The sequence below is a fragment of the Centruroides vittatus genome, unplaced genomic scaffold (assembly GCF_030686945.1).
Source record: "Centruroides vittatus isolate TY-2023 unplaced genomic scaffold, ASM3068694v2 contig_345, whole genome shotgun sequence".
Classification (NCBI taxonomy): domain Eukaryota; kingdom Metazoa; phylum Arthropoda; class Arachnida; order Scorpiones; family Buthidae; genus Centruroides; species Centruroides vittatus.
Genome location: NW_027122170.1, coordinates 3,212,955 through 3,285,043, shown reverse-complemented (window position 1 = coordinate 3,285,043; position 72,089 = coordinate 3,212,955). Strand labels below are relative to the sequence as shown.

General features: G+C 26.1%; 1 protein-coding gene across 1 annotated transcript; it reads right to left on the bottom strand.

Annotated features, from left to right (window-relative positions):
* Positions 1–25,171: 25,171 nt before the first annotated feature.
* LOC136974273 (TWiK family of potassium channels protein 7-like) lies at positions 25,172–68,023 on the bottom strand. Its single transcript, XM_067269109.1, has 2 exons — positions 67,409–68,023; positions 25,172–26,195 (listed from the first exon to the last, which is right to left on the bottom strand). The coding sequence occupies exons 1-2, from the start codon at positions 67,860–67,862 to the stop codon at positions 25,489–25,491; spliced, it is 1,161 nt and encodes a 386-aa protein (XP_067125210.1). The 5' UTR covers positions 67,863–68,023; the 3' UTR covers positions 25,172–25,488.
* Positions 68,024–72,089: the final 4,066 nt, after the last annotated feature.

Here is a 72,089-nt window from a genome sequence, read left to right as displayed (position 1 = left end):
TTTCAATGGTAGGATGCTGTAAAATCGTTTCTCCTTTCCATCCTCTTATATCGAGTGCATTCATCTAACCCAATTGATTAGATTTTTAAAACTTAATTTAATAATTTGTAAATTATTATCTTTTCGAGCATTTATTTCTGTATTTTTCTTACAAAATTTTTATAAATTTTAACATAAAAATCACAAATTTTAACATTAAGATATGCTTATAATTTCTATCGCAGATTTATGCATTTTCCTTCTGTAAAATTTTTAATATTTATATTGTATGAAAATGAACATCTCTACCATAAATATCTGTACATTTTTACCATAAAATTTATATAATTTCCATAATATTTTATTGACTTTTAACGTAGACGTTTATATATCTTTAACTTAGAACGTAATCTTTTTATAATGAAAATTATATATTTTCCCCATTAAAATTTATTTTTTGTGTTATTTCATATTATTTAAAATAAATTTTACTATATTTACGCTATTATTTTTACAATTTTTCTGGTATTTTTTACCTCCTAACCTTTAAATTTCGCATATTTTTACACTGCATAAAATCATTTCCTTCGCAATCTCAGTAACAGAATTATTCGAAAAATTCATGGAAACTACTAAAAAATTTATTTATTTATTATTTTTTTAACATTTACAGAAATTTTACTACAGGAATTTTACTTTAGAATCATAAAAATATATGCACTTCTACTGTAAAGATCTTTTATATATTCTAACAAAACGAGAACAGAGAAGCAAATTTAGTGAAATTTTTCGCCTGTATAACATAAAAAAACACGAAATAAAGATGTAAGTAATTAAAAAATTACAAAATTAATTTATTAAATTACGTTTAAAAGCTTAAAAATCGATCATAAACTTAAAGAAGGAGAAATTAAGCGAAGTGATAACATGGAGTAGGAGCATCAGTAAAATAAAACAATTGTGGAAATAAAAAGAAAATCTACATTGTTGGAAGATGTAAAACATGACAAGGGTCTGTGTTTTTCACTTTAAATTCCTATTTTCATATCCCAAAGGATGGTACACTGCAAACAGAAGAAGAGAGAAAAGAGGATGCGGAGGCGGAGGAGGAGAGAGAGAGGGATGCTGAGAAGCAGTAGAATCGATATCATACTTTACTTCTAAGAAAGTTGACACTCAGATTTTCAGTTTGGGTGACCAAATCTTCTTAGAATATTCTATAGTGACAGACAAATTCCAAAAAAAAAAACGCATGGAGTATCTACGAGGTTTGAAGGCAAACAAGATATGTTAAAATCCTGATGGTTCTATCCAACCTTTTTATACTTTTCTAGATAGAAAAATAGAATTTATACGTATATAAATCGAAAAAATCTATTGATATTAAACAAATAATGTCAAATAAATCAATATTTACAACTTTAAATGATAATTTTAAAGTATTTTATATATATATTTTACTACATTTGTTTGCCAAGAAGGCTGGACATGTTCAATATGCATTAGCTAACATTGAACAATCGTATATACTGTATATATATATGGTCATTTACACTAATTACTGTAATTTTGAAAGTCAGACGTATCTTTAATGACTGTTTTCCAGACAACGAATGGCTCCTCTTGTAAATCTGTGGTTAATTAATGGTAATTTACTACTTTATGTTGTATAAACTAATGGAGGAATTGGTACAACCGAGCAAAGTATGAAAGGAAAAGAAAGAAAAAAAAAGGTTTACAAGTTAAATTTTATGATGAGAAATTCGCCTCTAAACCTCAATTTTAATTATATTTAATCCTCTTCTTTTGTAAATTCCACCAAACTTTTATCTTCTGTCAATTGATCATTTTTAAATTAATTTTTTTCGTTGCCAAGTTGATGATTTTAATGAAGTTTCTCCATTTTCTGAATAGATTTATGCTGTGAAAATTATCGAATTATTATAAAATTCTTGTCCAAAATTATAAATTCGTTTGAAAAGTTTATAAAATTCTTATTTTTAAGTGAATTTTTTACTTCAAATTAATATTTTTAATCGATTTTAACTGCACTTAACTCACTTCTCTTCATGAGTTACCTTTGACTTTTTGGATTATTTTCGGGAATTTTAAAGGTTTTCGCTTATTTTTATTAATATTTTTGAATATTTTACATAATTTTAACTTTATATTACACAAAATTATATATATATATATATATATAAGCACAAAAATTTTGTTAAAAATCGAATTTTTTCAAGAGAAAAGTTCTTTCTAGTTTCTTGTTTTACAGGCTTTTACGATAGTTTATATACTTTATTAATTAATTTAATTAAAATTTATTAAATTATCTTCAATAATTTACTAAAATTTGTTAGTAGAAACGTGTTACAAAGTGAAATTTTATGAAGAGAAACCAGTATCTAGCTTTACTTACAACTGCTTTTATAAACATTTCATGGCGGATTAATCAATATTTTATTAAATAATCACTTAAAATATTATATTTTACGTTAATCATATTAATTTATAATTATTTTAAATAATTTCTTAATTAATTTTAAATAAAATAATGAAAAAAAAAACGTTCACTTTATCTTAAAATTTTATCATCACTCTCACATCAATTTTAATTGAGTTTTTATTCCCTTTAATGCGAAATTTGATGGTAATTTGTACTTTTATCAATTAATTATAATTAATATAATTAATTTCTGAAGATAAATTAGATAATTTTACCTAAGTTTCCTTTTAAACTTTCATATCTTTCGCCTTACACGAGCATAAATTAATTGAAATATCGGCGAAAAAAATACGAAAGAATTAAATTTAAAAAAATAATCTAATTTATGTCCTTAAATTTATTTAATTTACCTTATTTTAATAACATTATAGCATTTTTTAATCGTTTTTTTTTGCGATAATTTTCGAGTTTTCGTCGCTTAAAATGTCAACTTTTCATGGCTTATCCTAGTCTATCTTCTTCACTTTTAAGTGAAGAAAATCCAAAATTTATTATAATTAAAGTTACATTAGAAGAAGAGAAGATATTTTCTCCAAGAGAATCAAGAGAAGTTTATCATTTTGACATCATTATCATTTAGATATCAGATAACTTAAGCAGTACAACAACAGCAGGATTCCATCTTCATCTCGGTGGATTCTTCCAAAATTAATCAATTGGTAAAACGATTCTACGCTTAAAATTTAGCATAAATCATTAGAAACAACATTAATTAACGTAAATTTAATAAATTTAAATAATAAATTTACTCATAAAATTAAAATTTTCCTCGTTTCCTATATTTAAATCAAGGAGGAAGATGCTTACATTTACAGCATCCTCAGTGAGCACGTCTCATCTTGATGCAACTTCCGCTTGGATAATTGATTAATAAAGTAATTTTTATCCAAAAAACCGAATTTTTTAGATTTTCAATGAAAAAATGAATCCCCTTTTTTATCTTATTAACACGATTTTTGAATCAACAAATCACTGATCCATGAAAAAATCTGTAACGAATTACACATCTCATGGGAGGAATTCAATTAAAGTAGTGAGAGGAAGGAGATCTTTATTGCTGAATGTCTGTTGAACAATTGCTTGTAATTGCATCGAGTTTGCTTGATATCGTTTCGGAACATCAAACATAATTGGTATCTTTCTGATGACGTCTATCTCGGCGGTGTTTTATTTCAAATTTGCGTGTTTTCCGCGTGCTCTCTGCCGTCACCTTCCGGGATATTGACGTACAAATTGATTTTTTAAAACTAATTTTGCATTTCCTTAGAGAAATTTTGCATTTTTTAGATACCCGAGGCTTGATACCTTGCAAACCCTTCGAAAAATCTTTCAAAACAATGTAATTTTTTTTAATTTTTTGGACCGCAAAGAACGTCGTTTTTGCCTTATTTAAACTCAGAAAAATTGGGTTTTATCATTAAATTATCTAAATATTTATTATTTTGCCTTATATACACATTCAAAAAAATCAAATTTTTATTTTATTATCAAAAAATTCAGTTTGTTTCTGGATTTTTTCAAAAAGTTAGTTTTTAAAGGAATATTTCGCTTAAATTATTTTTAAAAATTACTGTTTCTTCTTACTTAAATATTCAAAAAGTTTTTCATAAAAATTTCTATAAAATCACTTATTTTATTTGATTTATTCACGAAGAGTCACAGTTTAATTCTCACTTAACTGTAAAAAAATCAAGAGTTTTATACTAAAAAAAAGTTAATTTTTGGAATATTTTAGTCAAAATGCCAAAAAATTGGATTTTTTAGATTATTTTAATTTTTTTAAAAAATTATCTCAATGATTCTTCTAAAAATCAATTATTTAGAAAAATCCCATACGTGACAATTTCACTCTTCTCTCTTCAACTATCGATTTATCTTCGTAAAATTCGTAAATTCTCTTAAATGTTATAACGTGAAATCTTTCCAATTATCTAAAAAACCTAGAAAAATCAAAAAAGTCAGTAATAAATCCCAATAATTTGCTACGCATCAATCATCCTCCTTTTCTATAAATTTATACAAATATATCAAAATTTTGGTAGGAAAATTTGATTAAAAAAAAGACGTTAACATTTTTTTACAATTGAAAATTTTTAGATTCTAATTGCAATTTTTACAATCTAATTCAATTTTAATTGCAATTTTACATCATGAAGATCAGCATCCTTTAATTACTCCAGTGATGCTGGATAAAGATGCAAGAGAGAAAGAGAGAGAGAGGTTTTTTTGATATTCTAATATAATTTAATTTATTTTCTATTCAAAAAAATTACGTTTTATCGATTATTTTTTTCCTTTTTCTAATAATTACAGAAGATATTTTGGCTTCTGTCCAATATTCTGTTGTTAATCTGTCAAAAGGTCGTTCGTTTAACCTTGTCTAAATTCAAAATAATTCATATTATAATCTAAATATCGAGTATTTTTTAGAAAAAAATGGTGTTTTGGATTAAAATTTTTTCATTTTTTCTTAAAAATATCCTAGAAATTTCTCCTCGTCGTTCTTCTTCATCCCAAGTTTCTATGGGTTTTTAGAGAAGTTTTTTTAGAATATTTGAGTTTTTTTATCTAAAGATTAATTTACAACTTTATAAAATGAGTTTTAAGATTTGATTTCTAAAAAATTAACTAATTTTTACAAAATTTTGACATATCATCTATGGTTAATCTCGTCTTTATCTCGGTCTTCTCCAGGGATTTTTAGAGGAAATGTTTTAGAATTTTCGAGTTTTGTACTAAAAATCCTGTTTTCGCTCTTATTAAATCATTTTTAAATTTAATTAATTTTTGTGTAAAAATTCACACATTGAATATGGAGATTTTTGAATAAAATATCTAAAAAATCAGGTAAAAATCAAGTAAAATTCTAAAAAATCAGGTAAACAGCCAATAACATTGTAAAGTATCATGTAAAAATTCAATAAGATTCAAAAAAATCAGGTAAAAGTATCCAATAAACCTCTAGAAAAATCAGGTAAAAATTCAATAATATTGTAAAATATTATTAGGCAAAAATCCAATAAAATTCTAAAAAATCGGTTAAAAAATCCAATAAAAATCTATAAAATAAAATAAATTTTAAGTTAAAACTAGATTAAAATGCGAATAAATCGCAAAAAATTGTAAAAAATGACGTATAAATAAACCCATTTAGCAGGAAGAGTTAGAGATTTTTTTGTGAAATTTCCTTTAAAAAAACAAAATAATTTATTGATTTTTAAACATAAACAGAAAGGATGTAACTAAACTTAAAGATTAAGTTTTCGCATCAAACAACATCCTGATTTATTCGCTAAATTAACTCTTATCTTTCCATACGTTCATCCAGAGCTTCTCCAACATCATCTTGTTGATCCCATCAATTGGTCAGTTTGTGGAGTACCACAAAGTAATTGAAAGTAAACGGCCGTGTTTCACTTAAAAATCTTCAATTTTTCTTTACAAATTCCTTTAAAAATTTAAAAAATAAAGTAAAATAAAATAAATTTTATTATTATTTTCACCAGCATCACTATCTCTCCCTGTTCATCTGTATACGAACATCGTAGAGAGATGGAAAAATTGGATGTTTTGACGTGTGAATGATCATTTTTTCCTTATTTTCTCATGTTTTTTGAAGGGTTCTTTGTGTAGAACGTTGCATTTTTTATGTTTATGCTTTTCGTATATCACTCCTTTGGTTATCATTATAATATTTCACAAGGAAGATGCAGAAGTGATGCGGAAGATGAGAAAAACTACCTCTTTTCTAAGCATCTTTATCGAAAAAATTATTTAATATTTATTAATTATTCATAAATTTTATGTAATTTAGTAACTTTTTTATAGTTTTATTCTTTGAAATTATCTAAAAAATTAAAAAAGTAAATACTTTCTATTAGAAAAACGGTTTAAGTTTATTTGAATTTTTAACTACAACCATCAATCAAAAATCACGTGTAAAAAAATCAAATTCTTTACAAAAATTAAAATTAAAATTGCTGAAATTTGTATTTTTTTTATTATTTTCTTTATCTAATTTCGCATTTTTTAACGTTTTTAACGTTGTTTTTCCTCCTCGTCTCTCTACTTTATCCTTTAGTCTTTATGGTGATTTACCTATAAGGAATTTTCAATCTTCCTTCTCTCACCTGATACCTTTCGAGCGAGGGAAAAAATTAAAAAAAAAGACACTTAAAAAACACAATTTTCTTTTAAATTTTTAATTAAATATCACTTAAAATGCTTAAAATATTTTCTAAAGCCGTATTTTTAGATACAAACATCATTTTATCTATCTTCGACTCTATCAATTATTAACGTACTTAATGGATTAAAAAGGAATCTTTTTAGACAAATTTATGATATCTTTTAAGTTTGTTAATAATATTTATTTGCTTATTTCGACATTTGATCAGTTTTTAATGTAAAAATCCGTTAAAGCAAGCCAAGAAGAACTCATCTTCTGCGTGTAGTTAAGGCGTTAAGAGTAAATATGCTGGAAGCTATGATGGAATTTTCTGTACTTTGTTGGCTTCTGGAGAGGATATTTGTTGTGTTTTCTTAGATTTTTCTATATTTTTCTCCCTATTTTCTTTGTAGAAAGATTCTATTTTCTTACTAACTGCTTCTTTATGGCCTGCGGTAGAATCACGACAATTTGATTGAAATCATATTGTACACAAAAACAAACAGCAATATTGTTGTTAGACTTATGACTGATGTCTTATTTGTCTCGAGAAATTCCCTTTTTTAATGTTTTTTTGGATTTTTTTTATGTTTTTAGATCATAAATTTTCAATTATTTCATTTCTTTCCTTTGTTTCTCCTTATCCTATAACATAACATGGATTTCTTTTTCTGTTTTCAACTGAAATGTATTTATTCTTCCACGTTTTTTTTGGGAAATTTTAAATGATTTTTAGTAGAAAATTATCTAATTATATTTGTTTTAACGCTTTTTTAAACTTAATTAATTAAGTAAATTGGATTTTTTCACGTTATTCTCTTGTTAGATGTATGATTTAAATCGTACATTTTTGCTTATTTTATTAAAGTTTCTGCGTTTTTTTTTACTTTTTTTGGTTTTAAATTGATAATTTTTGATAATTTTTGACTTTTTACATCATAAATTTAAAATTATATTATTATTTTATCATTGTTTCTCTTCCTGCTTGAAGATAACTTGGATCTTTTCTGGGTTTTAATAAGTGCATTTATTCTTTCGTTTTGGCTACAATTTTTTAATCTTTTAGAAAATTTTTGTGTCTTTTTATAGGAAATTATTTACATTTTAATGTTTTAATTGCTTTAATACATTTTTTAAATAATTAATTTAAAATGTTGATTTTTATATTGCTGTTTTCTCGCTTCATGTTATTGCATTTTTCTTAGATTATTTTGCATATTTAACACATTGTTTTGTTATAAATTGATAATTATTTAAATAACTAATACAAATATTTAATTATTATAGCTTTTACCTGAATAAAACTTAATAAAATCTTTGAAAAATCAATGGAATTTACGTTACAAGCATCAATTAATTTTGTGCTTTACGTCAATCAGATTTACTAAATTTATGCAAAAAATTTTATAAATTCGAGTTTTGATGCATTTTTAATTTAAAAATCTGTTATATTTTTTTATTTTTATAATATATTTTATTAATTTTTAATTAATAAATTACGAAATTACGTTTAAATTCAAGTACTCCATCTTAGCATTCATTCATTAATAAATGTTCTTCTCACTTAATTTTTCTCTCTGAATTTCATAAATTTTTAAGTTAGAACATCCCTCTGTCTGTTCGTTGCCTACTTAACTATATGATTGTAAAAATTATTTAGATTTTCACTCATAAATAAGTTTATTTTCTTAATCTCCACTGAGATTGCACAGTAATATCGACTTTTAAAAATTCGGTTTTTATGTAAAATTTAATAACAAATATTATTAAAATACATTTAATTTGGTTAATTTTAAGTATTTTTTTATTATAAAATAATACATAAATTGATTTAAAATGTTTATAACATTAAATAAACGTTTTAAAAAGTCACTCGACGTTCCCTCTTCCTTCGATTCACGTCGTCTTCGGTAAGTTTTCGTCAATTTAAAATAAATTACTATTCAAAAAATTACATTTTTTGGCAGAAAATGTGTCCAAAAATAATTTTTCGTTTAAAAAATGCAAAAAATTTGAATAAAAAGACGAGTATCTTAGGTTAAAAACACTCTCAAATTTTCTATTTATAAGACTGAAAAAAGGAAGAAAAGTGGTTAAAATTTGAATTTTTTGGAAGCTTTTTCGATTTTTTAGAATCTTTAGCGCCGGTTAAATGTAAAAAAATTCATTAATCCAGTCGAAAATCATTTAAAACGGAGATAAAAAGCCAAGTCAGTTGCGAATCGTGTATAACGCGCAGGTTTATAAATGCTTACATATATATCAGCAAATGGAGCGAAGTGAAAGTAGAGGGAAAAAATAGGAATAAAATAGTAAAAAAATAAGAATAGAAGGCAAAACAAATATGATTCTTTCTATTATTCGAGACTTCTAGCGATAAGAATTGTCGTTCTGCCACATTAAATTCGTTCACAGAAACGAAAAATCCTTGAAGCGTATCTTGTTTGGTGTCACAAACTTGCGTTGCTAGCGTTTATTCCACACGGTTCCACAAATTCAGGCAAATCTACTGAAATTTCTTGTTTTTTCCCCTAAAACTTCCTCGTGTTTGTTCTGTGGATTATAAAGATTTTCAATTATTCACTAGCTTCTAACTATCCGAGCGTGAGATGCACTTACTCAATGGAATTTCTCTTAGGTTTCTACTGTTTTTTTATGATGAATTATCTCTCCAAAAAACAAATATTTTGGACGTTTATGCATTAATTGTATGCTAAGTTGATGTTTTTTTGGTAAATATTTAAGAGTTTTTATGGAAATTAAATGGAGGAAAGAATGTACAAAGCCGAAAAGAGTACAGTCTTCTCGATGCTCCTGGATGAATTATATATTAAATTCGTGTTTGTTCTAAACATTTCGATGTTTTTGCGAAGATTAAAATGAAAGAAATATTTGTATAATTCGAAAAAACACAAATATTTGCGTATTTTTTAATGAATTGATGTTCTATGTAGAGATTAGTGTAAAATAAATATAAAAACCCATACATTTTAAGGCACTTTCAGGTTAATTAGTTATTAAATTCGCGTATTTTGTAAACATTTCAATATTTTTTAAAATTAAACATAAAGTTTTTGAATATTTTTGCATTAATTGTTTGTTTTTTATAAAAATTCAAGCAAGAAAAACCAGTTTTCAACTTAAAAAACACAAATTTTTGGTTTTTTCCGCATTAATTACGCTTTAAATTCGTGTTTATTATCAACGTTTCCACGTTTTTACAGGAATTAAAGTGAAAAAAACGTGTATAAAACTCAGAGAGAAAGCAGAAAAGACACCAATTTTCGATTAAATTCGGGAGTAGAATAGCAAGGTAATAATTGAATAGCATTGAAGATATCAGCCACTTTCCAACTCTTTACAGATAAGAATAGAGGGGTGGGTGAGATTTTTTTGGTGTTAAAGCCCACACGAAAATTAAAACCAATTGTGCAAAGAAGAGCAAGAGCAGAGACGAGAGGGGGAGAGAATCGATAGAACTTTATCTAATAAAACCCTGGTTCTACGAGTTGCTAATTATTAGAAATTCTTCCAAAAAACAAACACAATTTTAAGTGTTTTGTTGGTGTTTAATTCAAGAAAGGACATAAATCTCTATTCTTAGAAGCAATTTATTGAATCTCTTTGGTGTTTTTTTAAACGAGAAAAATCTCTTCTTTACTATAACAGAATCTAATCAAATAAAAATGCATTTTTTTTCTTTCTTACTTTCGTTTTTTCCCTCCTTCTCTCACTTATAACAAATTGAATTTTCTTTTACTTACTCCTACCTCAGATAATATTCTCTGAAGGAAAGTTATATAGAGATATATTCTTTATTTGTCGATTTTATTTCCTTTTTTTATAAATATTTTAATAAAATATCCAGAGATTTATTAGTTTTTTGGGTAAAAAATAACTCAATTGTATCTCTTTTAAGTGCTGGCAATGTGCTGAGTATTTCGTTGTTGCGTGAATTGGTCCCGTCACTGAAGAGAAGATGCAGGATGCACGCTGAAAATAATTAAACAAGTGCATTTATTCGTGTCAAAATTAGCGATTTTGGCAAATTTCTAATCGTTTATACGATTTTATAAATATTTACGATGCTTTCCTCTAACAATTGCAGAATCCTTATAAAAAAATCAGGGCAGTTAATATTGCTGTACAGTACATTCTTACTAAAGTTAGAGACAGACGGTCGGGACATTCTTACAGAAATTAGCAAGTGTAGAGGCATTCCTACAACGATTAGCAATAATAGGGATTTTCTTGTAACAATTAGCAACAGTAGAGACGTTCCTAAAACATTAGCAACAGTGGGGATTTCTTGTAACAATTAGAAACAGCGGAGACATTCCTACAATTAGCATCAATGGGAATTTTCATGTAACAGTTAGCAATAATAGCTTCCCTACAACAATTAGCAACAGGGGATAGACATTCCTACAACATCGACAACAGTGGAGATATTCCTGTAATAATTAGCAGCAGTGGGAATTTTCCTACAACAGTAGGGACTTTCTTGTAACAATTAACAAAGTGGAGACATTCCTACAACAATTAGCGACAATAAAGACGATCCTACAACACTTGGCAACGATAAAACATTCTCAGAACAATTAACAACAAACAACAGGACATATTCTCAAGTGTTAAACCCTTTTTATTTAATAACTTCCGTACAAAATTAGCAAATAACTTCGCATAAAATCCTGTATAATCCAGAGCGATTCGAACATTTTCATCCAGTGACACAGCAGAAAACATCGAATTTTAAACTTAATAACGCATTTATTTATGAAGAAAAGCATGGAAATTCCTTAGAAACCAGCGTACAATCCAAGCTAATTCATTCGATTCTAGTTAATTTGCACAAGATTGTACAGTGTCAACATGGTGTGGTATCCCTTGGGTGATGAACAATCTAATGGATAGCAAAGAAACGTTAAGGGAATTCCCACAATAAAACCCAAGAGTAGTCGATGATTGCTTCTTTCTAACAATATCGATCCCTTCGTGTGTGCTCTCTTTAAATCATCATCGTGATTACGTCTTAATTACTTAACTTCTCCAGCAATTATACACTTTTTAATTCGAATTTTCTACCAAAAAAACACTCGATTTAATTTTCTCTCACGTGCTAATTTCTTGCTCCCTTCCGTATCTAATTAATTATTCACTTATTTTGTATCAAATTCGTGTGTTTGTGTATGTTTTTGCGCGCTGTACGAGCGAAAATATGCAAATTTAACTGGCGAAATTTCAACTCTTTCTCGACTTTTTGTGGAGATTTTGTATAAAATTCTTTGTTTAAAATATGTAAATTAAATCTAAGACTATGTCAATTCGTATCGTCAACGTTTATCAACGTTTATTTGACTTATAAAACTTCTTGGATGTAGTTTACGTGTAAGAAAATCATCAGGTTTTCTAGTAGATATTTAGAAATCTTAACGTTTTTACTCCAAAAAATATGAATTTTTAATTACAATTTACATAAAAATGTCTAAAATATAACGATTAAACTGACTAAAATCACGTTTTTCTCGTTGTATAGTCAACGTTTTTTTTTTGCTAAACATGATTTTCGAATTACCATAAATTTCGTCGTTTTCTTCGCTTAGAAATCGTAAAAAGTATGTTAAAAGTATAAAAATTTACGGTAAAATACAAATTGCAACGTTTTTTAATGACAAGAGACGTTCAAATTGTTAGAATTATTTCATTTATTAAGTAGTTTCTCCACTAGAAGTAACTAGGAACCGTGAAAAGATGAGTGCATATAGCATGTAAAATCTTCAAAAAATACAAAAAATTAAGCAAAAATTTACTTCAAAACACTCAAAATTACAAGTTAATCGTTACAATACCAGCAATTTTTAATCATATTTTAAATTTATTTTATTTAAAATATATGCTCTCGATTTCATTAGTGTCTTGCCCCTGTAAATCACACTTTTCCCGATGACAACAGAGTAGTGCAAGTCATCTACACAAGTCCCTTGTGGGGAAAATTTTTTGAATTGAAATCACGTGACTTCTGGTTTGGACCGGAAGTTCGTGTAGAGTTAATTGAGGCCTACCCCTCTCTGATTAAAGAAGGAGAGATAGACAGTGGGAATTCATGTCTACAATTTTTTAAAAATTGCAACTTAAAACTTTTTTAGAACTTATTAAGCAAATTATTTATTAAAAACGTTGAATTTTAACGTTTTTATAATATTTCATTGATATTTCTGGATAAATTCCAAGTTCTAACTCGTTAAAATAGTCATAGAATATTAAGAAAATGGCGAAAGAATTGATTGATCGTAGTGGAACGGGGATAAGAGGGGTCGATTTTAGTCAAAAACTTGAGAGATTTCTTTGTGTAGTTTGTGTATTTTTACGATCGAGTTTGTCGACAAGCGTGCAGCAATAAAAAGAAAACAGCAAAATATAATTGCTTTTCCCTCAGGCACTGATTTAAGAGACATAAATATTGCTTAACGATGTCTTGCTTCTAAGAAAACAATGCCCCTACTTTACTGCGGAAATTACTTGATTTATGACGCCATTGATGATAAAAATTGTTAATTTTTTCGCCTCTAAATTTTTTCCTCTATCCTTAGCTTGTAAGATGCTGTAAACGTTGATGATAATTTCATTTAAGGATGCTTAAAGTTTTAAGTGATGCTGGTGAGAAAATGTGGAGTATAAGAGGAGCTAAAACTCGGTTTAATCCGATAGAAAAGGTTTGAAAATTGACGTTTCTCTTATACCTAAAAGTGCTGAAAAAAACGTTAACAATAAGATTTAATTAGTGCTCGAAATTGGCGAAAAAACGTTCGAAAAAGAGAGTAGAGTTCTTTGGAACTGCTTAGTAAGTGTCAAAATTAAGTTATACAAGCAAGAAAAACGTTGAAAATATGTATTTATCTCGTAATTTAAATTTCCAAGAAAACGTTGACAATATAAGTTAGTGAAATTGATGAAGATAAACGTTGAAAAAAGAACAGAATTCTTCGTTGAAACTGCTTAGTAAATGTCAAAAGTAAGAGTTTAACTAATAAGCGAGGAAAACGTTGAAAACTAAAAGGGAAGAAAACGTTAAAAATATGAATTTAACTCATATTTTACCCCTTTAAAAAAACGTTGACAGTAAAATTACCGAAAGGAAAGTTGAAAATAATAGAATTCCTCATTGAAACTGCTTAGTAAATCTCAAAAACTAGAGAAGGAAAACGTTAAAAATTAGTCTTATTTTAAATAAAAATGATTAATTTAGTTATTAATTAAATAATTTATGTTGTCAGCTTGTTTTCAATATTCTTAAATTTAATTAAAAACGTAGAAAGTAAGAATTAAAATGTTAGTTAAATCTTTAAAAACACCTTTAAAATAAATGTTGGGCTTTAGTTAACTCTTAATTAATTTCTTACTCTTAAAACCTGCTGGAAAATGTTGAAAATGTAAGTAAAATTACCGAAAAAACATTAAACAATTTTACTTTATTTGTTTTTAGATTCAACTTTATCTGAAATGAATGGAAAATAACAGAAATTGAAGTTTCTTCAGAACGATAAAGAACCCTTTTTAAGTGCCCTTCACAATTAAAAATCACACGCATTATAGCTAATTCAATGCTCCAAATGTGCCACAGTGGTGATTATTGGTACTAATAGTTTTTCTTACGAAAATGTCTTCCGCGTGTCCCGAAATGTCACCCTAACAGATTTGGTTACATTTGGACTTCTCTAGACAGCGTTAAATGGGGGTTACTTTAATTACGATCATACGACATTTGCACAGGCGTGTTCGAAGTTGCAGAATCAATGGAAAGACTTCTTGCAAAAACTATTAAAAGGAAGTACGGCATATCCCGTGATTCAATTTTGTGATGGTAAAAGAAGACAATTCATTGCCTAACAACGGCATTAAAATTGGAAGCTCTCGCGATATCTGAAAGCAGCTAACATCCGAAAAGTCTAAAGAAACGTAGTCAAATCGTGATTCTAGAATAATAAATGAACGAGTGTGATGATGACGTAATGATGACAGAGTGAAATTCCATCACTCTGACATCATTACGTCATTTTTGACAGAGCAGTCCATTACTTACAAATAATGAATCCCATAGAGGAATGTTTCTCCGCATTCAATAGCTAGTGTGATGTCTAAACTTACAACAACTGATGTTCATCAGTTTTTATTGGCTGATCGTCGATTGACCAATCAATTGTTCATCAGCTGTTATTGCTGGTCTTCTTATCACTTATTAGTTGTTGCTGATTGCTGCTTGTTATTGCCTGTTTTCTTATTGTTTATTAGTTGTTATTGCTGGTCTACCTGTTATTTATCAGTTGTTATTGCTGCTTGTTATTGGCCCTATCATCGATACCACGAGTCCGGAAATCGACTTCCATCGTTTTTACTTTCATACAACAGTTATGCATCAAAGAGCATTCAATGAAACTGCCGAAATCTTATTTCTGCAGCAGTCTTCTCTATTAGAGTTGTAACACATCCTTTGTATACAACACTTGCCTAAATACCAGCAAGACACTATAAATTATCGAGTTCAGATTCTGCAACCTCGAACACTTCTATGCAATTAATCTTCAAATGGTTGCAAAGTAATTCTGTGTTTACGCAATGCGTAAGATTTTTGTGAAATCTTTCCTCTAAATTCTGCTTCGGATTGTAACGTTTTATTAACACAATTTAAAAAATTATTGATATTTTATAACTTAATTAGTAATTAGAATAAGATAACGTTAACCATATTTTAATTTAACTTAATGTCGTTCAAAATCTTCTTGGTTTTAAGTTGAGAAAAGTGTTGCATAAGTATATTCTGGTTTGTCTTTTACTTGGGAAAAAGTATCAAAAATCGTAACGTTTCTCTCGCTTTTTCCCGTCAATATGGTAAGAAAAACGTTTCGTGATATATATTTTTAAATTATAAATGTTTTCGTACTAAAAATGAGAAAAACGTTGATTTTGACACTTAAATACTGTGAAAAGTACGTTGAAAAACGTTTAATAATATAGTTTTTCACATTATAAACATCCTCATACTAAGAATGAAAGAAAACGTTGACTTTTACTTACTTAAATATTGTGAAAAAACGTTGAAAAACGTTACATAATACTTTAACACGTTTTTATGTATCTTGGAAAAACTTAACTAGACTTAAAGAAAGATTCATAAAGTCAACGTTTTTTTCCATCTTTTTTTCTAAAAATTTGCTTACATTTTAATTAAGTAGAGAATGAAACGACCAATTATTTCAGCTCTGTACTGTGACATCCTTACAATACCAAGCTGCAATTTTTAATTACATTCTTAATTAATTTCATTTAAAATATATGCTTTCCATCTCAAATTAGCAGTAGCTTGCCCCTGTACATCATACTTTTCCTGATAACAACAAATTTTTGAATTTAAATCACATGACTTTCCATCCAGACCGAAAGTTTCTCTATAGTTAAACCGGATCTCCTGCCTCTATTCTTTCTAAATCTAGTCTTGACATTTATCTGTCTGTACCATTCTCAAAATTACGGAAGGACAGACTGACAGACGGACGACAGTGGGAATTTATAGGTTTGAAATTCCAAAAAATGCAGCCCAATAACACTAAATTTAACATTTGCACACGCGATAGAACATTCTAACACTTTTCTAAAAGGTTTAAAAAATTATAAATTAATATTTTTAAAAAAAACATTAAACGAGATTTTCTTTATTGTTTTTGTTTAAAAAAATAAATTATTTTTTAATAAAACAACAATAATTTGGCAAAAATTACTTCTAGAATTTTATTACTTCATTAAAGCTATCAACTGATAAGCTTTTGATGCTTTTAAATGTTATTTTTTCTGCATTTTAACATGTAAAAAAGGTCATTTTTATATATTTATACGCATAAAAACAACTGAAAAAAATTTAATTCCGGGAAGTTAATTTTAATTTTTATTTTTTCTACAGATTAAATTCGAGAGTAGTCAATTTAATGATCAAAGTAATAAATTCGAAATTATAATTTTATATTTATCGGTTTTCTTAATGTAAGATTTAAATGTTTTTAGAAACAAAAATAATAAATTTTTCTTAAAAAAAAGGAAAAAATTCTACTTTTTTTCGGTGTATAAATGTTGGCATTTTTCCCATAAATGAATTTTTTATTTTATTTCTTTGATAAGTCAATGATCTTCTCTACACTCATTTTACTTTATTACTTACAATTATTAAATATTAACCCGTTAAAATTTGTTAAATTAACGATTTTTTAAATATTTTATTATTTTACTTATATTTAAAACTTTAAAATTAAAAAAAAAAAACTTTAACAGAAACCTTTTTTATCATCTATTGATATAGGTGGTTCTTCGCCTTATTTGTTAAATAAAATTTTAATGATTTTAACGATAATTGGCTAGAAATATGACACTCTTAATGATGATTGGTTGGAGATGAAACTACTTTAATGACGATTAAATTTAAAGTATTTCGGTGTTAACAGTAATTGGTTGCGAATTTTTCATTCTTCACGACGATTGGTTGAGTGAATAATTATCCTAACTAGTATTTACCTCGATCAAAAGTAGAACTCCGCCTTTTTTAAAAATTTTAATTAATTATTGAAAAGATAATTTTAAACTTTTAAAAATTTATAAATTTACTTCTCTAAAAATAATTAATTAAATTCTATATAATTTAGTGTATTAATACTGAATAGTCCACCAGTTGCCGAGCAGTTCCTTCGCTAAACACTGAGAGTTCGGTCGACGGGGAATTTTTCGGGTTTTCTCCACGTCTGTAACGCCTGAATGGGGGCGCAGTTACCCTTAAAAAGACCTCCCGGAAGGCATTCCCCCGCGTAACATTGCGTTTCCAGAGAAGGCAACGAGAACCCATTCTGTTACTAACCTTTGGTTGAAAAGAGAAAGAAGGAAAATCAGGAATAATAAAATCGAAAGTTATTACCAACATAGGTGGTCCTCTGAGAAAGTTTGAGAGATAATTCCTTAAAAATATCATTTAGTTTTCACTAATTGGTTGGAAATTTATAGAGAGGTGGAGTTATGCTTCTAATTACACGTTTCAATCGACGTCACGACAACTATGCAATTAACCAATCGTTGTTAAGATTATATCTTCCAACCAATTGCTACGGAGACTATTCCGTTCTTTAATTAATTGTCGTGAAAACAATTAAACTTGTAACCAATCATCTTTAAGACTGTAATAATTCAAATTAATCGTCGTTAACACAATTATTTTTCCAACCAATTGCTGTTATGTATTTGAAACTGGCACCCAATCATTGTTAAAATTATAATATTGTAAAGTAATTGACGTTAGGAAAGTTAAGCCCTCCTCAATTAATTGTTAAAAGAATTATATTTTCAACCAATCATCATTAAAAAGTAAGACGAAGACAATTTTAAAGAATGTAGACATAATTTATGTTACGCGTCTGTCCGTCACGCTATATCCTAACAGAACTTTGTATTTTTTATATTTGAAACATATTTTTGCGTTATCAAGTTATTACAAAACAAAATGGAGGAAGTTTAAAGGGCACAAAGCGTGTCGAAGTTGCGTGTGAAACTAATTAAAACAGCAGAAATTATGTTTCCAGAGAAATTATCCTTGTAAAATTCTCTCGAAACGTAATTTTCTCCGAATATCTATAAGGAAAATATTAAAATTATTTGTAAACCACCTTTATTTACAAAATTCATGTAAATAAAGGTGGTCCTCTGATAAATTTGTAAGATATACATATAAAAATACATTACGAAATGCTAAAGTCGATTGGTTGAAGGAAAAAAAGAGGCAAAATTAAGATTTTTTAACAACGATTGATTGGATAAAGGGAAAAAAGGAGGAAATTATACTTATTTAACTTCAGTTTCTGACCAGTCATCTTCTAACAACAACATTATCAACCAATCATCGTCGAAGCTTCTAAGCTTTTTTGTACTTTTTCTCAAAAATTTCGCAGAGTACCGCCAATGCTCATGAACTTATTTTTTAATGTTTTCGATACTGTTTAATACATATTTTTATTTATAGATGTCTATAACATACAAATTAAGGATTTTTATCAATAACTAACCGTAAAATATCCGTTATTCAAGCAGAAATAGAAGGAGGAACGTGTCTCTTTACGTCAACCATCCTGTGGTCGATTGTAACTCCAAACTTAACTTTACTAGAAGTAAATAAAGAGGAGGAGAGGATTCGGTAGTGAAATTTTCCTTTTCATCAATCCCGTTTCATTATTACTATATCAATTGAAAGTTTGTGGAAAAGTGTTAAGTACGAATGAATCACTTTACTAATCAAGTCACGTAAGTTCGTCAAAGCTGTTTAACGAACAGTTTGAATTAATCAGGACGAAATGACAATTACTGTACATCCGGAAGAGCCTTAGGGTGCCTTTTACATTCTCTTATTTCGCTAATACTCTAAGGAACTAAAGTGATGCACGGATGGAGCAACATCACTTCTCCTCTGATAAACTGAATAATAATCTTAACACAAGTTTATTGCATTTCGGATAAGAGAACGTAAACTTTGAAGATTTCAAACACGAAACTAGATAAATGTACCGGTTGATTTGACTATTATTTATTTAATTATGCTCTTTTTCTTTTAAAAACTTGTAAAGAAGTTAAAGAATTTCGAAAATTAGTACGAATCGAACAAGAAAAAGTAGAGAAGAAGGAGGATAAAAGGAAGTTGATTTCTAGTTGCTAATTGATAAATATCTCTACAGTCAGAGCATAATTCTCTTCAGCATCTTTATACCGTAACTCTCAAGTGTCTCAATCAATTTAATCTTTTAGCATCGTCACTATCTCTTCATTACGTGAAATTCTCAACATAATTTTCTTTAGCATCTGTGCAAATTTTTATAAGTGCTGAAGAAAATTGCATTCAATTTTCTACGATAAAACAATTTACAACATTTCTACAACTCCTCGTACTTCTCAAAGAATGTAATTTACCTTAGAACTTTAACATTTTTACATCTCTCTAAGCTCTCAACGTAATTTTCTCCAAAATCTCAGCATCTCTACATCTCACTAAGCTCTCAATGTGATTTTCTTCAATATTCCCAGCATCTGTACATCTCACTCAGTGTAATTTTCTCCAACATCTCTAGCATCTTTACATCTCACTAAGCTCTCTATGTAATTTTCTTCGTCATCGCTACAGCTCAATGAATTCTTAATGTAATTTTATTTTGACATTCTGCGGTTCTGCAAGACTATAATTCTCTGCAGCATCTTCAGCATTTCTACAACCTCTAAATTGCAGTCATTTTTTGGAAACGATTCCTTTTGAAGGCATACAACATAACCTCTAAACAACGGCCACCTATCAACGACGACCGCCTATAAAAAGAAGGACTCCTATTTCGGAGACGTTTAATTTTGAAATTCATATAAAAAAACTTCCAATGTAAAACACGAACGTTGTTTGGAAGTTATTTTCTATGCATTTTTATTCAAGAAAAAGCTCCAGAAAAAATGGCCGCTATTTACAGGTTTCAGTTATTGGAGGTTAGACTGTATTACATGACTAAAAAGTTTGAAAAATTATTTTTTTAATTGAAAATTTAGAAAATAAATCATAAGATATTCTAAAAATACAGGTTAATTAGCTAAAAATACAGTAAAACCTGTGTAAACCGGAATCTTACGGTACCGAATATTTTTTCCATTTTTAACAGTTTCTTTTAGCATAAAAAATTGCTCCGTTCTAAAGAATTTTTTCCGTTTAAACAGGTTTTCGTTTTATCCAGGTTCCGTTTTAGACAGGTTTTACTACATTACACACTATAAGCTTTGTCAATATACCGGTAAGTTTAGAAATTTATTTAATATAATTATTAAAAGTAAAAAATATAACTTTTAGTTAAACCTGTGTAAACCGGAATCGCACGTTATCGAATACTTTTCCGCCTTCCACAGATTTCCGTTTTGAACAGGTTTTACTTTGAAAAAGTTATGATTTATAACAAATTTATAATTAAAAATGAGAATTTTTGGATACGTTATTAATTTTAAAAGAGAAATTTAGAAATGTTGCATTTTTAATAAATTTAAAATGAAATTTTCTTCATAAAAATTCATTATAAAGTTCATTTATAACTCTAAAAATAAATATTTTTTTCAATTTTTAATTAATTTTCTAAAAAATCATTTATCTTCCAACTTTAACATTAAAAAAATATTAAGTTAAAAATAATTTAAATAGGTTTTAAGTTATTTTTTACGATTTTAATGTTCAATAAAATAAAATAAAATTCTAAATTTAAAAACGTTGAATTTTTAAATAAAAAAAGCGCAGATAATCGGGTATAAAAATACAAATTTATTTACTTACAAACTAAATTTTTAAATAATTATTTTTGTTACAAAATATAAATTTAAAAAATGTCTAAAAATACACGTGCATTTTCTGAAAAATTTGTATTTTTAGAAAATTTTATTTACATTTCATGACACAAAATTAATTTTTTAAAGAAATTTTAAAGTATTTTTAAGAAAATTGCATTTATTTTTTATCCATAAAATTCAAAAAATACACGATAAAGTAAGTTTCTAAACGTCTAAAATTACAAATTTAATTTCTAAAAAATTATTTCTTCGTGGAAAATACAATTATAAGTCAAAAATATTGTACGAATCTTAAAAAAACACAAAACTATAAGCTTAAAATATTATTTTTTTCAAATAATACAGAAAACAGTTATAAAAAATACCAAATGTATTTTTTTGGAAATATTACTCTTCATCAAAAACAACAAAAAATTAAATTAAATTAAAAATTGCTTTGTTTATTAAAAACGCAAAAATAAAAAAAAATTGAAATAAAATAAAAATTCAAAAATTCCTTTCTTAAAATTAAAAACAAAAAAAATGAAATCCAAAACAATTAAAAATAAAATTAACGAGCAATTATTTACTGTGACATCGTCACAATGCTCTCAATTTTAGTAGTGTCTTGCCCCTGTACGTCATACTTTTCCTATTAACAATAGAGTTATGCTGGTCATCTACATAACTCCGTTTAGTAGAAACTGTTTGAATTAAATTCACGTGACTGTCAATCTAGACCTGAAGTTAATATACAGGGCCTGCACCCTACGAGCTTTACAAATCCGGTCTCCATTTTCACCTATCTAACACCTTTCTCTAGATTAACGAAGGACAGACAGCTAGACGGACGACAGTTGGAATTTATAGGTTCAAATTGCAGCTAAAACAATTTAAAGTTGTTTTGTGTTAAAAATACAAAAAAAGACAACTGCTATTTTCTTCAGAAAATGCAAAAGAAATTGAAATTTTCTGTATAAAAAGTTGAATTTTCAGAAATTTCTAATGATTTTATCTTAATACTTTAAATAAGATTATTGAAAATAGAATTTGAGTCAGATGATTTCTGACATCAACTCTTCTTCTTTTATAGTAGAAGAAGGGGGAAATATAAAAAAAGATAAAAAATAAATAAATTTAAAAAGAAAAAAATCGATGAACCTTAACGTCATTTGGAATCACACCAAAGTCAAAAACCGAATCAAGTTTTTACTTTGAATGGATTTTGCTGCCAGTCACTTCAATTATTCAAAAAACACGACAAATAAAACAGGTATAAATAGAAAAAACATCTAAAAAATTTATTATTTATAATTTTCCCATAATTTTGTTCGAATACAAAAAAATAACTCACCAATTTTTCCTTCCACGTGCCATCGAAAATCGGGGAATTTTTCGTGTATAAATCGCATTTGTATGGCCGATTTTTGGAGTATTTATTTAAAATAATTTACGATTATTTTTTTAATATCAAAAAATATTTAATTAATTAAATTTTCTTAAAAATTTAAGGCCAAATTTATGCGTCAGAAGGCGTCAATTTTTAAAAACGTTTTAACATAAAAAAATCGGTGTTTTTGATGTGTAAATTTGAATTTATTGGTTTAATTTTTTGGAATATATATTTTAAATTAATTTAAGGTATTTTTAGATAGTTATTTTATCAAAAAGAGTGTAAAAATCTTTCTAAATTCGCCTTCATCTTTGTTAAATTCCTTTAAGAAAGTGTAATTTTTTATCTCCATTTTTAAATTATCTTCGTTCGAGTGATGAAAATTGTGAAAGAAGCGTTAAATTTATGAATTTTTCTGAGTTTTTTTAATTATATAATTTGTTAAAAACAATTTTAAATCAAATAAAATAAATATATAAACATTTTTTGAACTATTCGAACGAGATTCAAGCATCAAAAAACATCGATTTTTAGTGATTCGTATCATTGAAAATGGATGTTTTTTATCCTTAAATCTTGTATAAATTATTAAATTTTTGTATCTTTATCTTAATTAATTGATTTTTGTGTTTTTTAAAAAATGATTAAATCAAAAATATAACTTAAATTCATCTTCTTGATTTCGTAGACCTTCAAAGAGTAACGAGTTTCTTCATCGTTTTCCCGGATTAAGCATCATTTAAATAGGAGAAATCATCAAAAATAGTATTGAATTACAAAGAAAAATCATTTTAAAAGTCTAAAAACTCTTCTTTACGGTTCGAAGATTCTTCAAAAAACAACGACTCGACAATTTGTAGTGTGTTTCTTTAGAATTAATTAAGTTTTCTTGGATTTGTTTCATTGATTTCTCTTAAATTCTTAAATATAACAAACTAAATTTAAAAAGGAATTAATATCGGAAAATGTTTAAAGAATCTAAAAAAACAAATTTTATTTTATTTTATTTTTTTTCTGTAGAAATTAATTTATAACCATTTTAAAATTTTCTTTGATGCGGATGTTGTAGGTTAAAATTTCATTCAAAAGCCTCGTTATTAATAAATTAATTAAATTAAAACATTAAAAAATATATTTTCGTGTGTATTTTTAAATAAATTATCATCGGCATAGCATAATTAATTAATTATTATGCAATTTTTATTGAAAATATATATATATATACTGTGTAAATAATTTTATCATCATCAACTGAAAAAGCTAAGAGAAGATGAATTTTTATAGATTTTTCTAGGAAATTTTTAGAAGAAAATCTCCTGAATCGAATGGCATTTTTTTAGAATTAATAACAATAATACACAGTTATGCACTTTCCTTTTTAAAGGTAATTTATGGCCATTGAAGATAAGCAAAGAGATAGCATCTCTACAATTGACAGATCATGCAACATCTTAAATTTCCAACAAAGAATGGATACTGCTTAGTAAAAATTATCAGCAATTTGAGATGGAAAAGAACCGTTTCCTTCGATCAGTACAATTTTTTTTATTATTATTTTTTTATGATGATGGACTTTGATAAAGAAACATTTCTAAAGCAGCTGCTGCCTTTCACAAAAAAACAGATAAAGTTTTACTTACACTCATATTTCCTTTCATAAAGATTTTCTTGCAGGATGCAATTCTTAAAAGAATGTCAACCCCTTTTGATGCGGACCATTTTATTGTTTTTTTATATGTTAAAATGTTATCTGTAGTAAAAAAACGGTGGCTTTTACTACTTTACTCGTGTGACAAGTGAATGATATATTAAAAACAAACAGATTTTTTACTTGTTTTTACTATTTTTTATATTTATTATAGATATAAAACTTAACTGATGAGGAGAGATCACGCTAGAGAAGTGCATCCGTAGATTCTTGTGGTTAAAAAAAAGTCATAAAAACTGAAAAATATCTTCGTTTTTTCTTTCATTTTTTAAATTAATAAATTGATAAATAAGATAATTAATCGATTATTTACTTTTTTGGATCGTAAAATCGACCGAGATCAGCCTCTTAGCATCCTTTTCGTGATGAGGATGAGTCGCTTGTTATATATATATGAAGCAAACAATTGCGATTCTATTGTCATTAATTAATGACTAATTAAGTTTAAATGTGTTATTTAATAAATAAATACTAATAAAATATTAACTTTAATTTATGTTTTATATTTACTTGTAAGATACTAAGCTTAATTAATATGACAAAATCAACGTAGATTCAGAGAAATCATAAAAATCGAAAAGTATTTTTACCTTTTTCTTTGGTCTATTAATTGATAAATAAGATAATTAATCGATTTTATTATCGATTATCCACTTTTCTGGATCGTAAAATCGATCAGGATCATCCACTTATCGTCAAATTTTTGATGAGGATAAGTCGATTGTTATATGTGTAAATATTATAATAATTTCGATTTTATTAGAATTAATTAAGTTTTAATTAATTTAACAAATAAATTCTAATCAAACATTAAATTTAATTAATTTTGTATGTTGGATAACTCTTAACGTCATTAATAAAAATTTGTTAATGCTCTTTCTAGTACTTTTCCAACTCGCAACTAAACATTCATTTAACCTTAATGATGCTCTCTTCTCTCGGATTTTAACAAGTTTCTTTAATTATTTTTATTGATTTAATGATAATTAAACTCTCCTAAATGATAGAGAAAGACACTAAAAATACTTATTTATACATAGGTTTTTTTGTGTTTTCTTTTATTAACTTAGAAAGCTTTCACGCCACATGATGTGTCTCTTCAGATAACAAAAATGAAAACCGAACACGTTTTTAATTCAGTTCCACACATGGTATATCATCATCGTCATCATTTTTATGTCTAGGAATACCGAAATTTACGCGTGGACAGAATGGGATATACAATTTTTGTTTATTTCAGTCGAATGTGTGATGTTTGCAACGTGCAAACATTGTTGATTAGCTTGCAACAAGTCCTGGTAATTCGTGAACTCTTTCAACGGATCATCTTCGCACACAGGGGTAAGGCACAATGATTTAGTTTATTGGCAATCTCAATCTTCAACTTCTTCATCGTCTTTCATGATACCCATCTTCTTGCCGACAGTCCTCACCTTGTTGACCACCTCTTCTTGCACGAGATTGAAGCACATCGCTATCAATGCCATACCACCCAAGAGATATAAAGAGCAGATGATCAGTTTTTCTTGTGTGCCACTATCGGATGCTATGGTATAACCCGGTACCAAATCACCGAAACCGATGGTACTCAGTGTGACGAAACAGAAATAAGAACCGTCCAAGTAATTCCAACCCTCCCATATGGAAAATATGCCGGCTCCCCCGCAGATGTAACATGTTATGATGACTACACATAGGTAAATGGGTACAGATACTTTGATTTTTTGTGGTATTTCCATGTCTTCTTGTGGTTCATCTCTTAAACATGCCGGTTTGTGGTCGCCCTCGTATGCAACGTTGAATTTGGTTGGCAGACTTGGATCGATGGAGTTGTGAGCATTTGGTGTGTTGTCGCGTAGTACTATGTGATGAATTTGATATTGTTCTATGGGGGGTTTCCTCCTTCTCTGCTTGTTCTTGTTATTTCGGTTACATAATTTCCCATATATATACTTGAAAGTTTTGGCTAAAATGTTTCCAACATTGGTCAAGTAGAGGAACATTAACGGTATGCCAAAAATAGCGTAAGCTATTGTCATCAATTTTCCCCATTTTGTCTTCGGTGCGATGTTACCGTAACCTGTAAGTAAAAATTGAATATTTACAGTTACTGAAAAATAGTTAAAAATTGAAAAAATACACAAAAATTTGGGACAAGAAGGGAGAGATGCCGCGTGAGAGATTTCAAGAGGGCATTTTTGGAATCTTCTGTAATGCCCTCTTGAAGAGTAGGCATTGAGAATAAGATTCCTCTTGGAAGGGTTATCATGCAGATAGGATGCCCTCTTTGAAAGAGTTGGCAGAGAGGATGACATTCCCTCTAGGGAGAGTTGGCATGAGGGTAACATATTCTCTTGGAAGAGTTGGCAACACAGATAAGATAGCAAATTGAGTTAAAAGCCTTCTTGAGCATCTAAATCATAACCTTTTATCCTCATACACAGCATCTTTCTCCAGTATATCATGTATAAGATAAATCACAAATTTTGAATGTATTTTTTCTACTTTGTTTCATATTTTTTAAAAATAAAAGACAGTAAATGCTACTGAAAAATTCATAAATATATATATATAATATAAATTTATTTATTTATATAAAAAATAGAAGAAGAATAACCACTAAACAGAAAAACTGGCTTCTATTTTCCAATTTGAGATGCATTATCTTATTTCCACGACAAATCTTATCGACCAGCATAGACATCTTTACACTTCAAGAAAGCTAAAGTCCATCTTTTAACGTCTTCAGTGTTGAATTAATAGTATGATTAATCTTTTGCCTGTCACTAAAGGACAGTATTTTTATACTTTTGTGCTGGAGGATCGCCAAGTACACATCACAAACACTCTTTCTGTAACCAACCTAAAGAATACTTTTTTTTATTACTTTTTTCCCTTCTTATTTTCCTCCTTTTCCTACTTCTTATTGACAGAAAGGGAATGTTAGTGATGAAAAACTGTGTATTTTATTGGTAAAAATAATATTGGTTATACTTTTTTTTAAAAAAAAGTACATCTAAGTATCGTAAACACAAAGAAAACAGATTATATATATCTATATAACTGAAAGAAAAAAAAAAGATTTTTTAAATGAAAACATTCAATAAATCGATAATAACTATCATAAATGATAAAATGTTTTATAAGATTATAATTTATCTGTAATTTTTTTTCAAAATCTGCTGTTAAAATATCATTAAGCCTGCCAATAATCCAATGGAGAGGATGGTACAAAACAACGTTTTGTATGGTAACTCGAGCGTTATAATTTATGATTTACTAAAATAATGTTACTCTTGTTAATTTACTCAACTTCCGAGCTGGCTTCATCCCAAAAGAGTAATATATATTAATAAATTTATTTATTTTAAAATCTGCTTGTGTGTATATATATAATGATAAACAGCATCATTTACTCATTTTCTCCATTTCAACCCCAGCATCAATAGAGGAGTACGTAATTTGAATGTATTAAATTAATAAGAGATTATTTTAAATAGTTAAATATATCATAAAATTTCCATTCTTAACAATTTTCTGTATATAATAACACATCTATAACGATAAACGACATCATTAATAAACAGCATTCTCTCCAGCATCAATAGAAGTAAATATGAAATTTGAATGCATTAAATTATTAAAATATTGTTTAAAATTAGTTAAATATATAAAATTTTAATTTTTAACAAGTTCCTGTATTTAATTAAATATGTTTACAAAGATAAACAAAGGTTTTCTTTCTAGCATCATTACAGGAGAGTTCATATAAACATTATTTGCTTATCTTCATCAACCCATCTTCAGCATCAATACATGATACTATACAATTTAATTGCACTAAATTAATAAAATTTTACTTAAATAGTGTAAAATATTATAAATTTTAAATAATTTTCCGTATATATAATTATATACAGCATCTTCTGTTCTACTGATGCTGGAAATAAATTTATCACCTGCACCAGTAGAAGAGAATGAACGGCATAATTTAAATGCTTAAATTAGTAAAAAAATCGCTTAATATAGTTTAAAAAGTTATGAGATTTTTAATAATTCTCTATATATAACGATAAACAGTATTCTCTCTTCTACTGATGCTGGAGATAAATTCATCTCCAGTAGGAGAATATGCTAAAGATGAATTCATGATCAACATCACTAGAAGAGAATGTACACTTTAAATGCGTTAAATTAATAAAATTCGCTTAAAATTGTGTAAAATATTATAAATTTTTAATAATTTTCTATGTATATATAATGATAAATCAATATCCTTTCCTTTACTGATGCCGGAGATTAATTTATCTCCAGTAGAAGTTGGTGGAGATGAATTCATCTTCGGCATCACTAGAAGAATATTTATAATTTGAATGCATTAAATTAATAAAAGATTATTTAAAATGGTTTTAAATACAAAATTTAAAATAATTTCTTATATATTTATAACGATAAACAGCATCCTCGTCTACTGATGCTGGATTTATCTCCAGCATCAGTAGAAGATGCCAGAACATGCCAGAGATGAATTCATTTTCAGCCTGAGTAGAAGAGAATGTACAATTTGAATGCATTAAATTAATAAAAGATTGTTTAAAATAGTTGAAAAATTTTATAATATTTAAAATTTTAACAATTTATTAAATTAATAAACATGCTGTTTAACATTATTAACAGTTAATACAGTTCTAAAGTTATTAACAGCCAAGTAATAAAGTATAACTTAGACAATTTAATTGAAGTTTGGATAAATTTAAGAGAAACTTGTTTACCAAACTCGAGTAATAAAAGTTTTATAAATTAAAATCTTCATTAAATGATAAAATATCATGATCATAAATTTAATTATGTGTAAATATCTTTAATTTTTTGTATACTTTATAATTTAATTTCTTATCTTTCGTGCTTGGAGTAATCAATCTTTTTATATATTTTATTTATTTAATTAATAAATATTTTATTTTAATTTTTTATTCTTTAATTCAAGGGGAGAAAACTAAATTATAATAATAAAAAACATCAATTCATCACCATCCAGATGATTACTTTTAATCAAATTCATGTTAACTCAGTTGGAAAAATTCATTTGAATAATGATTGATTATGCTTTTTCAATAAAAATACAAAAAAAATTTAAATATATAAAACTTAATTTACTTTAAATAAATTATTTAAATTGATCAATTGAATCTTAATTGTATTTAATCATTTAAAATAGGAAATGAAGTTATTAGGGCGCGTCGCTACTTGGCGCGCGTGACGCGCGCCAAGTAGCGACGCGCTGTTTAATCTGTAAATTTTAGTTTTATAGAAATAAAAATGTTGTTAAATTGTTTTTTAGAATAATTAAGAAGTTTTTAAATTATTTTTTATTAAATTTATAAAATTTTTGAAATAAAATAATTACATTTTTTAGGAATTAAGAACGGATATTTGAATTACTGTCGAGGCGCGATGCGATGTTATGTCGCGCTTGCGTTATATTAATTATATCATTTATCTACTTTAAATCTTAAAAATATTTATTAAAGTAGAATAATTTTACTTATTTATTTATGCAAACCTCAAGAGGATTTATTTTTATGTTATAAATAAAAAAATATACAATAAAACTCAAGAAAAGCGCGACGCAATCGTTCGCGTCGTTCGCATCGTCGGATGCGTTGTAACAAATTCTGAAGAAGCAACACTACTTAAAGTAATTCCAGAACGTTATTTACGATCAAGGCAGGAGAATAAATGCTATAAAAGTATTAAAATCACTTTGCTCCACCTGTTTCCTCTCGAACAAACTAACAAAGTAGAGAAAGGAGATAAATTGCATTTAAATCCAGTTCGTTGTTAATAAACAGGAGAAAATGGAGAAGTTAATTAAGTTATTTTCGCGTTTAAATAAGATGAAAATAAAGGAAAAAGTGTTTAAAACAATCGAAGATTTTTAAAAGAAATTATTTGCATCATAATTGAAGTGATGCTGCACATGATCTTGCTCTTCCTCATCCTTTTACAAACGAAGAGATGTAGAAGAATTGGCTGTTTGTGTGTCAAAAGCAGATGATAAATATAAGGAATACATAGTTGTAAGGCCTTGTAGAGGTCAACGACACCATCACATCCCTTCGTTTCGTCGACAGAATGTCGGAATCGCATCTTCAATGCTAGTCTATCCTCTTGTAAAGAGAGAAGAAATATGCTTCTAGATCATTCATTGTAGTCGTATGAACAGTAATAAATAACAAAGAAGATTGTTCTTACTCAATTTTTATCGTTTCTACAATTATCTAATGCATTCTAATATTAAAAATACTGTATTATAGATAAATCAAGCATCATTGAATCAATTCAAAAATCATTAACATCTCTTAATCTTCTAGAATTTGCTGAAGTTTCACAAAAGAATTAGCAATTTTAATTATCTTCATATACTTTACAATATATCTGGAGGGTTTTTTCCCTCTTGATAAAAGAATAAGTTTTAATTTTGTTAAGTAATCACTTCTTTTCATTTTTAAATTTTTTTAATTCTATTTTCTTAATTTAGGAGATGAATTGATGCGGATGAATCATCACTTTTATTTAAAATTTCTAGTATATAGCGTACTTTTTTTTTACAAATTTATGTGTAAAAGAGGAAGATCTTACTCTTTTCTATCATCTTACCACTTTTCACTCTAAGATGTTCATCTTCATACATCTCTTCTAAGAACATTTTACCTTTAAGATTTAAATGAGATAAAATGTTCTTAGAAGAGATTATCTTCATGCATCTCTTAACGTGCTAAAGATGAGGATGATGCTTTTCATCTTCATCTTTGACACATTAAAAGATGTCTGAAGATATTCTTCATGTTCGCATCTCTTCTAAGAACATCTTTATCTTTCATAAAATATGTTCTTAGATGTATACATTTATAAATAACGTGTCAAAGATGAAGAACATCATCTTCATCTTTGACACTCATCATGCTTTATTTTCATCTTCTTCCTCTTTCATACACAACTGTTTATAAATATAATTTATTTTTGGTTTCTTAGGAACAATTTTTAGAAAAATTTAACTGAATTTTTTTAGAAATATATCACTTTTTAAATATATAGATTTTATTTTATTTAAAAAAGTTAAGTTTTTATTATTTTAATAATTCATTTGAATAATTGATGCATTAACTTCTCTTTCTAAAAATATCCACATGACAAAGGTAAATTTTTTAAAAATTTAGAATATATTTACATATAATTTGCACATTTTTTACATAAAACATTTAGAATAAAAATAATTTCTTTCTATTTGTAAAATTTAATTAATTTATTTTCATTTTAGCTTATAATTCTTTATACTCTCTTCACTTGAAATTTAAAAAAAAAAGTATAAAAAATCCCTATATCCCGTCATCTTAATTCAGTGATGAAGCTGTTCATCATCATCTTTGATAATCCAAACGTATCTTCAATCTTCATTTTCATTTTCCTATGAACGAGAATGAAGATGTACTGTAGCTATCTCCACCCCCCTTTTTTTATAGAACTTACAAGTCTCTGTATTCATGATGAGTGTTTTTCAACTATAAATTATTTCACATCTTCCTTTCTCCATAATTAATATTCTTAATTCAAGAATAACCTTCATAGATCATCTTTATCTTTAAATTAAAAAGATGCGAATAATTCAAGGATAAGCAAGATAAAAATTATTTAAAGAAGAAGAAAAGAAGATAGAAATGATCGAAGGATGAAAACACTCTGTTAACGTCTTCATCGTTGATTTAAAGTCTGGATGATTCAAAGATAAAGATGAAAATAAATTGAAGAAGAAAGAAAAAAGATAAAACTAAATGAAGGATGAATCCTTGATTTAAAATGTGGATGATTCCAGGGAAAAGATGAAGATAATTCACAAATCAAATATTTATTTAATGATTAACTAATTAATATAATTTTTGTTTTGATAAAATAATTTGAGTTTATAATTTTTCATTCTAAGCATCTTTATACATAAATAAACGTATTTTGAAAATTAAAAAATAACTAAATATAATTAACTTTTATAATTAAGAAATTAAATATTAATTGATAATTAAAATTTAATCTATGCAATTCAAAAGATGCAAAAAATACAACATTAGAAGATAAAAAATTGCAGAAAACAAAAAATTAAAAATAAAAATGAAAAAATGAAAAATTAAGAAAATAAAAATTAAAAATTAAAAATGCAAGTTTAAAGAGTAAAAATATAAAAACGCAAAAACGCAAAGTTAAAAAAATAGAAATTTTAAAAAACGCAAAATAAAGAATAAAAAAGCAGAAATATAAAGTAAAAATTTAAAAATGGAAAAGTACAATTTATTAAAGTTCAAAATTGCAATTTATTTATCAATTGATGAACGATAAAATGCAATCTTTTAAAACGAAATTTTTTTATTTAAAATATAAATATATATATATATATATATATATATAAGATTAAAATCAATTATTCTGTATTTTTCTAGCTATTATTCACTTTACATTTATATAAAAAGGAAAAAAATTCTTCCTTATGATTTTTACTGTAATATCAGCCCTTAAATTGGGTTCAATCTTTGAATAAACTATTGAAGCAGAAAAAAATAATGAGAATAAATATCTTATCTTTAAACTTATTATTATTATTATGTATTTATTATTTTTATTCTTTCCTTCATCCTATTGTAGAGGAAGAAGATGCTTTCATATTCTTACAAATGGATAAAAATCTTCTAACTCTATTATATAAATTTATATATTTAGAAAAAGTAACAGCAACGAGTTCCGTAACTTTCCAGCAAAAAAGTTAAAATTGCGTGTAGCGCCATCTATTACTGGGTTATACTAAAAAATTTTTATATTATTAATTATTATAAAAGCTCAATTTTAAGGGTAGAGACGAGTTTCATAAAAATTGTAAATTCTAATAACGAATAAAATCCGATTCCACTAGAGATACGACACGTGATCTCCTCGATTTCTCCACCCCATGACCTATAACCTCTAAAATTTACAAGCATCAATGCTCCTAATACGCAAACCTTCCTGCCAAATTTTACAAATTTTTGACAAAAGGCACGGGAGTTATTAAACCTCAAACAGGATGAACAAAATCGTGCTCCCCCCACACATTAACTTTCATACATCATACTTTTCCTCTGTTATATATATGACACCCAGAAAATAATATGAAACTGTATTGTTAACTTAATAATAATTTCAAAAATTCATTTTTATTTTCTTAAATTACATATAATTACTGGTAATTTATAATATAACGTTAAATGAGAATTACGCAGAGATTTATTCAAAAAATTAATGTTATTTTTTCCCCCTTAATTTTTATAATAATGTTTCTCTTAAGGATTAATTATAACAATTTAAAAAGAAATTATTAATCCTTCTTCTACATTTTAATGTGATTTTAAGACCGTAATAAATAAAATTTGTCTTGTTTTTTTGGAATTTAAAGTGAATTTTTTTTTATATTTATCCTTCTGATAATGATGATTATTAAGCTTTTTGGTGGCTTTTTAATTACTTTAAATGGATAATTTAAGCCGAGGATATTAGTATTTAAGTGTAATTAATTATAAATCTTACTTATCACTAATATTATTATTATTTTTTTTTTTTAAGAATTAATAATAAGTGAAAGAGTATTTAAATATTCACAAAATGAAGCTTATAAAATGCAATAAAAATTAATTTTATTTTAGAAAAATTATGGCATTTGTAATAGTAGATATGTTGTAATTATTATAGAAATTAATTATTTTTTGAATTTTTGATGCTTAATTTTATTTATTAATTTTTATTGTATTTTTAAATAATAAATTTGTATCTAAATCTTTATTTTTATTATTTAAAAATAAAATTATACAATATAAATAAATATTTAACAATACACAGAAAAAAGAAACAAGTAACAAATGAATATATAAAAATAACTTTTAGAAAGCCATAAAATGAAGCTTAAAAATACAAAAGAGTAAAATAAAATTTAAAAAATTTACATTATAAACACAACTTTTTAGTAAAAAAACAGATGAAGTGAACTTTTAAATCAATGTTTACTTATATAAAAATACTTGAAATTTTATCTTGACATCAACTCGGATGTTGCAATATAAAAATATATATTATAGGTGACAATTTATACAAGAATTTTCATGCATTCTAACCTTGACAGATTTAGTAGACTGTGTTTCTTCACCTAGATTTTTTTTTAGAAAAAACTTGCCTTTTTTGATATTGGATTCATCCCTTAAGCAAGGTGCATCAATCGATCTTACTCCATTCCGGATGTTTAATTTTCCTGACAGTCGGGTTCTATTGAGAATCCTAAGGCTATAGCCATAAGAATCAGACTAGATCCAATTCTCTAACCTTCTGTGAATTATTGTTTATATATATTTTAATTAATCCTTCCAAAATCGAGATATGCCTTGAGTCAAGCATCGAATCAAAACTTCAACTTGGAGGAACAGGATTCCAGAAACGATTACATTTCTAGATAATTTGCTGGAAATATACGTAGAGATTCTATCTTTATCTACTGATTTCTACAATTAAAAAAATTATAGAAAATTCTACTTTTCTATATTTGGATCTTGAGATAAGTTTAGGAGATTTAGGAGATTTTTCTTGCTTTTTTTTAAATTTAAATTTGATTATAAGAGGTGATGAGGAATTTTAGCTTTTCTAGTAGATCGTTTGATGATAAATTGTATTTTTATTGCAGATCGAATGATGAGAAATTGTAGTTTTATTGTGGAACGAGTGATGAAAAGTTGTAGTTTCTATTACGTGGAATGGATGATGATAGATTAGTTTTCTTCCTGCGAATTGAATGATGATAATTGAAGATATATGGCTGGGAAATTGTAGTTTTATTATCGATTTGTTAATGATGTGATTGAGGAAGGTGTAATTTTATTTTTGAATTGAGTAAATCGTATTTTTATTGCGAGAAGAAGTAATTTTCTTATATGGATTCGAGAGATAAAAAGTTAATTTTCTTGTAGATTGAGACCCTACGCTTTTGTTGCGGATTAATGCGGATTGTATTTTTCTAATGAATCAATAAATAAGAAATCGTATTTTTCTAGTGGATCAAGTAATGAGAAGTTCCAATTTTCTTGTAATAAAGATCAGATAAACCACTCTTTTCTATTATATTGATAATCGACAACAGAATATCTTCTCATCTCTTGTAATTCTCAATAAAATTACGAGTGATCATCTGTAATTTTATAAAGAATTGTGCGATAAATATCAAAGATTTTCATTATAAAATAAACGGTAAAAATTCAACTTTGTAATCAAATAATAAATTAAAAATAACGTAAAAGTAAATCGCGTATATAAAAAGAATTACAGCTTTGTTTAATGTAAAATAACATTAAAATGTTTCCTTATTATCTAAACTTTCTTGTTAAGAGAGAAAGTATGACTTTAATAGCTTGTTATATCCAAAATTCTGCTGAAAAATCTGTGTTTAATATTCCGAAAACCGATAATAGAAAAAATAATAGTGGAGAAAGTAGTAGAGAAATAATGAGAAATTGTATTCTTAGTCACTATAAACTGATACAAAATTGTTCTTTATTGTTTAAATACGCTATCAAGATAGAAAATATAGTTTGTTATATTAACAATGCTAGGGTTTTCCACAAAATTAAACCAACAGAAAGCTTTGTAACCTATTTAGAAACAAGAGCAAAGCGTGCAGAGCTTTAATGGCAACTCTGTTAATTACAAACGAGGTAATTTCCTGGAAATGTAAAAATTTTTCCCCACATTCCGACGTCTATTTAGTAGTAATTTGGAACTGTTTCGGTTAGGAAAATTAAAAATCGCTTTGTCTGATCTTTATCAATGTTTTAGATGAAGAGATAAGAGAACAATCTGATCAATACATATATATTTTTTATCCTTTACGCTTGTAAAAATTCTTTTTGTCAGTTAAAATTTGATTTTTTATATCTGCTTTTGCTAGAATTTCCTTGATGGCAGACAGAGAATTGGATACAGTTTAAGTAATTTAAAAGCGAATAGTTTTCATTCTTCTTACAATATTATTAAACGAAGTATTTTTCATTTAAAACCAATAAAATTAATTTTACATATTTTCATATATATATATATATATATTTAAATTCTGAAAAAATATATATATTTTTCAGAATTTAAATTAGAATTTTATTAAAGAGAAGATGCTTCTCTACATTCTCTGAAATTAAATTTTTTGTTGACAAATTGGATTTTAAATAATGATAGGTTATGGAACACGTTATATATTTAAACTTAAATTATTAGTAAATTTTTAAAATATGTCTCTAAATCCAATGATGAAAAATATTCCCTGCAGCTTTTTGTAAAGTGTAAAGCTAACGCCTGTAGCTTTACTGCAAAGCAAGAGAACTCGCCTAAAGCTTCACTGCAAAGAACATACGTAAGCAGAGAAGCCGACGATCAGGCGCAACACACGCATATTGTGTATATGAATAATAAGTTTAACTGCTAATTTTTACAACTTTTGAATTTTTTCTGCTTTTGAAAGGTTCAAACTGTATTTTTACAGCTTTAAAAATTTTAATGAGGAAAATTAAGTTTAAAAATTCTGAATTTCAGACTTTTTTTTATGGTAAACAGAGATAAACCATGATTTTATAATTTACAAAATAATCGAAATAATTTTTAAAATTTAAACATAAAAAATTACAAAATTAAATAATTTCACACATAAATTTAAGCTGATTAACGATTTAAGTACGTTCGATAAAATTTTACAGAAAATCATACAATCAAATTAAAAATAGTTGGAAACTATAAACAAAAAATCGAATAAAACAAACAATTTTACACAGTTTTTTAAACAAAAATGATAACAATTAAAGCTCAAATTTTCACATAATTAATATCTGAAGAAATTATTTATCTTCCTTTGTTAAATTAATGAAAGAAGCGTAACAATTGAAGCAACAAGAATTAAGAAAAATACATAAAACAAACGGTGAAGGATCATATAATAAGAAAAATAACAAGAGAAAAAAAAGACTTTTCAATAAAGAACAATTGTAGAAATTGTTCAATATATATATATATATCTTTAGCTGTATTCGATTCAGTGATCCTTCTTTTGTTTTACCACTTTTTCTAATATTAAATATAGAAAAAAAAGAATTTTTTCGTTCTAAATTCGGTTTTTATAAAAGTTTCAGTCGCACTTTTGTATTAATATTGTTGAAAATTTTTAATATAGTCAGACTAGTTGCATTTTCCTATTACAAATATATTTTTTCTGATTTTTTTCTAGTTTTTCCCCTCCTAAGAAAATTATTAAAATTTACCTCTCGTGTAAAGAATTTAATTAAACGATAGAAACAAAAATTTTTACTTTTTCGAAAAATTATATTTGTAAATTGGTAAGATTCTTCTTCTTTTTCTTCTCCGTCTCTTCCTTTCATCTTGGTTATCATTTTAATGTATTTTAATAATTTATTATATTTTTAAATTAATAATGATTTTGTAAATAAAAAAAATTACATTATTTTATCTGAAAATTCATTATTTAACTTTAAAATTTTTTAAAATTAATAATTAAATATTTTTATTTGTAGAAAGTATGTTTGTCTATCTACCTGAAAACGAATTTTATTTTCTAATTTTTTAAAAGAAGGAAAAAAACATAATTATCTTTAAATTCTCTTTTCTTACTTTAATGGATGCGAAAAAGATTTTATTTTTTATTTTTTTTATTTTTAATTAAATCTACAAAATTTTTTTAATGTATAATTTTCTATTTATCTTCGTCTTCAAAATACCTGAAGATTATTTACTTCAATGTTAAATTTAATGGAGAGATTAGTTTATAAAGATTGAAATTCTCAAGTCTTCTTTATGAAAAAATCTGTTATTAGTTATTTTTTTAAATAAGTTATGTTGCTAATAACTTGTAAATATTTATATAAATTACTTAATAATTCATTAAATTAAAAAAAATTAACAAATAACCTTAACTTTAAAAGAATATTTTTAAAAAAGTAAGAAATTCATTACGTGTAAATATAATTTTACTTTGAAAAATATTTGAACGACGATTGGTTGAAAATATGGTTTTCTCATCATTGATTGGCTGACTGTGTGATTATCTTAACGCTGATTGGTTGAAAAAGTTTGAATTTAAAAAAGTAAGCGTATCTTTTTTTAGATTTGAGAAAATTATCTATTTAATGCTTAATTTTTAAATTTTTTAAGCTAATTACCTTCATTAATGTTTCGTTTTGAATGATTTTTTCTTTAATATTTTTAATCATTAATCAATATACAAACCACAAATCTAATTAATCGAACGTCTCCTGAACTGTTTTATGTATAATTATCTTCAATATACTACGTTTTATTGCAAATCTTTCACATATTTTCATCACTTTAGATCATGAAAATCGATCAGAAATATTCGAAAATTCGATTTTAATTCGGAAAAATCCAAAAATGTTCTTAAGTTTTGTTAATTTAAAGCAATAATATTCGATTTTTATCACACAAATCATTTGTAGAAGTGAGTTAAACTATCAATTTTCCTAATTTTTTTTAAACAGCGAATTTGCAACAATTTTATCTTCAAAAAACACAGATTTGGTACTATCTATTTTTTACAAATTTTCTTAGATATATCTTTATTTTATTTTATATTTCCTGAATAAAAAAATGATAATAATAATTCACATCTTTCCAATCGCTTTTCGATTCTCTGCATACTTTTTTTCTTTACTTATTTAATTTTTTTGGGGAAAAAAAAGAATATAAATCGCAATTCCCATGCAGATGAAAAGATGGAATATTACATAAATATTTCTGCAGACAGTCAATTTACATTTTCATCGATTTTCATAAGAAAAGATGAAATAAAAATATCGAAAATTTGTATTTTTTTCCTCCATTTTCCAAGGGGAAAAAAAAGATAAAAACTTGCATCCGGTTTCGATAAAGAATTTATGAATATTTAAAATACAAAAGAATACATATATATATATACAGAATTAAATAAATAAAATCTTGTAATTTAATGCTTTCAATTTTAATAAGAATAATTTTTTAAAATATTATTTTAAAAAAATCAAAGAATAAGAGGAAAGAACAATAAGAGAAACTAAAATAGAATGGAGACGATGCGAAGGAGGAGAAAAAGGAGGAGGAGGAGGAGGAAGAGAAATTTTTACTTTTAAATTTACTTTTGTAATTGGAATTTTTATTTTAAAAAATCCAGTCGAAAATAAAAGGATTTCTCTATAATCGTCGAATGTGTTGACAGTAGATAGCGAAAAGAAGAGAGATTACATCTTAACACCTTCGATAGAATCTTACTGGTCCTCACCCTAAAAAATTTAATCCTACCTGTCACTTTTTGATTTTTCATTTACTTGCAAACGTATTCTATAAAAGAGGAGGAAGAAGAAGAAGAGGAGGAGGAGGAAGAGAAGGAAAAGAATAAAAAGGAGGAAAAAAAAGTAATTGTATATGTCACAACCTGGAGCATTTTCCATCTTCTGGAAGAGGTTTGGTTTGTCTTCCACTTGCAATAACTTTAGATATGTGGTCTGTTCCTGATTTCTATTCGTGATTTTTCTATTGCTGTATCTTGTGTTTTTGTACCTTCCGGCTGTTGACACCAACCAATGTCAACATTTCACTTTTATATTTATATTTATTAACTTTTTAAGTTTTTAACGTGTTTTTATTTACTTATACGGTTTTTACTATAATATAAATTAGTTTGTATTCACTCAATCATGAAATTATGAATTTATCTGCAGATTAAACTATATACACATGCAACTTATTATGAATAATAAGAAGGTATTTATGCCGATTTCTTAACAGTTATTTGTTACCTAAACAATTATTTTTCTTTTCTAAAATAAATATTAGCATCTTTTCTTACAAAAAAGAAAACAATGAATAGAAAGATGAAGAAGATCCATTTATTTTATTAATAAAAAGATGGTGAATCACAGGAAGATAAGGAAGAGAGAAAGTAGAAAAAGAATGATAATTGGTTTTTTTATTATTAAAAAAATAGAAGGATGATGAATATCAACTGATTTTATTTTATTTTTTCTCTTATACAAAAGAGAAAGAAGATAAATCATATAAAAATTATGGAGAAAACAGGAAGAGAGAAGATGAGGAAGAGCTGGAGAGATGTTAATTCTGAGAAAATTAATAAACATTTTACACTTTAAAATAAAAGTTTTCATGTGTTGAAATGATTATTTAGTAGAAAAATAAATTTCTCACTTAGTTTTAAACTGTTATACATCATCAAACTATCGAAAGAACTTAACAGAGGAATTAAAAATTGCATTAAAACTTTACTTCATTCTGTTTATGACAAAACTTTGCTACTAAAATCCTCAATATAGCCGTATAAAGACTTAACAACAAACCACAAACAACCCTAGAGACTACATTCAACTTGGAATGTTGGTGACAACTAAAGAGAACTTTGACATCAGTTAGACTTCTATTAGAAGAACAAGAAAACGCTTTCTGGGGTAAGTTAAATATTATTTGACTTGTTTCCTACAAAACATACATTCTTAAAAGTTAGAAAAATATACAAGAATCATATTTATTTACTTTTTTTACTTGGTGTGTCATATGGAATTCTTATCTGTCGAACTTCTAGATCTCAGACTTTCTTTATATAATATAAACTAGTAGACAAGAAGAAGAAAAGAAGAAAAATAGGAAAGAAAGATATGATGAGATAGTTACAGAAAAGAGGGATAGAAGAGAAGAATAGGTAAGGAGAAAAGTGGAGGAGAAGTAGGATAAATTGAAGAAAAAATATAAAAAGGAGAGAAAGAAGTATTAGAAACTAAAGGAAAACAGGAAAAGCAATAAAAGAAAACAGGAAGAGGAAAAGAAAATAAAGAAAAAAGAACAATCAGACATACAAAGAATAGTAAAGAGAAATAGGGAATAGGAGAAGAAAGAGATGCAAACGAAAAACTTACTTTTTCGCTTGCATCGCTTTCTTCTCCTAGAAGATGAAGAGTAAAAACAAAAGAAAATTTTAAAAAAATGTTTTCTTTATGGCAAGAAGAAAAAGAATAACGAAAAATAAGAGTGAAGAAGCTGAAGAGAAAGATGTTAATTCGAATCTTTTTCTTCTGCTTCCATTCACATTGGATAAAACAGCATATATATTAATTAGTAAACATTTCTTCCGGCATCATTAATTTTGAAAGCAATCATTTCTCAATTCCAATGTGTTAATTAAGTCATACATTGTGTGGAAAACAAAATTGAAAACAGAATGGGATGCAGAGTTTAAAATGAGAAGAGTTTTATCGATTGCATATGCTTTACATATTAAAATGTCGATAGAAATATCGTTTAATATATATAAGTTTTGTAAATTTAGAAAGTTAAAAGTCTTCTATATTCTAAATTTTCAATTTGAATTTCATGAAAATTTATGATAAATAAAAAATATATGTAAGGTTATATGGAAATTTAGTGTTATAACATTATAGAGAGTTTAATTTTGTGCCATTAATTAATATGAATTATGAGAAATGAGTAATAACTTTTTGATAAATTAATAAACGTTAAAGAAACGATACAAGAAATGCTAAAGAAGAGGAGAGGAACAAAGAAAAACAGAGAAAGACGAAGAAGAGGAACCAAAAAAAAAAGCTGATGAAGAAAAAGGAAAAAAGATAAAGAAGAGGAACAAAAAAGGGAAAAGATGAAGAAAAAGAGGAACCAAAAACAGGAAAGGAAGATGAAGAAGATGAGTAAAAAAGAGAGAAAGAAGAAAGATAAAAAGAATCCTCAACATCACGTTTTCAAGACTTGAAAACGGGATGATAAAGAAGTTAAATTTAAAAGAGAAAATCAAAAAATTAAAATTAAAATATTTTAGTTTCAAATTTATTGAAGAGGAACTTTATGATTAAAATATACATACATATATATTTTTTAAACTTTTTAAATATTAAACTTTATATATTTGCAATTAAAATAATTATAAATGATAAGTGGATATAATTTTATGTTTAATTTGCTTATTAATTGTAATAATAGATTAAATATTGAACGATTTAATTAATAATGCAAATTATAACATAATATTAAAGCACGAACGTCTTTACAGTTTTAACATTTTTTTTAATTGTATTAAAATATTTAACTTAATTTATATGATAAATAACAACATTATGAATAAAAAATATTAAAAATCAAATATAATTTTTTAAGAGAAACAAAGTTAAAAAGAAAGAAAAAGAATTAAATTTGATTACTTTACATTTCATCTTCTGTGATTTTGTGTTTGTTTGACTTAAATAAATTACAATTTTTTGGCAAAAGAGCGTGATTTACAGAAGAGTTCAAAGGTCAAAATGGAGTTCTATTGGAAGTGATCGACCTATCAAGAAAAGCTCGTTTCCTAAATTATCGATTTCTAATGGTATCGTTCAGTGACAAGCAATCTGATTAAGTTAAATCAAGCGCGTGTTACCTTTTCTTAAATTTATGCTTTATTAGTAAATAGATATTTTTCACTTTACAGAAGGAGATCTCATTAAATTAAGAACCATGATTAGGGACAAGTTCTCAATTTTGATATTTATCCCTTTATGTAGAAAGAAAAATGAAGAAAAGATGCTGATAATGCAGAGAGAAAGATGCTTAGAAAAGACAATAGAAAAAGAGAGCAGATTTTTCAAAAGAATTAGGTAATAGAAAGATATTTTTCGTCTCTTTGTATCATCATCATCATCAAAAACATATTTTCAGTCTCATTTCGTGTAATTGATGATGAGAGGAATAGGAAGATGAAGAGAAGTGGATGAAAAAGTTCCTATTTTTTAGTGTTTTTTGCGCAGTTTCCGAGTCACGTTGCATAAAAAGATGATGAAAAGAAGAGGAGAAGCTTTTTTTTTTTATTGTAACCCTTCATCATCAATAAACTTTCAGTTTCGTTTCACGTAAATAAAATATGATAATGCGAAAAAAGAGAAGTGAAGTAGATGAAGTGATGAGGAAAAAGAAATGTGAAAAGCTGAAGAAAGATTTCCTCTTCTTTACACCATTAACTTCTTATCATAAACATAGCTGCAGATTCACTTTGCATAATCATAGAAAATGATGAAAAAAAGTTCTTATCATTATCAGCCACTCATTACTTATATAAAATCAGCTTCAGTTTAAAAAGATGGTGAAGAGAAAGTAAAGAAGATATGATGATAAGAAGAAAAAGAAATAAAAAAGAAACTGAAGAGCAGAAAAGAATGGAAAGAAAATGATGATGATGAGTAGGAAGAATAAAAGAAGAGAAAAAAATAAGATTTTTGAAATGATAAAACAGACATTTTGTCACACGTCGATAGCTTTTAATCATAGAGAAACACTTTAAAAGTTCTACACAAAGTGGCACTTTATTACTTTCAGTAAAATTGCAGAGATAATTCTCAATTCTCAAATGAAAAAAAAATATATATATATTTATTTAAAAAAATAACAATACATCAGAGACTAAAAACTGTTCCGATATTGTCAAAGAATTCTACAGAGATTTATCTGAATTCCTTTTTTTGTTACATCGTTTCTCTCTCCTTCATCATCTCCGACATTCTTGTTTACATATTCGTGATTTTTATAGCCGATATATCATCTCGATTATAATAAAAATATTTATAATTTATCTTGATTAAAATTATTAACAATTTTACTTAAATATTTGTGCAATTTTTCATTAATCTAAGCAGTTCTTATGGATTTTTAGGTGATGCGCTTCATGAAACATGAGCCTATTTTTAACGTTATTTTTCACTCTTCTAGATTAAGTTAGATAATAATGAACTAGGATAATGTTTAACTACGATTATTATCTACAATTAAGTGCAATTGCACGATGTAGAATTCAAGAATCTCTAGCAATAAAAGAAAAAAAAAATTTGTTACAACTGTGTAATGCTTTAACTTGGATCAGTGCAAGGAAAAAAATGTTATCTATGAGATGCTATCGATCTAAAGCACAAAATTCACTACCATTCTGTTAGATTGTCCGTGAATATAAGCTAGATACGAGTATTTTTAGTGTAGGAAAATTTACAGGAAGACATTTTTACAACTTTCGGCTCCAAACTCCAAGAAAAAGATCGATATCATTCATACATTCATATACTTTATAGTGGAAAAAAATAATAATAAATTTAAGTATTAAAAAATGCATATAAATATAATCGATATTGTGTTTTTCTTTATAAAATTTGCAGAATTGATAGGTAAGGAGCGAATTTTTCCTTATTTTTCATCATCAGAAAGTTGAAAGATGTATAAAAATGTATAGATTTTTCCATAAGAGAAAGATGGATGTGAGTCACGTGTATAGTAGGGGGAAAGTATTATTTTTTTTTCTCCTTCTTCTTCTGATCGTAAAATTAAATAGCCATAAAGTAGCTTGAGGACTCTCCACAGGTAATAAAAAAAGGTAGAAAATATTATATTTGTGTGCTCTACTTATCTAGATAATGTCTTCATCTTCGTGTTCAAAATGCTAGAAAATATAGCATCGTGTAGGGATGCATGGAAGGAAAATCGGCAAGAAATCCAATTTCTGATGTTTCAATATAATTATATTTATTATTTTTTAAAAGAAAAATCAAGTGTAAGACGGTGGGAAAACAATGCATGAATTCAATTACAACTCGTGTCGTGAAAAAGTAGACAAATTGTAGATAGTCTGCAACCGTTTCAGCAATTTCGTGGAGTGAGCTTGTTGCATACGTGACGTTACAGAGATAAAAACAACATACATAACAAGGTAGAAAAGCACTTAGATACACACTAGCTTCCTCACGAGTTGACCTTTGACACACAATGCCATAAATCACTGAGAAAACACGAATCTTACTACATCACTTTTCCAGCATCTTCCAGTCGATTCTTCACATTTCAAGATGTTTTTTTCATGATTAATTCTTCAAAAAAAACACTTTTACTGTTTTCTACATCATCTAGAGAATATAAAACACCTATACGAAAGAATATTTTTAGGAGTTTTGTAATAAAAATAGTATTTTTTTTGTGTCAAAAGCTTCAAAATAGTCTTATAATTTTTTTTAAAAAACTCCGGTTTTTTAAGATAATTTAAAAGATGTTCTTTGAAAGATGGTTTTAGCGTTATAGTTATGCTTCTAGATAACATTTAATGGTAAGAATTCGGAAGAAAATGGCTTAAAAATTGCTGCATGCAACAGATAAACTCTACCATTTACTAATACAGTCTCAGCATCCATATACTGTTCTATCGTTGCTGTAATCTTTCCTTGTAAAGTCTATCCTATCTTCCTGGCTTCAGAGATTAAGTATAGAAGGATTTCTGTGTTAAGTATATTCTATTTCCCTTCTCTGAGATTTCTATTCAGCTATTGTTGCCTAGAATTCTATGAGTAACATTTCATTTTAGATAGATCTTTAAGGGTATGAGATGCTGCAGAAGGAGTTAGAAAACTCTTCAAAGTATATTCCAAGGATATAAATGAGATTTTTTAAAGTGTTATAAATTAAGTTTACTATTTTGTAAACCTATAATAAAAGAATTTTAAAACGTTAATTCACGTTTAAGAATAATTTTATAACATTTTTTTTCATTCTTTGTAAGTGCCTTTTTTGTAATTTAATTTGTTGATTTTTTAAGATATTTAAATGTAATTAAGTATAATTTTATAAATGATTATAATCCTTTTATATTTTAAAATTTAATATCTAAATTTGCATAAATTTACGAATTAATTTTGAATAAATCTCGTGGATGTTTCTATAATTCTTTATCATATTTTTTTGTTACCAATTTTAGTTTTTTAGGAATAAATCTTGTAGAATTTTGCTCAATTTTGCAGAAATTTTTTAAAAATTTAAAAATTAAGCTAATTTTTGTATGATTCTCACACAAATATACACGATTCTTGAGTAAATTCTTGCAGAAATTTTATGTAAATTTTCATTAATTACATCCTTGCAAACGTCTGTATAATTCTCAGTTATTCTTGCAGAATTTTCTTTAAAAAAATCGCATTAACCTCTACCTAATTCTTGCATAAAATTCTCAAAAACATAAATAATTCACGAACAAAACTCACAAATCTCTTACAAATAAAAAAATCCATAAATCTTGTACAATTTAGCAACAAAATTTCGCTCATAAATTTTGCAATAATTTAAGAAAGAAAAACAAACAAACAAAAAAAAATACTTAGAAAACTTAAGAACTTTTAAGTCTAAACTATTCCTAAATCCAATATAATTTTAAAAGCAATTGGAATTCGTTTCGCACACAAACGGATGTTGGAAGTGATGGAGATGCTGTTGATCCTCCGCATCAACTATCCAAAGATAGAAAGATAAGTCGAGTTAGTGGATATCTACTTCGATAATATGGGAATATGTTTGATAATGTTTACATGAGACGTGTATAGGAGAATGCCTCAAGGTACTACTACACGGTTCCTTGATTAATAGGATAGACATTGCGGACGTTTGCTTGATGAATCTAGTTAATCTGTTTATGCAATTGGATTGTCGTAATGTGCAGCTCGCTACATGCTGATTGTGTCAACATTCTCGAAAATCAAGTCTGTAAGTTATCTTGGAGGATGGAATACAACACAATCTTCTAGAAACAAGTCGTGTAATCTCATTTCCATTTAGCTGTTTGTTCGAAAACTCGATTGAGTTATTATAATGACGACCAGAAACTATACGATTTTCCAAAGTTTTATTAAGTTTAGTTTTAGTTTATTCCCATAAAGAAAACCAGTGAAAAGATCATCTATCTATGATAAGTTTAATAGAATTTCTATCTGTCTAGTTTAGAAAATTGTACAGTCTTATACAGTTTGGAGAATGATGCGGAACTTTTGTACAAATTCCTGCATCATCCAGACTGATATAGGGCTTTGTACGAAGCTCTGTATCAGTTTACAGTGCAGAGGTGATTAAATACAGTACCGATACATACGTTTGTATCCTCTGAGAAAGAGTAAACAACATTGTGTACAGGATTTTCTACAGAGGAAAATGATACAAGAGCTCGGATGATGATAAACTCTGTATACTAATGTAGCTTTGCATAAGTTCAGGATTAGTTTACAGTATAAAAAGATGGCTTTATACAGTCTATAAAGTGGTGTAGAGCTTTATGCAGTTTAAGAAATTGTATAGAATGTTGTAGAGTTTTGTATAAGAAAATGATACCAAAGCTTGTAAAATCTATATCCTCATTAATTAATGATAATGAAATTTTACATAATTAGTATAGGAATTTTATAGGGAAATTTAAAAGCATAGAAAAGTTGAGGGTTTCAGTGAAAGGTATAGAACTATTAGAGAAAAAAATGATGCTAAAGCTAGTAAAATAGTGTGCAATTCTGCATCCTCATTAACCAGTGATAATGAAGATTGTTCTTAATGAATTTTAACTTTTTACATAATTAAACTGAATTGAAATTTAAATTATTTTCAAAATTCCTTAATTAAATTTAATTATTCTTTATAGGAAGTTATAATTGTAATTGATATAAGTTAAATCCTCATATATATCTACATACAAAACCAAGAATTCTTTGTGAATTTTCAACATTTTGATGAGTTAAAAAAACTGAAAAAATAAACAAATTTACAATTTATATCCATAAATAATTCATATAATTATTTAAAATATTTTTTTTTAAATATTTTCTTTTAAATATTTTTTTAAATCAAAACACTGAAAAATATTTTCTTTAATACATTTTAACGAGAGAAATTAAATAAAATTAATTAAGAAACATTTAAAAAAGTGAAACGTCTAAAAATTTAAATGTAATAAAACATTTTTGAAATTTAATTCAATTTTAATTTATAAAAAATTAAAGATAATTGAAAAGATTCCATTACCATCAACGAATTTTATAATTATCGAAAATTAAGTAATTAAAATACGATTTTTTAAGAATTAAATTTAAAAATAATTTACTTTAAAATATTTTACACAATAAAAATATCGCCTTTCACTTATTATTCTTCAGTTATAACTCATTAAAATCTTTAAGCATCTCCCTTAATCTAGTTTTTACTTGATATATACTCATTAAAATAATTAGTAACACTTTTAATTAACGTTTCGTGATACAAAGAACTTAATTAGAAGTTAATTAAGTTATATTTATTACTTTATAAACATCTTTCACTTTCATACAGTAGATATATTTTTAGATAAAAGGATTTCATTTTTTGATTTTTCCTCTTCTTCCTCTTCGGATGCTGGATAATCATCTAGAGTGATGCCCAAGTTATACTTTTCATAATTTAGTTTTCTTGTTGTAAAATACTATAATTTTCTTTGAATTTATGATAGAAAGAACTCTTTTCTTTGATCATTTTCTAAAGATAAAGTTGTTAAAATCTTATTTAGAACTTAATTAAAGATAAAAAGACGTGAAGAATCAACTTCTGACAACTGAATCAACCTTTTCTCCTCGTTTTTTTCTTCTTAAGTTTCTTTCAAGAATAATTGCAAAATGTCGGTTTGGATGAAAAGCATTAATGAAATCTCATCATCTTTGCGGCTGTTTTACGTGCAGACAAACGTACAGGCAGCAATTTTTGACTTTTCTCCTCTCTTTCTGTCTCCTAACATCTTGATCAAAATCGTAAGTGACGTGTGAAGTTTTAATTGAGTTTTTTTTTTATACAATCCCTTCTTTTATTTTATTATTAATGGTATTTTTAGAATTTTTACGTGCTTTTTAATTATTTTTATGCTTAATAATTGCTAAAATTTAAATGTAAACAAGATAAATATCAATTTTTAACGTGTGTGAGATGCTTGAATTTAGGAGTTAAAAACGTAAAATTCGATCATTTTTCTAGAAAAATTAAGAATTAAATTGAATTTTTCTTTGATTTATTGCTTAATTTATGTGTATTTTAATATAAAACAGCAATAAATTTTGCATATTTTGTATTTTTCGTTGAATAAAATTATAATATCTGTTACATAATTTTACATTACGTTTACTAAAAAATATATTATGTTTATTAAAATTTTAGTAAAAAATATGTAAAAAAAACTCTCAAAATATTAAAAAATTTAAATTTATACGTTAAAATTGAAAAATTTAATTATAAACTGAGAATAAATCAAAAATCGTTCATAATCGTAATATATAAACATCGGTGGACATTTGAAATAAACTTTAAAGATGATTGGCTGATAATATGGCCTATCGCAATGCTGATTGGTTGATAAATCTTCTACAACCAATCGTCGTTAAGAAAATCATTGTAACAAATCACTGTTATTTTTTTTATCGTTTTCTTCTCATATATCTTATAAATAAAGAAGGGGACCACCTACTTTTATAATAAACTGATTTTAAAATTAATTTTTTCAAATTTTTATACTTTTTTGACAATTTATATTTTTAAGATTTTATTTACTTTTATTTGCTTAAAATTCAGTTTATTTGAATCTAAGTAATATATAAACATTGACAGTCCTCTGCGATATACATCAGAAATAAAAAACTTAAATATAATTGGATAATGATATGGTTATCTTGTTGTTGATTGGTTGATTAACTTTCTGCGACCAACCATAGTTAAGAAAACCATTTGAACAAACAGAGTTATTTTTTTAAATTTTTTTCACTTTATATCTTATAAACAAGGCATAAAATCGCTTATACTTATAAAAAAAAATTAATTTTACAGTTTATTTTTATTAAATTTTAAGCATAAAATACAAATTTAGGATAATTTTGTCAGTTAACTGTCATTATTCCCTGTATCTTAAGCTGTTTTAAATTAAATAAAATGCATTTTTTAATTAAAACATCATGATTTCACGATGTTAATATTTAAAATATTTAATTAAATTTAGAAAACTAAATAATTTAAAATTATAAAATGTGATACGTCCATTAGTATCAGTTAAAGTTTTAATTAAATCGATATTATCGTCGTAAAGTAGGTTGTAAACACTCAAGAATATCGTTATAACGTGTTATATAAGTTCATTAACATGAATACTAAGCAGAAAATAATCATCAAAGCTTAAATTTTTTAGTAAAAATATTTGAAGTTTTATACTTTATCAATCTAAAAAATATTTTAAGTGATTCAAAATCGCTTAGTGAATTTTTTAAATTGTTTTTTTTTGGAAATTGTTTCGTGTTTTAGAATGTTTTTGAAAAGCAACAGCTGTGATTGAATGAAAATATTTTTTATGTATTTTTTCCTCGTCCTTTATCTCAATAATGCGTAACTTCTTGCGGTCAGACACAAATACACACTTTGAAAATTTTTTAATAAATAAATTACGTTATTTAATATATTATTTAGATATTTAAATGAGGAATTTAAACAAAATTATCTTATTTAATTCGATTTTATTTAATAAAAAAAGTCTTAAAAATCTAAAAAAAATTAGTTATTTTAATTAAGATAAAAGGAAAACCTAAGTAATGTATAACTTCTTACGGATAGACAAACTTACAGGTTTTGAGGATTTTATTTCAATTTTCTAAATGGGTATAAATTTAATTATAATTTAGAGATTTTAATAATAAATCATGTAAAAAATCCTGAAGTACCATCTTTATCTTAATAATCGTTCGGTACTCCTCCGGATCACGGATCCTCCTGCCATAAACACGATGTATCCATCAGTTCTCTTGTAATTTTCTTTTTCTATTGTCCAGTCTGCATTCAAATATCCGAAAAGGTCTGTACTAAATCTTGTGTATTTTATTCCTAAGTGCTTCGTTGATTTCAAATAACGCAGTATCCTTCTAGCTGAATTCCAGTGTTTTTTGGAGTATTTGTTATAAATTGGGCAAGTTTGTTGACTGCGAATGAGATGTCTGCTTTGTTCAGTTTACAATATACATGCTCTTCGCTCTTCCTTCTAAATCCTGTTTGGGTTGTTTCACATATATTTCTTCGTTCAGGTTTTTTCGCCACGTGAATATGCTGATTTCACATCATACAGATCCAAGAGCCAAATCTTTATTACTACAGCTGTTTGCAGTCTTGTGTTAAAATCCGATATGGGGGAATATATATCATCATAGTCTATGAATTTTTATTGTGAAAATCCCTTTGTCACTAAGCGTGCCTTGTATTTCCTGTAGCTTTATTGTCTTTGATTGTATAACCCCTCTTGCACTTGCAACGCGTTACCCCATTGAGTGGATCTATTAAGTACCATACTTATGTTTTCTTAGCTATTTTATTTCTATGATCGCTTACCAATCGGCTGAATCGTTGTATTCTTTTAGCCCATTGTTCAAAGGGCATGCTACCCTCTTTAATGGACATGTGCTTCTAATAAATAAGGCTGCGTACACGTCTTTTGCCAAGAAATTTTCATCTAATTCACTTGGAGTAATATGTATCTTTCCATTTCCAGTAGTCTTTCATTTTTTTCTCTCTGCCATACCAGTTTGTTGGGATACGAGAAAACACGTAACATGTTTTTTCTCGTGTCTAATCACTTTCTGTTTCAGGAAGCCTTCAAATTCTTTATTGTCTTTAACTTTTCTTTCTGTTTTTTAGCAAAAGCTAGGTATATTTTGAGTTTGTCGAAGACCTCACTTTTGTTTTCAGAAATATACCTCATACCATCATCAATAAACGATCAATAAACTTCGACTCATTCAATGATGAAGTTTTCATTGGTCCACAAATGTCGGTATAGAACTCTTTTTGTTCTGTTTCTGGAATGGTAATCTGCTTTGTTTCTCTTTTATGCAGATCTCACAGGAATCAAGTACTTCTTTTGTTTGGTGTTTAATTCCTTAATCGTCAGATTATTTGCGCCATGTGCCACACGTCTCCTTCATTTAAATGGCTTAAACGTTTTTGCCATATTTTCATTTGTCCATATTCAAGAGAGTTTAAATTTCTTCCACCTTTCCTCCATACAGTAGAGTACCCCTTTAAATGCTCGTATGTAAACTTTCTACCTTTTCGGGTCCATGACAGTTGCCCGATTCTTTTGGAATAATACACTAAAGCCGTGGTCAGTTATCATTCCTGCTGGAAATAGCTTTGTTTTCAGTTCTGGTACAAAAAATGGGTTCTCTAATTTGGCTTTTAATCCGTCCTGTTTCTTCGCTACATCACCGTTTCCCTTGATTTCTTCTGTGGGTGAGTTGTCCAAATTTAATTCTCTGTCTTCAAGTGTTTACAACAATGAAAAACCTCGCTTTCTAGTAACACATATATGAAGAAGCACCCGTGTCTGAACACCATCTCTGGTTTTCTCTCCATTGTTTTATTGTGATATTCGCATTATGACTCATGTTCTTGTGTTGGGAGACTTGGTCATAGCTCTTGATAGTTTTTACTTATTTTTGTCCCAGCATCTCCTCGCTTTATGCCTTATCTTGCCATAATCATGGCATTGAGTTTTCCCTTGTTTTCTGATTGCTTTGTTCGTAATTCAAACTTCCTTAATTTGCAGTCCCTGGGCCCCTAACCACTGTTGAGACAATATGTAAACACCTATTATATGTTAGAATAAAGTATAGTGTAGAATCTCGTTATTGTACCAACAATAATCTTACGGTCAGACAAGTATACAGGCTTTGACAATATTTTAAAAATTTCCTAAATATATTGTATATAAAATAACGCTATAAATTTAATTATAATTATATTATTTACTATAATTTAGATACTTTAGTGATAAAGTTAAATTAAAATGTGTTTAAGAAAGCTTATTTAAATCGATTTCATCTAAAAATTCTTTATCATAATAATGTGTACGATCAGGCAACACACAGGCATTTTTTAAAAATTCTTAAACGATATAAATTTAATTATAATTTTATTACTTACGATAAATATAAATAAAAATTATCTAAAAAAATCCAATTTAAAATAATAATAAAATTCAATTATAAAAATATATTTATAAATCAATTCTGAAAAAAATCAAGAAAATTATTATGTAAATGTATCTAAATTAAGAATAATTATTATTATATTAATATAAATTCGAGAATTGCATGCATTCATCATAGAAAATAAACGTAAGAGCAATACATTTACATCTCGAAATTATTAAATAATTTGGAATTTCTAACTTGGATATTACATTAAATTCAAATGATACATTAGTTAAATTTTGATATATCACTCGAGAAAATTTGCAAAACTTTGATGGAAATCTTAACTTTATCTATATATTACTTTGACCATATTCTCATTTCCTGAATCGTTTCTCTGATAGAATTTACATATCTTTGTGGTCATCTCATCGCCAATTTTTCTTGCTTTTTTTTTAAAGAAGATAATGGAGAAAATGGGAATTTCTCTACAACTACTGCTATTTTTAGATTCTAAAAAAACATATATATATTCTGTATAAACTGACAATTTGTCATAAGTTATTTATACATAAAATATTGATCCGGCATCTGTAAAAAACAACATCCTTCCTCCAATTTTTTATGATGAAATTGCCTTCTTGTTAAGTAAATTAAGTAATTATAAATAATTAGGATACATTTACAGATGCGTAAATAATTTTTTTAAATTTCTCTGCTTGAAAAAAACGGCGAAATTTTTATATTTTAAGTGTAAAATTTAGTGTAAAAAATTTCGAATTTATGCTTACTAAAGTCTAGTTTCTATCTCTTCTATATTTGGAAATTAAAAATTCGTACAGACAAACGAACGGGAAAAGTAAAAAACAAAAAATTTACATTGCTATTTTTTCTTATTTATTTGAAATTTTAAGAAATTAAACGGGAAATTCTGTCAGATACGATGTAAATTGTAGTTCGCGTCTCCCCGGTTGAGAAACTAATCAATGTGATAGTATACAATCGCGCAATTTAGTGCCATTTTCTTGAATTATTTGATGACCTTCTATTAAAGTGAACATCCTTAAGGTGAACTTTTGTAATAGAAAATTTAGTAAAGAGGTCAACTTGACCTTTCTTCTATACTTGGATACCTCATTTAGGAGGTAAATGTGTAAAAAACAGGTTGGGTAGCTTTACGTTGAATGAAGAGTAATGCCGCGATTTGGAGTTTTCTTCGTTCTGATTTGGCATTTTAGTGATTTACACTGACTTCATGCTGTTTAATGCTTGTCAAGTCTCACCTGTACAGTGAGACATGTCCACTTATGTCAATCAGTTGCTGATTCTAACAAAGCAGTGGACACTAAAACGTAAATAACAAAGTTTTTTGCTTCTTCTCAACATTTTACTGATCGATACAATTGTCGAACTATTTTTAGATAAAAATCGTCTTCTTCTGTATTCTCTCCATAACAAAGAATTGGCTTTTTATAATATTACATTATATAAATCGAATCTACTTCTCTTATATTAACATATCCATAATTTCTGAGTTGTCTGTACGTCACGCTCTATATAGCTAGTGAACTGTTTACCGTAAGATATTGTGGTTAATGGCATTTTATGCCTATACTTGTGCACGTTTCATGAAAGAATTTTTACATTCATAAGCCGTTACTAAACAAAATGGCGGCCGTTTGATTTACGAAGCGACGTGACGTCGCGTCGCTTACTAAATTGATAAATATGAATTAATTTTTTTATTAATTAACTGTAATATTTAGGGATTTTCTATTCCAGACGAAATTTATTTCTTTATATAAGAAAAATTTTAAAATAATACTATAAAATCGCTTTTAAATTACATCGCGTGGTCGCGCGATACGATTTTCAGCTTTATTTATTATTGAAAAAATATAAAAATAATTGTTCTATTTTTATCCATATCGTATTTAAATTTATAATACAATATTTATTTTAATATGAGATAATAAAAATTATTTAATAAATATTTAAACTACACGTCGCGATGACGCGATGAAGCGCGCGGCATATAAATATGATAAAAGAAACACGGTACGTACAAGTGAATTTAAATAATACTTTACGAAACAAACTGAAAAGATATTTACGTACAATGCTTTTTGACATTTTAAAATTAATGTTAAAAAAATATAAATATATACTTTAAAAAGAACATATATTTTTAAATTATAAGTTTACCAAGTAACAAATAAAAGAGAAAATTTATTAAAGAAAAAATTGTATAAATATACACACACACATATACAGTATATATATTTAAAATTTAAATAAGTTCTTTAATAAAAATACTACAACGAAAAACTTTTACGTTGAAACATTTTAGATATTTTATCAATAGAGTCGCAAAGAAAAAATACTTTTATATATATTTATATATATATATATATTCTTAAACCTTTTCTATTCAGAAGTAGGAAGAGGAAAAAAAGAAAACTTTTTAAAGTGCGATCCGTTTCTTCAAAGAAAGGGGAAAAAACATGAAAACGATCTGTTTGTAACATTGTCGTATTCTACTACAACAGCATAATAAAAATATAAATTACACCAGATTAAATTTCTTTTAAATATCGATCTGAATATCATAGGATGAGTAAGAAGAGTAAGAGAAAGTAAGTTGTTTTGCCATTATTCCTTAAAAATATTCTTGCTTTTCGGGTTAAAAGTAAATTACGTTACTTAATTCACTCTTAAAAATTTATTACTATGCAAATATACTTTAAAAATTGATAATAATATCATCAAAAACAGTGCAACCCCCTTAATATTTGCTTTTCAGCATAGCTTTGTTGTATGAGAAGAAGAAACCTTTATAGGAAAAACTGACTTCATTAATCAAATAATGTTTTTTTTTTTAATCTAAATTGTTAATTAAAATTCTAATATTAATTACTATTTATAAATAGTTTTTATCATTCAAATTTGTTTGAAGAAAGGGAATTAATTATTTATTTAATGAAAAAGTTAAATGACTTCTTAATAATTTATTTAAACTGTTAATAAATCCATTAACAATAATAATTATTTTAAAATTATTATCATTATTATTATTAGTATGAAAGACATTTCTTTAAAGGCATTTAAATTTTTTTATATTAGTGATTTATCAATTAAATATATTAAAAAGTTTTAAACTTTATCATTAACGTTGTATAACCCCTGAATGTTTGCTGTTCATTAAGGCTTGAGTTTCAAAGGAGAAGCAAGCTTTACAGGGGACGAGGAGAACATTTATTTAAAATTTTCTTTTAAAAATATAATTATTTTCAATTCAATTAAAATTTGATTATTAATGATTGCTTGCAACATTTATTTAAATTTTATAATTTTACATTTATTGTGCTTCAACAATAAAACGATTTAATAATTCATTAAAGTTATTAATTATCATACCTTAATTAATTTTATTCTAAACTATAGAAAATATTCCATTTTTAAAAGAAATGATGCTTAATTTTACATATTAGAAATTAGTTAATTAAAATTTTAAAATGTTTTAAACTTTATACATTAATAACAAGACTAGTAGAAGAATTCGACCCCTAAATGTTTGCTTTCATTACAATTCGAATTTAAACGGCGAAACAAATTTAAAAGTAAACATAATTTATTATTTTAATTTTAAAATGTAATTATGTAAATTTAAATTAAAGTTTCTTTATTAATTTTTAAGTATAAATAACTTATTTGTGATTATTTTTAAATTATTATTAATCAATAAACAATAGGCTAAATTAAAAATTTCGTTTTACTTATTTTACTGTAGAAAATGTAATAAATTGTTTTAAAGAAACAAAGTACGAATTATATATTATATATTTAAAATAATTAATTTATTTCAATTGTAAATGAATTGTAACTTTATTAATTGAAGTGTCAAGCAGAAAAAAAGAAGGAATTCCTGGATGTTTGCTTTCCAGTGTGACTTACTTGTAAAAGGCGAAGCAACCTTTACAGGAAACCAAATTTTAAATTCCGTTTAATCTAATTATTTATTATTAATTCTATTTTAAAATAATTAGATTTTTATTTTTCAAACGTTATGTTTTATATAAAAAATAAATATTTTAAATTATTTTAAAAAATTATTACTTATTCCAGCATCCATTTTAAAATATTTTTAACTTATATATGTTTTTAATTAATTAATATTTTAATAAATAATATGTATTATTATTATTAATAAGAAAATATAAATTATATATTTATTATAATATTCATTCATTAATTAATTTTATAGAGTTTTAAGTAAATTAATGTTGAAAATATATTTATAGAAATATTCCTGAAAGATGGAAATAAAATATATCTTAAATTATTTGTGAATGACATTAAGGCGTTTCCATTAAACACTCTTCAGAAATTTCAAAAATGATCTGAAAGGGAACATTTTATCCATTAAGATAACTTATTTGCAAAAATGTCAGCATTGTAAGTAGATTTTGACTTGCTCTAAAAGTATCCTGATTACCAATAACTTAGTGTGAATGATATTTCCATAGTTATTGAATTTTCTAAAGATAAAAGAGGAAAGAAAAATCTTTTTGCTAATGTATCAACTCGTTTCACTATTCTTGTTACATTTCTAGAGAATGTTGAAACTGTAAAATTGTTTTTTTTTTCCTCTCATTCTTCCACTCTTCGTTCTTCTATTCTTATTTGTCTTAAAGCTATCCATACTCATAGTTACTAAATAAATTCCTCTTCGAACCTCTTAGACAAAATAGAAAAAAAATGTAGGAGAATCAATGAGCTGTAGCTAATGGAAGAGAAAAAATGGGCATGGAGTGAAAAAAAACCAAGACGAAACGAAGAAAGATCACTGCACCGCGGGACTATCTCTGGCTCACTTCTTTTCTATCTTAATTACAACAAAGACATATGTCTGTCAGCACAGACTTGTTCTTTATCATAAAACGCCAAGAAAAGACCATTCCTTTCTGACTATACCTCATACTAAATCGATACTTCCATTATTCTCCTTGAAAGAATGCACTTTTCTTCCTCCTCTTCACACAGATTGATCAAAATTTAATTTTTTGATGGGGCTTTATTAAATAGGTGCGAGGATTGTTACCACATCACACCAATAAGTTAAGAAGAATAGAATTTTATAGATTAAAATTTATCAATTTTTCAACTTGTAAAAATTCCATTTTTTTATAATATAATTAACTAAACATTTTTTTAAAATTTTATTTTATTCTGTAAAAGTTTTTCAAATAAAAAGTAAAAAAAAAATTCAAGAAAAGAAACATAACATTGTATAAAATCAAGTGAGAATCTCATCCATTTTCTATTTGACATTCTATGAGTTGATTTCTAATGTCACTTTCTACACTTTCATTTGTTCCAGTAGCAAGAAAAACAAAAAGAAAACTTATATATTTATATGGAAAATCATCTAGTATAAAAATATATTAGATATCAAGATCGAAAAATATTTTATATGTAAATATTCCAAAAATAAACTTTCAAAGCAGGATTTTTAAATATTTAAAAAAATTCTTCTGGATATAATTTTGTTAGGCAGTTTGATATGTTTTCTTGGCATTTTTTTCTTTTCCTATTAATGTTTTAAATTCTGAATAAACTTAGAAACATATATATAAACTTGAGATGATGGATTTTTTCCTCCCTTCTTCCTCTGGGATATTGATAAATTTTAATGATGTTATAGGATATTATCTTTCTTATGTTTTGACCTTTACGTATCTTAGAATGCTATTAACTTATATTTTTTTACTATTTTAAAATGCTTTTACGCCATTAAATTTTAATAGAAAATGTGCAAAATGTCTTAAATTAAAGCGTATATATTTATATAGAGAGTGAGGAAGTGAGAGGAGAGAGAGAGAGAGAGAGAGAAAGAGTTCTTTGGTTTATAAAAAAAAATGATTTTTAATGAATATAATTAAATAAAATTGATTTTAACAATTTTCTAGATTATTCTCTTATATTTTTATAATTTTAAAAGTGTTTTCACTTGTTTTTCTTTTAAATTTTATAGGAAACATTCGGATAATGTTAAAGCTAGCAGCTGGATACTGTCATGAATATTGATAGTTAAGAGAATTTGTCGATTAATCCTGAGGACGTTGACAACAAATCAATAATGTAGAAAAGGTAAAAAAACAACAAAAAGAGTAAAATAAATACATATAAACCTCCAATTTTATAATAAAAATTTAAGTTGGAAAGTAAATATTTCAAATTCTACTCTTTTACAAGAATCTAATAATATTTGTAAGAAAATGTCAAGAGAATTCAAAATTTCATTAAAAATAAAATAAATAAAACGAGAAAAGAACGTTTGGATCTTATTTTTACTGATAAATTCTAATTTAATATAATATACTTTATTATTTTTTTTTAAAAAAAAGGAACGATCTCAACGGACTAAGTTAAGCTCTTTATAAAAAAAATCGATTTATAAATATAACACTTTTACTGTTTTTTAATCAAATAACATATTTAAAATTAGTATAAATAATAAAAATAGAAATTAAATATAAATATTTAATTTATAAAAATGTTTTAAATAAAATTTTATCTCGATTATCCTTCTTTAAATGTTGAAGAGACTCGAACTTTTTAAAATAACGTATCACTAATTAATTAATTATTTTAATGAAAAGGGGTTGTTATATCTGTTAAAAATCAGTTTTAATTAAAATATAAGAGAGATAATTTATATTTTTTTTCTGAAAAAAGAAAGTTTTTCTTAACTACTCTGCGTTATCAATCAGTAACACTCGTTTCTTGTCAAGAGATTCAATCGCCATAGAACAATTCAGGAAAGATTTTTAAACAATGCTAAAACCGATACGTTTAAATAAAAGTTAGTACTAGATAAAGGACGAGATTGAAAAGAAGGAGAGGATGAAGAAGAAGAAGGGGAGGAGGAGGGAAAAAAATAGAAAAGAAGAAAATAAATCAACCTTACTTAAAGAAGATCAAAGTCAGATATAAACTAGATATTGTCATATTAATTAAGAGTTAGATAGAAGATCTTTACCGAGATAATTTATCCTTTTAACTTTATTTTAAATATCAAATAATGTGTTAAATAGTCTAATTTTTCAAAATATGACATAAATCTTATCATTAAATATACCGTTTTTCCTATCTGAATTTTTTCTCTTATTTTTTTTCCTTGCTTCTAGCAAATTCTTGAAGTTTAAATAAGCTTATTATATGCAACTGATCTTTAATATTGACTCAGTTTAAGCAATGAGAGCTTTATGAATCAACATTCGTCTCAATTATGGATGCTGTGTTTATATTTAATCATGATCTGGACGTATTCGTTACGAAATGATTTGGGATTATGTACATGTATCTATTAGAATTGCCGCATCATCAGTAATGCTATATCATTCGTCCTTTCCTATTCTCTGATATCATTTTTCCTTTCGCTTTTTTTCCTGTGCCATTTCTCTCATCTTTTCTAGCAAACTTTCTATATAACGTTTCAATCATCTGCTCTATCGTCTTTTTAATATTTTTCCTACTTGTAAAGTTACCATTTCATCTTATTATTTTCATGGCTCTTTAACAAATTTAATTCTCTATCATCTTTTCAATTGTTTATATTTTTATCCACATTTAATCATCTCCTTTATCTATTTATCATCGCAACTGTGTTATCTTTTCTGTAACTTTTCTATCATCTATTATATTATTCTTTCATGCTTTGACTTTAATTATCTCGCCATTCTCTTATTTGTCATATTTTCTCTGGCAACTTACTTCTATTTTCTTCTCGTCTTCATTTTATCATCGCCCATATAATCTTTCCTACTATTAATATTTGAGTTTTATAGCATTTTTTCAATTGCCTAAATTATTATCTTAAATTAATAACTCCATCATTCTTTTCTGTAATTTTTTACCATCGTTCTACACAAATTTTCCCAATATTATCTTCTCCATCATCACTTATTTAATAATTTCCATCATCCCAATTAGCATCACTTATGTTTAATCTCTCTTAACGTTCATCTAATTATCTTCGTTTTTTAAAACGCATTTTATCATCAAAATTGCATTATTTTTCTCCTTTTTTATCATCTTTTCTATCATCATTTTAAACTTACATTCGTCTAAAGAAATTAATATTAAAAATGACAAATGTTTCAGTATAAGAAGATGAATTTATCATTGATACAAAAATGCATTTTAATCTTATTTTTACTTTCCTTCCAAGTAGAATCAATAGAAGAGATTTGACAAGACAAGAGTACAGTTTAGCTTGCTGTAAAATAAATTTTACAAGAGAAAAATCTATTCTCCAAATGTCTGTTTTTATTTTAACATCAGGAATAAACTTTAATATACTTTCTAACCTTTAAAAAAAAATAAAGTAATTTTTAACGTTACATCGCCTTATTCTTCGTTAAATTAAAAATATAAAAGTGTAAATATATGCAATTTAATTGTTTAAATAACATTTTTTATATATTTTAATATATTAAACACGCTTTGAAATCCATTTTATCTTCTTATAAAAGATGACTCTCTTTACTTCTTCCTCTATAAAACTATTTTATTATAACCTATAGAAAATTTATTTTTTTATAATAAATGAAGCGAATATAAAAATATTTTTCGATATTTTCTTAAATTTAAAATGACATTTACTCAAAAATATATTCTAAAATTTCATTTTGTTATGTCAAAAGTTGTAATAGTGAGAAGTGGGATTTTCAGCAGATGCTGACCTTTTCTTTCTGTCGAAATAGCAAAATTAAAATGAAATATAAATAATTCAAATTGATTTTTATTACAATTATTATTATTATTATTATTATAAAATTTTTAATAAATTCGGATTTAAATAAATAATAAATAAATTAAATTTACTTATTCTTTTTTCCCCTAGTAAAATGGAGAAAGTGATGCGGAAGAGCAAAGCAGTGATGCTGAATATAATCAATGTATAATAATCTTTTCCTTTCATCTTTAAATGTATTTACTTTCAATCTTTTATTATAAATTCGATTTTACTTTATAATTTTTCCATTCATAAATATTAATAAATATAATTTAAATAAATAACGATTAAATAATTTTTAAAAAATAATCATCTCTTCATTGAAATTTTATGTACACATTTTAAATAAAAATAAAAATAATACTTTTGATTAAAAATTGTATTAAAAGTATGTAAAATAATTTAAATTTTCTAGCAAATTTTTAATACTTTTTTAATATTTTTAAAATAAATTTATTGCCAGATGATAAGTCATAAGTGTAGTTAATTATCTACTCTGATACGCTGTTTAGTAAATGATTTAGTGCTGTGTAATAATTTAAAAATGATGATACAAATATATAATTTTGATATTTCTCGGAGGATAATTGAAAATGAAATTCTGTGGCTTGTCTTCTGGAGATAAACGTAATTTAAGAGGAGGAGAGATGAAATAACGACAGATCTTTACAGGAATTTCTGAACGTTTATAAAATGTTCTTGTTATTTATAACCAATTTTGGAAATTAAATGAATGAAACACAATCGCAGCATTTATCCGCCTCATTCTTTCCAAGATGAAGTGAATAAATATTGAGATTTATGAGTCGTTATATACTGCAATATGTGAATCGTTGAGTACGACAGTTCTTTTTTCATTCTTTAATGTACAGGATGTGATTTATTCTCTAGAAGGATGAAGAGCAACGCTGCGATTCGTGTATAAAAGGATGCAGAGGGTTCTTGGGTAAGATGTAGAGATTGCGATTTATCCTCTGAGGGATGCAGAGAATGATATGGACTGCGAAGAATGTATAGGATGTGATTTAATCTCTAGAAAGATGTGGAAGAACAATACTGCGATTCATGCCAAAAGGATACAGAGGATGTTTATGTAGAATGTAAAGATTGCGATTTATCCTCTAGAAGGATGCAGAAGAAAAATATGGATTGTGAAAAAATGTAGAGGATGCGACTTATCCTCTAGAAGGATGGGGAAGAGTAACACTGCAATTCATGTTTAAAAGGATGCAGAGAATGTTTATGTAGAATGTAGAAATTGTGATTTATCCTTTAGAAGAATACGGAGAAGGATATGGATTGTGAAGAATGTAAAGGATGTGGTTTGACCTCTAGAAAGATGCGGAGGAGCAACACTGCGATTTGTGTTTAAAAGGATGCAGAAGGTAATTCAAACTTTAGAAGAATAAGAAGCGTAAATACTGTGATTCATTTATAAAAAGAAAATGAGGATAAATAGTCAAATTTATTTTTAAAAGAATGAAAACGAATATTGTAATTCATTAGGACGTGGAAGATAAAGTGATTAATACTTGTGCGGATGAAAGGAATAAATACCGTAATTCAATTTTTAGAAAAATAGACAAAAATATATACCATGTTTTATCGTACAGAAAGATGAGAAAGATAAACATTGTGCTTCTGTTTTTAAAGAATACAAAGAATAAATATTACGATAGACTTTTAAAAGGATGCTCAAGAGTAAATATTATGATTCATTTTGAAATGATTAGAATAATTGCTGTGATTCAGCTATAAAAATGAATAGAAATAAGTTCAGTAATACACGGATGAAGTGGTAATTACTGCATTAAGTGATGCTGAAGATGAATTCTTTAATTCATCCTCAGAAGATGCAGAGGACGAAAATATTAGTGAAAATTATAAGAAATTTCCCAAAATTTATTAAAATTCTGATGAATTAGAATAAAAAACAAAAATACGAAAAATTGTGATTTATTTGTAAAATATTCGCAGCGTTGATTAATTGTTTTTAATTTAAGAAAAAGATAATTTAGGAAGACATTTTTAACTTTAAATATTTTAAATTAAATATATATTCTTTTGTTTAATTGGAAAAATTACAAAATTTATATACATTTAATTAATTTTTTAAAACATAAATTAATTATTTTTGTGGTTAATTAGAAGAATAAAAAATTAGAATTTTATTTTTTAATTAAAAAAAATTCGAATATATTTTTTTTATAAAAAAAGTTTAAAGGTTAAACTTGTGATAAGTTTAAACATTATGGAGCCAACATCAATTTAAAGTTTGGTGCCAATCAATAATTATTATTTACACTGAAAGTGACTCACTTCGAGGATATTTCGGGATTGGAATTGCTTTTCTAAATCGAAATTTTCCAATTTTGAATGTCTAAAATAAATAAGAGAAGAGGAAAATATATATAAGAGACTTCTGTACATATCCTATTATAGGCTTGATACCTTACACAAGGGTTTGATGATGAAAATATCAAGGGAAAATCGCTCTGAACTTGATCAAAATAACAAATTCTAATGCATCAATTCTTTGTTTTTCCCGTTTAAAAATAAGGATTTGTGTAAATAATTATTAAGGATAAGTTATGTTACCTTGTAGCAATTTATTTTCCCTGTGGGTCTTTAAATTTAAGGATTTTCTTTCGTATAATAGGAAAATTTCTGTAATCTTATCTTAAAACTCCAATTTTATTAACTACAGTATGGAAGATAGATTTATTTCCTACAGATGTCAGTTAATTTATTCCCTAAATTATTCCCTCTGTGATGTATTTATTCTTTATTATAATAAGGAAATTCCTACAATTTATTTTGTAAGTTTAATTCAGGTTTATTCCCTACAATATTTATTCTCAACAGCAGGGAATTTACGTGATAATTTTCCCTGTTATAATAAATATATTTTAATAATTTTATCGCTTTTATATTTATTCTTTACGATAGGGACTCTCTAACAAACGTATTCTATTACAGTCGGGAAATTTCTGTAATTTTTTCTTGAAATTCTGATTTTACGTTTATTCCCTACACTCGTAAATCTCAACGACAGACTTATTACTTCTGTTAATAGGGAAATCCCTACAGTTGAACAATCAAGTTAACGCGTTTTGGGTTTATTTCAACAATTAATTCAAATCTTAAGGGTTTTTTCCCTAAGATACTTCGAGAGTTTAGGGAAATCCAATTTTTATTATTTTTTTCTTCGGGAAAATCGGGAAATTCGGAAAAATTCGGGAAAATTATCGGAAAAATCCCTAAATGATTTCTTCCTTATACATTTGTAATAGAAAATTAACATCGATTGGTTGAAAATAGGGAAATCCCTATTCGCATTCGATCGATATAATTTATTATTCTAAGGTAAATTAAATTGTTAGGGATTAATATAAGAAATAGAAAATTCTATCCTAAATTTTATAACGGAAATGTAATTTAGGAAATTGCAAAGTGATTTTTTTTCCCTTTCCTAAGGGAATAACGACGATTCCTGAATTTTTCTACAGACATTTTAAAAATTTTCTTTGTAATCACTTTACTTTTAATCCCCAACAAAGAAATTTCTTTGGTCATATCCTTCAAACGGTAGCTCGTGAACTACAGGCGAACAAGTTATATTTTTAAGTGTCTGTAGAGCCTAAGGACACTTTATAGGGCCACAGAACATGATAATGGCATTCATGACGAACGTTTACTCGTTATAAACGTTGACATTATGATCAAGGAGCGATTGAAAATGTGATAATGGGCATTAAACTAAAGGTATGTGGCCCTTTCAAGCTTCTCGGCAGTTAAATTACTTAATAATTCACAAAATAACAAATTTCTTCCCTAAAATCGTCAAAAATATTTGTCAGAAACAACAAGTCAAAAAATTATGTTTTAATTAATTAACTGAAAACTTAAACAGATTTAAACTTTAATTTTAGAGAAAAATATATAAAGAGGGAATTTACGGGAAATTTCAAAGGTAATGTACAGAAATTTGTGGAATTCTCAAATGCCTTAAAATCTTTAAAATATAAAATGTTTACTTTAAAATTTTTAAAAGGAATTCCCATTTTAGGAAATTTCAAAGATTCACTAAAAACGTTTTTTAGGAAATTTCCTTTAGGGAATTTGAGAAAGGAAAATTCCCTGGACATTCCATTCAGGAAAGACGCTAAAAGGAAATTTATTCAAAAATTCCTACAGAAGTTTCTGAAAGGAATGTTTCCCTAATTGAGAGTTTAGGGATAAAACTAACTAGGAAATTTCAGAATAATTCCTTTAGAAAAATCCCTAAAATTCCTGGAAAAAAAATCTAAAAAACATTTCCCTACGTTGTTTATAGAAAATGTTTCTTAAGGGAATTTCAGAGATTGTTTTAAAATCTGAATAGGAAATTTTAAAATAAAATTCTATTTAGGAAATTCGATAAAAAGAAATTTATTCTGAAATAACGAAAATAATTTGTGAAATAAATTCCCTACATTTTAAGAAAAATTTCCTAAAAGAGAATTTATCTTAAAATTTATGTAATTTTTAAAAAATTTAAAATAAAATTAATTATTAAGGAAAATATAAATGTATTCCCTTTTAAGAAAATTTCTATTGTTAGAGAATAGGGAATAGTTCCCAGAAAAGCATTGCTATTTTAATGAAATATAAATTTCTTTTTAGGAAAATTTCCTGTTAAAATAAATTAATAATTCAAAAATTTTCCTTTCAGGGAAATTTTTCTTAAAAAAATTGTTAATTTTAAAAAATCCCTTTTATTGGTATTTCTCTTCAAAATGAATTGATAAATTTCTTTAATTTTTAGAATTTTCCTTTTAGGGAATTTTCCTTAATAGGAATTTACCAGAAAAGGGATTTTACAGATGAGTCTAAAATTTCCCGTGAAATTCGAACTTTTCCAATGTAATTTCCCCAAAATTTGAACGCGCAAAAATACCTCACCACGCATTAAATTAATGAAGAAAAATCCAAAGTAATTGTGCAAAAATGTTACGTGTTTTTCCCTTGTAAAAAATACAGGGCATATAAAAAGAAAAATTCTAAACGATGTCGGACATACTGAAAATGTAATTTTGCAGATGAAATACAGTATTTTGTTATCGGACAAATTGCTTGGAAATAATGACACGTCCAAGAAAATTCTTTATCTCGTATATTACAAGAAAGAAAAGAGCAATTTAGAAATCAGAAAATAAAAAAGAATTTATATATTCAATTTTAATAATAAAATAAAATGGTATGAAATTATATATTAAAATATTATTTATATATTTTTATTAATTATTTCTCTTTTGCTCGTTGCTAAGTATCTAGAACTGGCTAGCATATGGCTTGGCTCTTTTATTGATTTCTCTCCCATAACTGGGATGTGTTACGTGTTAAATGTGATATTACTTTAGTTGAGTATCTATAAACTTTCTCTAGCTTACACGATAGTAACAGCGTAGTTTTATCCGCTTCTTTCCATTGATGAAGGTGGATGGAGGAATGATAAACGTATGGGGAAGGAATGCTTAGAATATTTTTGAAAAAATTAATTTAAATAAGAAAAATGAATTATTATACATGAATAGAAGGTAACCAGCTTACCTATAGTAGTCAGAATGGTTAGAGAATAGAGAAATGCTCCAGAAAAAGTCCACTGTTGATTTGTAGCAACATCCTTTCCGTCGTAACCTCCCTTAACAGCAGCAACTAATTCCTTCTGGAACCGTTTAATCTCATCCGTAACCAATTTGGTCCAGTTCTCTTTATACAAAACGTTCAGATCGTAAGTAATGTCCCACAATCTCTTGACCGTCTGCTCTCGAATCTTTGATACTTCTTGATGCTTTTCTTTTTCGTGGGGTGCTTCGAGCGCGCGAAAAGTGAAAGCACCCATGATGCTGTAACCCACGACAAGAGCACATAGACCTACGTGAGAAAACAATAAAGTAGAGAAACGTCTACAGCACGACATGCACCGGCTGGATTTGTGAGGTTCTTTTTTCGGTGTATGACCCGGACGGCCTTTGTTTGACGTCCTATCCTTTCTTCTAGCCATTTTCTTTGTCTAAGAACACGTAAAAAACACGTTTAAACCATGTTTGGGGTGCCAAAATACGTTGATTTAGAATATCAACCCTCTAACGTCTGCACATGCTAGAGCAATGACACCGCTGTATCTGGCTCTACTATAACTACTCCCAGTCAGCTAGCTGGGTACTTGGCATTGATTGACCGGACCTTCTCCTCTCCATTCTTGATTCTGGTATCTTCCACTTGGAGCGCTGAACCTCTCTACACTCCCCAATTATCGCCATACTGCCATCTAGTGATGCCGGAATAATATTGTATAATTATCTTCATAAGTTTGATGATGAATTACATGAAAGATGGAGAGGTGATGCGGGTCGCTCCTCGTCTTCCTTCTCTTTTTCTGCTTGAAGAAACGCCCACTCGATTAATTCTTAAACTGCACCTATCGAATTACGTGAAGAGTGTTGTTATTTATTCAATTAAACATGGAAGATGAAGAAAGAACGGCGTTCATTAAACGATCCTTAACAGATTAGGGTGCTGTAAAGAGATAAATGCGATTCATTTGAGTGCAAAATTTCAAGCTATCTCTTAGAAATTTTACGGAATTGTTTTATTATTTTTAAAGAAAAAGGCTGTGGGCGTAATCCTTATAATATTATACGCAAGTGGTAAATATATCTATGGCTATGTATCGAGAAGATGAGGGAGATGAAAGGTTATCGTAAAAATTACTGGTTCACAAAACAGAGCAAATAGGGAAATTGAGGGATAAATTCGGAGAAATGCGGAGTAAAAATGATGTTTTATAGAAGAATTCCATTTCCACATATCAGGGAAATTAGGGAAATCAACGAAAATAATGAATAAAAGAAGGATTCAGTAAAGATAGGGAATATGTTAATGATAGAGTGTTAAATAATAATAAATATAAGAAATTAAATAGTTAAAAAAAGAGATTTAAGGAAGATAGCAAGTGAATAAAAAAGTTTAAAAAAATATATAGGAAAAATAGAAAATTAAATAATTAAAAAGGGAAATTAAAGAGATAGGAAATTAAATAATGAAAAGGGAAAATTGGGGAAAAATAGGGAATATGAATATTAGAAAATAAAAAAAAAGAGAAATTGAATTATATAATAAGAAAATTAATTATAATAATACTAATAAATAAAAATAAAAACGAGGATTAAAAAATTGCAAAGTAAAACTAAAAATAAGGGTAATGGGGATACACTATATAGGGAACAAATCAAAATGGGAAATAAAGTAAGAAAAGCATCAAAGAAAACAGGGGGGAAAGGTATGAAATATTCAAAGCACGTGTCAATGACCTAAAGAAAGACTTTTCTATACAATCAACAAATTAAAAAATTAGCGATTTTTTAAATTATAAAACACGTGGCAAACTTTTTAAAAGAATTAAAAATAAACAAACAAAATAAAAGAAAGAAATTTCAATTTAAAAATGTAAAACAATTTTTAAATTATGTAAAATCTAGTTTTGCTATTTTCTCTCATTTAATAATTAAATATAAAATATCAATAATGAATTTTTCCGTATAAAAACACTTTTATTAATTTAATGAAGTTTGTGTTTTATTTAATAATAACAACAAAAAATAAATAAATAAAAATTAATGTTATTTTATACGGAATTGAATTTATCTCCATTTTAATTATAATTAATGCACTTAAACACAATTAAAATTTCTACACGATAAATGCAATTAAATAATAATTTTATTGATTTAATTTTAATTTATTTAAATTTAAAAACTTTTGAGAAAAAATAAATAAATTATAATTTTAGATAAAAATCCAATAAAAATAAAATTAAATTGCGTTTATTTTTTTCTCTTCAATTAAAAGCAATTAAATTAATTATAATTAATTTTTAAATGTAACTAACAAACGTAATAAAATTTAAATACGTTTTAAAGATATTTATTTTTATATTTATTCTAGTTTTTTTTATTACAAATGATCTATAATCGATCATGTTTCTTTAAAGGATGATAGCATCAGCATCCCGTTACCATAGCAACAATGGAAGCTCGAGATCGATCAATATGGATTCGGCTCTTGTTTCTCATTAACTACTATTTATCTGCTTATATAAAAATTAAAAATTATGTAAATATTTAAATTCTAGATAATTTTACTAGATAATTAAATGGTAACGATATATTGAAAGTTTTCTACTTGATTTTTTTCAAAATTTCTAATTTATAAAACTAACTTTCATTGGCTTATTATACTGATAATAACTTAACTCTAAGAGATGCTGATAAGGATTTTAAACTTGTATATATATATATTTTTTTAGATTATAAATTATTCTTTAATGTATAAATAATTCAAAGATTATTTAATATTAATTATTTTTTCCTTAAAAAAAAAGTGTAAGTGGTTTTCTTTATTACGTTGCTTTTTAGGGGAAAATGATACTGAAATTTAAGTAAATTATCCTTTAAAAATGCTCCTTTTTCTCTTTTTTACTTAAATTTCTTGTAAAATATTAAGTTATCATTTATTAAATTAGAATATCTTCGGGTTTCTTCATAAGAGAATAAATCATTTTTCTTAGAATATGTAAATTTGTTGATTGATAACCTTTTAAAAAGGGAAATATATAAATAATTTAAAAAGAAATTTTATTTATTTATTTTAATATCTTTTACATAAAATTCTTTCATTATAAGAAATTTTATATAGGCCTATTTATTTCTGTGTTAAAATTAAATTTGTGGAAATATTTTTCTCCTTTTTAAAAGGAAAATTTAAAGAAATTCTTCCTCTCATTTTCAATTTCCAAATAAATAAACAAATAAATAATAATAATAATTAAGAATTTTTCCTTTTGACATTCGAAAACTTTACTTGTATTTTTATATTTCTCAAAAAATTCACAAGAAATTCCCCATTTTATAGAAATTATAAGCGTTACTCCTTAAATGTTCCTTCCGAATATACAAAATTTAATTTCTTTCTAAAGTTTTCCCTTTTAAAAAATTATATAATTTTTTTACACTTTTCCACAAAAATTACAGAAAATTCTCCATTTTCTAGAAAAAAAACTACAATTTTTAGTACTTTTCTTCAAAAAATACAAGCTTTAATTCCCCTCTACAACAATTTTCTTCCTTTTTTTTCTCCTAAGAAAATTTACAGGAATCCTTTTACTTCTCAGAAAACAATTTACAGGAAATTCTCCATTTTCCAAAACAACCTACGGGCATTTTCCTTCGAGAAATTATAGATTTTAAACTGAAAAAAGATACATTTTTTTTACAAAATAAATTTTTCTTGTCATTTATTAAAAATTGAATTATAGAAAAAATGTAATGTAGACTTAAAACGAAGCAAAGAAATATATATTTTTTTAATGCCATTTCTTAACTTAGATCCTCTAAAAACACACTTCTCCGCATTCTCTACGGAATCAAAATCCATTAATGCTAAAATTCTTTATGATATTAATAGTAGATTATATTCTTATGAGAAAAAAAAGCAACTTTGCCATCTCAGTATCTACTTAAGAAGAATTTAATATATTTTTTTAAATTTTAATATTTAAAAAAAATGTTAGTAAATTTTATTAATATTAATTATTTAATATTTACAAATTAATGTGAGCAAAAAGCATTTTAAAAATTAATCGAAAAATTACTTTTAAAGTTAAAAAGATGCGGGGGATGCTAAGAGGCAGAGTGGAAGATGGAGGAAAAAAACTTTTTTTTTTATTAAAAACTTTATTTTAAAAACTAAAATAATAATTTTAATGGGTTAAGTTTACATATTTAAGCTTATTTAATATGAAAATGTGAAAATAAATTTTATAAAAGTTAAAATAATTCATTTTTAAAAGATATATATAAGATGCAAGATGTTTAAAAATATATAAAATTTAAATTTAAAATATATTTTTTATTCCAAAACTTATATAAATTTTATTATTATTATTATTATATATTAATGAATATTTAAATATTATATAAGCCAAAAAGTCTAAAAAATAATTTTTAAAAAAATCTAAAAGTTAAAAGATGCGGATGGATACTAAGAAGCAGCGTTGGAAAATAATAAAAATAATATGATTTTTTATTTAAAAAGTTACAAATAAATTAAAATAGATTAAGTTTTCATATTTAGGCTTATTCAATATAAAAATTTTAAAATTTATTTTAAAAAAAAATTTAAATAGTCCATCTCTAAAAGTCTTGTGTAAGAGCAGGAAGATGCTTAAAAA

Bases quoted from the DNA above. Each gene is read 5' to 3' on its own strand.
- LOC136974273 (XM_067269109.1), bottom strand. From the start codon at position 67,862: ATGGCTAGAAGAAAGGATAGGACGTCAAACAAAGGCCGTCCGGGTCAT. The intron at 26,196-67,408 runs GTAAGCTGGTTA...TTTTACTTACAG, and splicing joins AACCATTCTGACTACTATAG to GTTACGGTAACATCGCACCG.